Source organism: Callospermophilus lateralis, chromosome 7, assembly GCF_048772815.1.
Source record: "Callospermophilus lateralis isolate mCalLat2 chromosome 7, mCalLat2.hap1, whole genome shotgun sequence".
Lineage (NCBI taxonomy): Eukaryota > Metazoa > Chordata > Mammalia > Rodentia > Sciuridae > Callospermophilus > Callospermophilus lateralis.
Window position 1 is genome coordinate 9,609,226 of NC_135311.1, and position 72,089 is coordinate 9,681,314.

A 72,089-nucleotide genomic window follows, 5' to 3' on the forward strand; every position below is an offset into this window, starting at 1 on the left:
AAGTGTCTGTTCAGGTTCTTGGCCCATTTGTTGATTGGGTTATTTGTTATCTTATTGTTTAATTTTTTGAGTTCTTTGTATATTCTGGAAATTAGGGCTCTATCTGAAGTGTGAGGAGTGAAGATTTGTTCCCAGGATGTAGGTTCCCTATTTACTTCTCTTATTGTTTCTCTTGCTGAGAAAAAACTTTTTAGTTTGAGTAAGTCCCATTTGTTTATTCTTATTATTAACTCTTGGGCTATGGGCATCCTATTAAGGAATTTGGAGCCCGACCCCACAATATGTAGATCAGAGCCAACTTTTTCTTCTATCAGGTGCAGGGTCTCTGATTTGATATCAAGCTCTTTGATCCATTTTGAGTTAACTTTTGTGCATGGCAAGAGAAAGGGGTTCAACTTCATTTTGTTGCATATGGATTTCCAGTTTTCCCAGCAACATTTGTTGAAGATCCTATCCTTCCTCCCTTGCATGCTTTTAGCCCCTTTATCAAATATAAGAAAGTTGTAATTTTGTGGATTGGTCTCTGTGTCCTCTATTCTGTACCATTGGTGCACCTGCCTGTTTTGGTACCAGTTCCATGCTGTTTTTGTTACTATTGCTCTGTAACATAGTTTGAAATCTGGTAATCACTATACCTCCAGATTCACACTTCCTGCTTAGAATTGCTTTTGCTATTCTGGGTATTTTGTTTTTCCATATGAATTTCATGATTGCTTTATCTATTTCTACAAGAAATGCCATTGGGATTTTGATTGGCATCACATTAAACCTGTAGAGAACTTTGGGTAATATCGCCATTTTGATGATGTTAGTTCTGCCTATCCATGAACAGGGTACATTTTATCTTCTAAGATCTTCTTCTATTTCTCTCTTTAGGGTTCTGTAGTTTTCATTTTATAAATCTTTCACCTCTTTTGTTAGGTTGATTCCCAAGTATTTTATTTTATTTTTTTGAGGATATTGTGAATGGAGTGGTTTCCTCATTTCCATTTAAGGAGTTTTGTTGCTGATATAGAGGAATGCCTTTGATTTATGCGTATTGATTTTATATCCTGCCACTTTGCTGAATTCATTTATTAACTCTAGCAGTTTCTTTGTAGACCCTTTTGGGTCTGTTAGATATATTATCATATCATCTGCAAATAGTGATAATTTAAGTTCTTCTTTTCCTATTTTTATGCCTTTAATTTCTTTTGTCTGTCTAATTGCTCTGGCTAGTATTTCAAGAACTAAATTGAATAGAAGTGGTGATAGAGGGCATCCCTGTCTTGTTCCAGATTTTAGAGGGAATGCCTTCAGTTTTTCTCCATTTAGAATAATGCTAGCCTGAGGCTTAGCATATATAGCTTTTACAATGTTGAGGTATGTTCCTGTTATCCCCAGTTTTTCTAGTGTTTTGAATATAAAGGGATGCTGTACTTTGTCGAATGCTTTTTCTGCATCTATCGAGATGATCATATGGTTCTTATCTTTAAGTCTATTGATGTGGTGAATAACATTTATTGATTTCCGTATATTGAACCAGCCTTGCATTTCAGGGATGAATCCTACTTGATCATGGTGCACAATTTTTTTGATATGCTTTTGTATTCAATTCGCCAGGATTTTATTGAGAATTTTTGCATCTAAGTTCATTAGAGATATTGGTCTGTAGTTTTCTTTCTTTGAAGTGTCTTGGGTTTCGGGATCAGGGAGATGTTTGCCTCATGGAATGAATTTGGAAGAGCTCCTTCTTTTTCTATTTCTTGAAATAGCTTGAAAAGCATTGGTATTATTTCTTCTTTGAAGGTTTTGTAAAACTCTGCTGTATACCCATCCAGTTCAGGGCTTTTCTTGGTTGGTAGTCTTTTGATGGCTTTTTCTATTTCTTCCTTTGTTATTGGTCTGTTTAAATTGTGTGTGTCTTCCTGACTCAATCTGGGCAGATTATATGACTTAAGAAATTTATTGATATCTTCACTATCCTCTATTTTATTGGAATATATGGTTTCAAAATACTTTCTAATTATCTTCTGTATTTCTGTAGTGTCTGTTTTGATATTGCCTTTTTCATCCTGTATGTTAGTAATTTGAGTTCTCTATCTTCTTCTCTTTGATAGCATGGCTAAGGGTCTGTCAATCTTATTTATTTTTTCAAAGAACCAACTTTTTGTTTTATCAATTTTTTCAATAGTTTTTTGTTTCAATTTCATTGATTTCTGCTCTGATTTTAATTATTTCTTGTCTTCTACTACATTTGCTGTTGTTTTGCTCTCCCTTTTCTAGGGTTTTAAGATGTAGTGTGAGTTCATTTATTTGTTGGTTTTTTCTTTTTTTGAGGAATGAACTCCAGGAAATGAATTTCCCTCTTAAAACTGCTTTCATTGTGTTCCATAGATTCTGGTATGTTGTGTCTGAATTGTCATTTATCTCTAAGAATTTTTTTTTACTTCCTCATTTATGTCTTCTGTAACCTATTGATCATTCAGTAACATATTATTCATTTTCCAGGTGATGCAGGATTTTTCCTTCCTTCTTTTATCATTGATTTCCACTTTCATTCCATTATGATCAGATATTGTGCATGGTATTATCTCCACGCCTTTATATTTACTGATAGTTGCCCTATGGCATAATATATGGTCTATATTTGAGTAAGATCCATGTGCTGCTGAGAAGAACGTGTATCCACTTGATGATGGTGGATATATTCTATATATGTCGGTTAAGTCTAGGTTAGTGATTGCATTATTGAGTTCTATAGTTTCTTTATTCAGCTTTTGTCTAGAGGATCTGTCTAATGGCCAAACGGTGTGTTGAAGTCATCCATAATTATTGTGTTGTGGTCTATTTGACTCTTGAACTTGAGGAGTTTGTTTTATGAACATTGCAGCACCATTGTTTGGTGCATACAAATTGATAATTGTTATGTCTTGTTGGTGGATGTTTCCTTTTAACAGTATATAGTGTACTTCTTTATCCCTTTTGATTAACTTAGCTTTGAAATTGATTTTATTCAATATGAGTATGGCCACTCCTGCTTGCTTCCGAGGGCCATGTCAGTAGTATGATTTTTCCCAACCTTTCACCTTCAGCCTGTGTATGTCTTTTCCTATCATATGAGTCTCCTGAAGGCAGCATATTGTTGGATTTGTTTTTTTAATCCAGGTTACTAGCCTATGTCTCTTGATTGGTGAATTTAAGCCATTAACATTTAAGGTTACAATTGAAATATGGTTTGTACTTCCAGTCATGTTTATTTATTTATTTATTTTAGTTTGGCTAGTTTTTCCTCTTTGGTTATTTGTCTCCCCCTTTACTGAGATACCTCCCACTGTTAGTTTTTGGCACTATTTTTCAATTCCTCTTCTTGTAGTATTTTGCTCAAAATGCTTTGCAGTGCTGGTTTTCTGGCTGCGAATTCTTTTAGCATTTGTTTATCGTGAAATATTTTAATTTCATTGTCAAATCTGAAGCTTAATTTTGCTGGATACAGTATTCTTGGTTGGAATCCATTATTTTTCAGCATTTGAAATATGTTGTTCCAGGATCTTCTTGCTTTTAAAGTCTGTGATGAAAAATCACTCATTAACCTAACTGGTTTACCCCTTTATGTAATCTGCCTCCTTTCTCTCGTAGCCTTTAATATTCTCTCCTTGTTCTGTTTGTTAGCTATCTTCATAGTTATATGTCTTGGTGTTGGTCTATTATGGTTTTGAATGTTTGGGATCCTGTAGTCTTCCAGGATTTGACAATCCATTCCATCTTTCATCTCTGGGAAGTTTTCTAGGATTATTTCAATTAATAGGTTGTTCATTCCTTTGGTTTGAACCTCTATACCTTCTTCTATCCCAATGACTCTCAGGTTTGGTTTTTTTATGATATCCCATAACTCTTGGATATATTGCTCATGAGATTTAAGCATCCTTTCTGTGTTGACTATATTCTTTTCAAGTTGATAAACTTTGTCTTCATTATCTGATGTTCTGACTTCTACTTGATCTAGTCTATTTGTAATATTCTCGTTAGAGTTTTTAATTTGGTTTATGGTTTCCTGCATTTCTAGGATTACTGTTTGTTTTTTTTTTTTAAAATCTCTATCTCTTGGTAAAGCTCGTTCTTTGCAGTTTGAATTTGTTTGTTTAATTCGTTTTCAAAATATACTTTCATTGCTTGGACTTGCTGTCTCATGTCTTCTCTAATATTCCGTTCCATCTGAGTTAGGTATGCCTTAAGTTCTTTCCCTGTCCATGTTTCTGATGCTTCTAAGTCCTCCTGTAGATTTAAGTTGTCCTGCATTGTTTGTAATCCTTTTTTTCCCCTTGTTTTTTCATGTTGTTCACATTACTTTCTAGCTCTGTTTGATTGCTGTGTAATTGCTTTCTCCTATAAATTTGTTTTGGTTTTGTATATCTCTGTTGTCTCTCCTTTGTGGTGGGAGATTATGTCTAGAAATGTTGGGCTTTATTGTACTTTAAAGTTGATTCATTCAATTCATAAAAGGCTTCTGGGTTCTGTATGCATATAGTGATTTGTTGTTTGTTCTTAGGACTATATGTTTAGGTTAGGTGCTATGATGGTATGAGGGTTAGTATGTCTTGGCTACTTTAGAAGATTGCTCTACTGAAGGGGGATACTAACTGTCGATTCGATCAGGGTGTTGGTAGTAGCTAGGTATTTAGGAGCTCTATAGACAGCCTTGAAACATTCACCTATTTGCATTTAGACAATTACAATTAATGGAAGACGTAATGCTTGGGATGAAAGTTGGGGGGTAGGGGAAGAAAGGTGCTCTTAAAAAGAAAGAAGGAGAGAGAGATAGATTAGAGGAGAATGAAAATAACAATAAAACTTGAAACGGGAAAGAAAGAAAGAAGGAAAAGGGGAGAAAGGAACAGAGAGAGAAGAAGAAAAAAAAATTGAAGTCTTAGAGATCCATTTTCTTCTCTTCCAGTAGGCGGAGCTGTGCTCTCCGAGCGGAGCTTCTGCCCTCTACGTGCTGATAGCAATCCCTGTAAGGCGGCTCCTGGGAGTCTCTCAGACTTGTCAGTCCAGAGCTGTTTTACTTCTCCGGCCCTTCCCCCCCTTCCTCCTGTCAGCCAGCCAGCCAGGTCCTGTTCACCAGAAGTGTTTCCCCAGAGATCTAGTTACACTTGCAGCCCCACTGTGTGTCCCATTTAAGCCCAAGTGCTGTGGTAATCTGGAGGCTAAGACTTTGGGAGTCACCGCTGGTGATACGGGGGTTTGGGGGTCGGAAATCCCCTCTGCTTCCCTACAGACACGCCCCTGGAGAGGTTCCTGAGGTTTCCTGGCTGCTTGTATCTGAATGGCATGGGGAGTCACACACCTGCTAAAGTGGATTCCGCTGGAAATGAATTCCCTCAGCTGAACTCCCATGACGTCACCTCTCTGCTATGGTGGACCCCAGTCTCCTTGCTGGAGTGTCCGAAGGGAGGGGTGGGACTGGTCTGTCCCGGTTGGCCTCAGCTCCCAGCTCGCTATTTCATGAAGGCTTGGCTAAAGACCTCTTCCTGCCAAGCTGCGTCTCGGAGGCTAGCCACCCAGTCACCGTGGCTGAGGGCGGGCAGGCAGCAGCGCTGCAGTGTGTGGACAGTGGCTGGCGGATCTGGACCTCTGCTTCTCGTGGCAGGGATTCACTCGTCTGGGGCAAGCTGTCACTTCCAAAAATCCTAGTAACTCTCCACCGGTCTCTCTTCAGTGGAATTTTGCTAGGAGATTCTCCGCAAGTAGAATCTAAGGGTATCAATGCGTCTTTCTGACCCCATCACTGAGGGGGTATTGAAAGTGCTGCCTCTCCGCCCGCCACCATGTTGGATCTGCCATCATGATGGTTCTATGGCAAGGCTACACATCATTCTGGGAGAACATGGCAGGAAAGTGAGATTGGATCTGTGCATGCACTATGAATGTGTAGAAATATCACACCAAACCCCATTAATATGTATAGTTAATATGTTAATAAGAAAAATAACATGTAACATTTAATAAAAGAAATATTTAAAAATACATGCAACCTCTGACCCAGCAATCACATAATAATTTGCTATTAAAACAATAAACCACAGATTATAAAATAAAGTAAAATAAACACATTCTAACATATTTTAACTGTCCTGAGAAATAAAAAATACTAGCTAGGAAGGTTTAGTGAATTCTGTCAACAATTAAAAGTATAAAAATGTTAATCATCCCTAAAATCTTTGAAAAAACAGAGAAGGTAGTGGATCTCAATGTGTAAAGACAGAATATTCCTAACACAGAAACCTTACAAAGAAATTATAAGAAAAAATTCTTTGCAAAAGAATATTGAATGAATTAGGTTTGTTTAGACTACCACATTTTGCAGATCTTATTGAAGGTTGCTCATAACTATGGAAAAGCTATGGGGGAAGTGGGTTAGAGGCAGATAAAATCCTCCATTCACAGCACAGTTTCACCTACAAAACTTCCCAGATCATGATAGTTTACTTTAAAGAACCAAACTGAGTTTGCCTGTTCCTCTTAAAGTAGTATGTTAATATAAGGGTCACAACAGATGTACAGCTATAATTGCAGATGAGTGTTCTACATCAGGCACCAGAAATTCAATTTGGAACAGTTTAACAGCAAATTTTCTTTAAACAACTATTGATACTTGTTAATCTCTGTATTTCACCAGTAGGTGGCACCAAGAGCTAAACAGTTAATAGAGTCTATGGAGTTTTGAGGATTTAAGAAAAAAAAAAAGATTGATTTTTTAAATATACATAAATATTTATACACACACACACACACACACACACACACACACACACCTGCACACACAGTCATATAACATTGTAGAATCAGAAAACTCTTGTACCATTACTATTACTATTGTACCATTACTATTGGAGCAATGTGACAGAGCCCCACTTCAGCTACAATGCACATCCTTTGTACTTTTGCCCCAAGACTTTTTTTCTCCTTGTGCTTGGGACACCTCAAAGAAGCTACTTAGCTTTTATGAGTGCTCACAACTGCAAGTTTGGGGGAGGTAGCACTCCATGTGACAATCCTTGATTGTAAATGGATGGAAGATCATGAATATGTGTTCCTCCTATAACCCTCAGGTGAATTATTCAGTGACACAGTCAGTATGGAGGGTCAGAAGCTCCCAGCAAGATCAGATCCCAGTTTTCCACAGTAGTGACAAGTCTGATAACACCATGGTATTAGCCTTCCATCCTTTAGTGTTTTACCCTTCTTAGTATACCAACTCTTGTACTTGGTATCATGACCCAAAATAGTTTTACCTAACAAACGACTAATGTCAGTACAGATTATTTTGGATTTCTCTCCTTTCTGTGTGGGGGAATGATGTCTAGAAGAAACCCAAGCATAATCAATTATTCTTGTAAAGAATATTTTCAGGCCTCAGAAGTCTCCCTCATGGCTGCCCTTTCCATTCTGCAACTGATATTCCGATCTCCAACACATTAGATTAAGTTTGCTGCTGCTTTTGAACTTCACATTACTGGAATCTTCATAGCAATTGCTGTTTTATGTCTCCTTTTTTTCTATTGAATATTATTTCTGCAATACTTATACATTTTGAAACATGTAGCAGTAGTTTAAACTTTTTCATTGTGTGACCATATAACAATTTATACATTCTACTGCAGATGGACATTTGAATTGTCTTCAGGTTTTAGTTTTTTTAAATACTGCTGCTTTGAGCATTTTTTGACAAGTTGTCTTCTTCTTCTTCTTCTTCTTCTTCTTCTTCTTCTTCTTCTCCTCCTCCTCCTCCTCCTCCTCCTCCTCCTCCTCTGCCTCCTCCTCCTCCTCCTCCTTCTCCTCCTCCTTCTTCTTTCTTCTTCTTCTTTTTTTTTTTTTTTTTTGGTCTATATTGGGGATTAAACCCTGGGCCTAATGCATGCTGAGCAAGTGCTTTCACACTAAGCTACTTCCACAGTCCTTTTGAAAATTTACTTTGATATTGGGTCTTACTAAACTGCTTGGGCTGGCTCTGAACTTTTGATCCTACCACAACACATGGTTTGTACATATCTTTATAAATATGAACACATCTCTTGGGATACACACAGAAATGAGATTTCTGGGTCAAAAGTTACACTTTTTTTTAGATTAATCATTTTATTATTTTATTATTTAACATATATAAATAGTACATATTCACTTGGCTTAGTGTGATATTTCCACTCATGCATACAGCCTGCAAAGATTTGTTATCCACCCCCCCACACACACATCCTTTCCAACTTGTACTAATCACTAGTTTATATTACAATTGACTTTTTAAAGCTTTCCCATATGAGAGGGAGTATACAGCTTTTGTTTTTTAGTGTCTGAGTTCATTTTACTTAACATAATGTTGTTCAGTCCCATTCATTTTGCTGCAAATCACAGGATTTTGAGGCTCAATATTCCAGAGAATCACAGCTTCTGGAACAGAAGCTCCTTGTTTCTCCTTTGCTAGTAAAGCAATAAAACTTCTTTTTTTCCTTTTTCTCAAAACTGAGTCCTCCTTATTGGATTGGCATCAGGAAAAAGGACCAAGATTTTGGTAACAAATTTGGCACCCCAGATGGGACCTGAGAGCAGCCCATATTTCAACTTCCTTGGGCAGGCCTGGGGCTCCAAGGAACCCCACTTCCATGCTGAGGATGAATGGTGCCTGGAGAGCTTGTTGAGGGCCAATTGCTGGAGAATTATGAGAAGGTTGTGTTTACCTAGAGTCAAACCAAAGGAGCTATTTCTGTGAGTAAAAGGAGGGACTGAGGAATAATCCCAGTAGTTGCCGAAGCTCCTTTTGCTCCTGAAAATTTCTATCTTTTCTCCCTGCATGGTATATAGAATGCTCCATCAGGGTCCACTTTGAGAAAAAGAAAACTGAATTCAGTAAATTCACAACACCCTTGGCCACCTGATAAGTCCTTTATTGTGCACACCAAGATCCTTGATTTCATACATAAGCTTCCTCTTCATGAGAACATATGGTCAGGACATCTGCAATGTCACTGATGTAGGAGTCAGAATTAAATAGGACTTGAGAATCTAGGGATATTTTCTCTCTTCTGGTCTGTTCTAGATTTTCATCTGTTCGTTGGCCTTGGATTCTGAAATTCCCTGAGTTGTCTGTGTTGTTGTTTGATCTGTTACTGCCCCTTTTAAGACGTGAGCAATACTGCCTTGATCTATAGGTAATCTCTTGGGAAAGATCTTTGCTGGTCTGTCTTAAAGGTCCCCATCTATTTTAAATATTTCTATCTCTGGCTGTGGTTTTGGGGGATCCTCCCTTGTTGTCTAACTGTTGTGTTTCTTTTTCATAAAATCTTACAATTGGAATTGATTTTTCAGACATAAAGTAAGTGGAAGAAATTTGTATGTGTGTGTCTGTTTGTTTCAAAGATTCTCCTCTGTCAGCCATGTTTTCAGGGATCCTCTCTGGTTGTCTGCCTCTGTGTTTCTTTTTCTTTTCTTTTTTTCTTTCTTTCCTTTTGTTGTTGTTTGTTTGTGTATCTGCTATTGATTCTTTAAGACACAGGCCATGCTGCATTCATCTTACCAGTAGTCTCATGGGAAGAAAGATCTTTGCTAAATGGGCCACCTGTAGGTATAAGCCTGTCTAAGAAAAAGTTGTTTCACCATAACACGATCTGGCCTTTGAATGGTTTTCTGGATCATTATACAATCTTGCAGTTGAAGTTGGTCTGCTGACAGTTAAGTATATGTAAGAAATCCTGTAGGCAGAGGCATTTACGCAGGTGCATGATAAGTAGTATGAACAGTATAAACTAATTTGGAGTTGCAAAAAGGCACTGCCTCTTGTGTGCAAGGATACCAGGACCCCATAAGAAAGGGCTTATTTAAACTATTTAAGCCCAGTGGCACTCACATCTTTGTTTCTCAGTCTGGCTCCAGGCAGCCACAGCTCATGTTCTATGAGTCAATGATCTGGAGACAAGAGGGGTCTCCCCTTTTAATGTCAAACAGGACACCCCATTTGGCCAGGAGATATTTATCACTGGTGCAGAGAAATTCTTTCTACTATGGTCTCCAATCAAACTAAATGCACGGGGAGAATGTCAGGGTAAATAACTGCACCTAGAAAATAAAAAGACAGAAACTAAGGCTAACTCATTTTGTTGGCATGCTCTGAAAAGGGATCTTCAAGGAAGCCTAAAGAAAAGGATGGAAAGCCCACTTCTGTGGGCCCAGAAACCTGAAGTAAGAGGATGGCAAGTTGAAAATCAGCCTCAGCAATATAGCAAGTCCCTAATGAACTCAGCAAGATACTTTCTCTAAGTAAAATATAAAAATGAACTGGGGATATGGCTCAATACTTAAGTGCCCCTGGGTTCAATTCCTAGTACCAAATAAAAGGGCCTATTCCACTGAATATCAATGTGCCTAGTGTAAGAAAAAGGCCCCAAAGGAAACTATGAGTGAAATTGATATTGGGGAACTCATTTAAGGTTTGTTGGCATAGTAAAAGTAATACAGGAGAGAAGATAGGCTCAAATATATCCTGTGCTCCAACTCCTTGAATGCAAATTAGAACAAAAGGTGTTCATGCACAGTGTATGCTAGATTATCCAACTTTCTCCTGGGATAAAATTTATTGTATAAATTAAATGCATAGATAATATTCATAAGATTATTTCAGAATATGAATGTAAGAAAGTGTCCAAAACTAGAAAAAATAAGAGCAAATTATAGGTAAGAAAATAATTTTAGTACAGAAAATTAGAAAGTAAAAGAAATGTTTCAGGATGAGAAGGTGTTTTGTCTGGTAAAGTAATATTCTTTTGTTAAAGTCCAAAACAAAAGAGAAGACAAAACTAAGGATATAAACAAGTTGTGAATGTCTATGTAAGTCACAGAATGTTTGCAGAAGGTACATCTACAATTTTTTTTGTTTGTGATTAAATTGGTTGTAATTAGTATGGATAGTCAAAATTGTTTGAACTCTAATGTACTGATATAAAACAAAGTCCAAAATATTGATCTGCTCTTATCTATTAAGATAACTTTCTTGTATCTGTTAAGTTTTATTACTTAGAAAATCTAAGTCTTAAGAGAATTAGGGTTTTTACCTTCTTAAAAGTCCTTTAAATGATTACTTTATAACTTGCTAGATTAATAACTATTATTTTAGGTTCTAAGAATATAGTTGAAACCCTTAATATATGAAACTAGATATAAGTATATATCTGAGAACTATATCTATCTAAGTCTTGTCTAAGTATAAATGTGTAAAAGTTTATAAAATGAAAGTTTATCTAGGTGAAGAGTAAGTGCTCTCTTTTATACATTGTATCTGATCCCTCTCTGGGCCCTGTAACTCTGGTAAGTCACCTGACTTGCTGATCAGGGAGATTGAAAGGACCCTAAAGAAAAGGAAGCCAACCAATGCACATTACGCAAAGAAATGTCCCTGATGCTTCCAAGAGAAGCCATGTGTGGTCATCAAGGCTCTCAGCCCTCCTGGCAGATGGCACTAATGGTAAAGGAAAGCTAAAGGAGCAAAGAAGCTTCACACATATCTCTAAGAGTGATCTCTGGGGAATATCTGCTGACTCTTAAAAGTAGACAGGAATAAGGTCAGTTTTTATCAACTTGGTTTTAAACAATTGGCAGGAGAGTAGAGCCAAATTTTAACCCTACACAAAAAGGACACTACATTTGAAATACTTAAAGTTATGAAAACAAATCATACAATCAAAGACAGGGACATTATTAAAACAATAAAATACCAGATATATTTGTAAAGCAAATTTAACCTTAAATGCCTCTTATTGCTATAATTATATAAAAGCTCAAAAAGTGAATTAAACAAGAAAATGTGAAATAATTTTAAAATATTTCTGAATCAAAAGATCTGAAAATTTCTTCTAAAGCAACACAGAGATCCAGTACTAACATAAATAAATAAATAAATAATTTGAAAAAGATTATTATAAATCTCAATATAAGTCCAATAGGATTTCATAAAGAGAAAACTCTATTACATAATGGTTAGAGGATATATATATAAATTTGTCTGAGAATTTTTCAGAATTAATAAAATATGTGAGTGTCAGGATTGAAAAAAGGCAATTTCTTTCTTTTAGACTTCTGTAATTTTCTTTGTAGAGGTCATTCACCACTTTTATTAGAATGATTCCCATGTTTTGTTGTTGTTATTGTTTGTTTGTTTTGGTTTCTTGTTTGTTTTGTTTTGTTGTTTTTATTTTTTGGGGGAGAGAAGAAATTAGAAAAACTAGCCCATTCAGAGTAGCCTCAAAAAAAAAAAAAAAAGACTTGTGGATCAGTCTAACAAAACAGTGAAAGACCTCTACAATGAAAGCTACAGAATACTAAAGAAATAACTTGAAGAAGACCTTAGAAGATGTAAAGAACTTTCATATTCTTGGATAGGTGGAATTAATATTGTTAAAATGTTCATAATACCAAAAGGGCAAATATTTAAATGCAATTCCTATTAAAATTTCAATGACATTCTTCATAGAAGTAGAAAAAGCAATCATGAAAATCATTTGGAAAAATAAGAGACAAGTATATCCCAAATAATCCTTAGGAAGAAGATGAAGCAGAGGGCATCACAATATCAGACTTTAAACTACACTACAGAGCCATAGTAACAAAAATGACCAGGCATGCAGGCATGGGTACCAAAACAGACCTGTAGAACAATGGTGCAAAATTAAAGACACAGACAAAAAACCACATAAATATAGTTATCTCATACTACCCAAAGTCACCAAAAATATACATTGGAAAAAAGATAGCCCCTTCAACAAATGGTACTGGGAACAATGGAAAGAGTATGTAGCAAAATGAAATTAAACTTCTATCTCTCACTATGCATGAAATTCAACTCAAAATGTATCTAAGACTTAGAAACTAGAACACAGATTATGCATCTAATACAAGAAAATGTAGGCCCAAATCTTCACCATTTTGGCTTAGGAACTGACTTCCTTAACAAGAGTCCTAAAGTACAAGAAGCAAAATCAATAAATGGGATAGGTAGAAACTAAAAAGCTTCTTCTAAGCAAAGGGAATAATCAATAATGAAAAAAGAGAGCCAAGAGAATGAAATATAATCTTTACCACATGCACCTCAGATAGAGCATTAATCTCCAGGATATATAAAGAACTCAAAAAACAACAACAAATAGCTCAATAAATAAAAGGACTAAGGAACTGAACAGAAACTTCACAGAAAAAAAATTATAATCTATCAACAAATATATGAAAAATTTTCAACATCTCTAGTAATTAGAGAAATGTAAATCAAAATTACTCTAAGATTTCATATCACTCCACTTAGAATGGCAGCTATTAAGAACACAAACAAGTAAGTAATCCAGAGATTAGCAGGGAAGTAACACAATCTATTTAGTACACAAAAACTAAAGGTATCAACCTGAGCCACTCTGTTTCTCCAACACTCTGTCCCACCTGGGTTGACCAAGACAGACTTCTTATGGGGAAAAAGGATGTAGGAGATCCCCAATGGTCCCCATTGCCACCACAGATGACTGCACAGGAGATTTCCACAGAACAAATAGAGCCCAAACACAATTTGGAGAGTCACCCAGAGTTCACATGATTGTATTGTCACAGAATTGGAACACATATTATACATTTTACAGTTCCCATGATCTAGGCTGGGTGCCATCTTACATTTTCACCCATTCCTAGAGTTGGTCCTGCCCTATGACCTACTAGTCACAGCTATACTTTCAACTTCACCATCATTTCTCTATGACTACAAGAGTGAATACATCACCACAGTCCTAACTTCTTGGAGACAAAGCCAAGCAGAAAGTGCAAGACTTAGGCTTCCAAGCCCAGGTGGTACCCAATGACCCAGAGAACAAGTAGCCTTGAAATTAAAGAAAACACACATCCAGGAAAAACTTGTGACACTCATGGACTAGAGGAATTTATGTTGTTAAAATGTCAATACTGTTCAAAGTAATCTACAGATGCAATGTCATCCCCACCAAAACACCAATGCCAGTTTTCACAGAGTGAGGAAAAGCAGTCCTACAATTGCTATGGAAGCAAAAAACACATCTAAGAGCCAAAGCAATCTTGAGCATAAAGAAGAAAACTTTAAGCATCACATACCTGATTTCAGGACACACAACAGAACTGTAGTAACAAAAACAGATTGATATTTGGATAAAAACAGATAGCCAGACCACTAAAACAGAGTAGAGATCCCAGGAATAAACTCACATATCTACACCCAACTTATTCTCAGCAAAGGCTCTTAAAACACATATTGAAGAAATGATGGTCTCTTCAATTAATAGTGCTGGGAAAACAGATATCCACATGTAGAAGGCAGAAAATGGACCCCCATCTGTGACCCTGGAAATACTCAACTCAAAATGTATAAAAGACCTAAATGGATAGAAGACCTGAAATTTCAATCTAGTTCGGAAAACAGGGAAATATCTCAAGACATTGACAGAGACAATTAATTCCTGGATAAAGCCCCCAAAATCACAGGAAACAAAAGCAAAAATTGACAAGTGAAATAACATCAAACTTAAATGCTTCTGTACAGCAAAGGAAGAAATTAACAAAGTGAAGAGACAATGTACAGAATGGGAGAAAATGCTTGTCACCTATATACCTCACAGAGGGTTAATATCAAGAATACATAGGAAACTGAAATAAAAGAGTAGTCCAATTAAACATGTTCAAGTCATCTAAAAAGACACTTCTCAAACAAATACAAATGGCCAAAAAGTAAACAAAGAAATATTCAATATAATTGGCCATTAGGGAAATGCAAATCAAAAATAGAATGAGATATTATCTCACCCAATTAGAATGACCAGTTGAGTGCTGTGGCACACTCCCTTAATCCCTGACTCAGACAGGCAGAATTCAAGTTCAAGGCCAATCTGGGCAATTTATCAAGGTCATGTCTCAAAAAAGTTAAAAGAGCTAGAGATCTAACTCAATGGTAAAATTCCCCTGTGTTCCATCCCCAAAACCAAATAAATAATAGCCTACCAGTGCTGGTGAGAATAAGGAACTCCTACACACTGCTGGTGAGAATGTAAATTAGTACACTTACCATGAGAACAGTATCAGTATGGACATTCTTCAAACAAACTGAAAATAAATCTACACATGATTCATCTATTCCACTTCTGTGTGTTCATCCAATGGACAGCAAATCATCATGCCAAAGAGAAACCTAGGCACTCATTCTTATGTGATACTATTCACAAAAGCTAAGATATGAATATTGGCCTAGGTGTCCATCAAACAGATGGATGGATTTTTAATCCATATATCCACAGTGAGATACTCTTAGAACATAAAGAAAATCCTGACATTTGCAGCCAAATAAATGGTTCTGGAGGACATTATATTAAATAAAATAAGCAAAGACACTGAAAGATAAGTAGTGCGTATTTCCTCTCATATGTGAAAGCTAAAAATTGTCAACCTGAATATAGAATAGTGATTAATAGAAGGTGTGAAGGCAGGGGGAGGTGGATCAAGGAAAGTGAGATTGCATCCTTGCATGCTAAATGCATGTGTAGAAATATCATACCAAAACCCATTAATATGCACAGTTAAGTCAGGCATGGTGGCACATGCCTATAATCCCAGAGCTTAGGGAGGTTGAGGCTTGAGGATCATGAGTTCAAAGCCAGCCTCAGAAATGGTGAAGTGCTAAGCAACTCAGTGAGCCCTGTCTCTAAATAAAATACAAAATAGGGCTGAGGATGTGGCTCAGTGGTCAAGTGCCCCTGAGTTCAATCCCCAGAACCAACCAACCAACCAAACAAACAAAAAATGCATTGCCAGGGTCCAGCCCCATTGGGGGATCAGGGGAACTGAAGGAGGAGTGGCGTAGGCAAAAGGAGAAGAAATGGGGCAATGGTTTGCAAGTTACAAGCAGCCTCCAGAAAAATTCTGCTGCCCCTAGAGGGGCGTGTATTTTTATATCTTATTTACAGGTGTTTTTTCAGGTAGTTAATGGATACCCTCAAAGCCCAAAAAAGAAAACTAGAATAAAAAGTAGTCCAATTAGAAATGTTCAAGTAATCTAACATGATTTTCAAGAGTTACAATCTTTTCTAACATATATTGATTACCTAAGATATTGAGCACATTGTTTAAAATATTTTTCTATAACCTTAACCAATCATGATTAAGCTCTTAAATTTCGTGCCTGGAATTCATTCATGCATGGTGTTCAAGATATTGTTTTCCTAGTAATAAAAAACATAAATACCAGGAATATTCCTTTGTATTCCACACCTTTAGCCTCTAAAAAAATCACTAGGAGTTAGGCTACACAACTAGATTACATGTCTCCAGACCTATTATTAACAACAACTTTAAAGCATACCTATAATTATTTTATTAACCTTAACTTTAAAGCATAACCTATGATTTTTGGAATGCTTTCTTACTTCTAAACTAAAATCCCAGTAAAACATACTTAAAATAGTGAAAGTCTATTACTTAGAAGCCTACTACTCTGATGTACCTCTAAAATATATCTATGTTAATTTTACATTATTTTATTTTTAATTTCCAAGGTAATTTCCTTTTTTATATGACCTATTTAACTGCTTTCTTACAGAGTTTCCTTGATCCTTGGTCAAAGCACACCAATTCTTATGTCTTTATAACCTTTAACTAAAGGCCAGGCTCTGCACCTCAACTCATTTGTCATTAATATTAACTATGTGTTTCCCATACTCATCATGAATTCCTGTGTAAGGCAAAGGAGGGTCTGTTATTGGGGGGAGTGTATGTTGCACAGGTTGTGGCTTTAGAATGGGGGGATTAGTATAAATTATTAAGCTTTTCTCAGGAACCTTGATTTGCAATCTTTTCCCTGTGAATCTCTTCAGGAAAAACACTATTGTTTGTATCCTGAGAGATATTGAAACACACCTTATGACATGTCTTAACTGCATTCTTAGTCTTATTCTGGGAATTTTCCTGAAATCTCAGGAAACACATACTTTTATTATGGATGAACATATGCCCTATTATCCGTATAATGAGTATCATAAACAAAACACTTAACATTCCCCACTGTTCCGGTTTCCACATGGTGTAGCTCTGCCTCAGCATCCCCCACACTGTGACTCTGTCAGACAGTGTGTGCAGCAATGCCTTCAACAATGCACAGTGACTATGTGTTAATAAGTAAAAATAAAATGTAAAATAATTAAAAAAAATACACATTATCTCTGACCCAGCAATCCCAGTTCTATGTGTATTTCCAAGCGAAACAAGTGCCTATGGTCATACAGACATGCACAAATAGGTGATCCCAGCTATTTGGATGGCTGAGGCAGGAGGATCACAAGTTTCTGGCCACATTGAGCAACTTAGCAAACCATATTTGAAAATAAAATTTAAAAATAGTTGAGGATATAGCTCACAGGTAGAGTGCCCCTGGGTAAAATCTTCAGCACCACCAAAAATAAAGGAAAGATATGTACAAAAATTCTAAAAGCAGTATTGTTCAAAATACCAAAAGCCTAGCAACAATAAAATGTCCATTTACAACAGAATGGAAAAAGTATTGCATAGTCACATGATAAAATGCTACACAGCAAGGAAAAAGATTGAACTACTGCTACATGGAACAACATGAATAAATGTCACAAAAATAATGTTCAGTGGAAAGAAAAGACAAACATATCATAATAGTTACCATTAAGGTTTTTGAATATGAGATTCAAAAAATGGAATCAAAACTAATCTAGGGTGGTAGAGATCAGAATATTGGTTGCCTTTAAGAGGTTACTGATTGGAAAAAGCAGCACTGAACTTCTGAGTGCTGAACATAATAGTGGGTCATGCTTGGATTTCTTTTTCAATGCACATCCTAAAACAGAAAAGAAGACAAAACCCATATAGTCTATATCAGCATTGGGAGCTTTAAAGATAAAACTTTATTTGGGGACATGATAACAGGTAGCAGGAGGGGACTTTAGGAGAGTAAGACAGGAAAGAGGGGAAGGTCAATACATGATGTTATCAGGCTGGTCACTGCTACAAAAAACTGGGATCTGATCTTGCTGGGGGCTTCTGATTTCTCCATACTGATTTGTCTCTGAAATATCTACCTAAGAAATGAGAAGAGTGCATATTCATGACCTCCCATTCATTAATTGTCAAGGATTGTCCACGGGGTGTTACACCCCAACACTTGCAGTTCTGACCATTGACAAATGCTAAGTAGCTTCTCTCAGGTGTCCCAACCACATTGCAGGAAAAGTCTTGGGGCAAAGGTAAGAGGGTGTTCAATGCAGCTGAAGTGAGCCTGTCATAGTTGCTTCAGCGAAGATAGTGAGTCTGTTACTATCAGGTTATGTTGTCACACAAGTACACAAAATTAAAAAATCAATCTTTTTGTTTTCCTAAGAAAGCCTCAATATTCCACATCCTCACAGCCTGGGTTAACTGTTTAGCTTTCTATGCCACCTAATGGTGAAATATAAACTTTCATAAGCATCAGTAGGTGTTCAAAAAGAAAGTTTCTTTTTCACTCTGTTCCAAACTGACATTCTGGTGCCTTCTGTAGAATGCTCACCTGCAGTGACAGCTGTTTGTTCGTTAGGACAATTTTCTTAACCCACTACTTTAAGATGAACAGGGAAACTCCATTTGTTACTTTTAAGTAAACCATATTGGTGTGGGGAGCGTTGTAGATGAAACTTTGCTGAGAATGTAGGATTTTTTCTGCCTCTGGGCTACTTCCCCCATATTTTTTTTTTACAGTTATAATCAGCATTAAATAATATCTGCACACTGCATTGTAATCTAAACAAGCCTAACTCTTTTTTGGAGATATTCTCAGGGAATATGTTTGCCATAAAAATAATAAAAGATAAATGTGTGATTGATGAATGGAGGAAAGACAAGTGAATGTAGGAATAAATTTTTCAGGAGGAAATCCATGTGATGGCACCTGCATCAGGTCTCTCTAGATGTTCCCCTTCCCCTGGGTTCCCTCCTCTCAGCTGCCTGAGCAAAATAAGGCTAATTCCCTATCCCCAAGTTTACCTCAAGTAAGTTCTTTCAAGAAGCTAAGAAAAAAATGAAACAATGAAAATAATAAATTGCCAAACCAAAAATTTCAAGCTCAGAACACAGTGATGATCTTGTTTTTTCTTCCATTACTTTATAATCAATATGCACTGCTGCATAGTAAGTGTAGAGCAGGTGCCTAAGAACTGTTTGTTTCATTAGGTTATGGATTTTAAGGTAACTGAAGTCTGGTTGTGAATGTATAAACTGTCACTGTCACTTGAGGTCATTAGTCAATCCTTATTGGTTAAAATTTCTGAATTTCCCATTTGTCTACCTGTGGAAACTTTTGTAACCCCAAACTAAATACTCACAGCGCTTTTGTAGTCATTCATAGATATGTACAGACTGGTGCAAAATGGGAGTCAAATGAAGAACTCATTTCCTATGAAAGTCAAAAACAAAAGTGAAGATCTGTCTTCAGGTTTTCCTTCTCACTACAGGACAAGCATCCTGTGTGGCCTAGTGAGTGCCATGGTTTTCACACTTTGTGTTCTTTGTCACTGATATTGTCAATTTAAATGGTCCCAAACCTATCTCCACAGTATGCTATCCAATGTCCTTAAACTGAAAAAGGCTGTGATGTGTATTACACAGGAAGAAGGTGTTTTAGATCAGCTTTGTTATAGTTATACTGCTGTTGGCTGTGAGTTCAGTGTTAATGAACAATGCAATGCACTGAAAAAAGAAAGATAAAATTTGATGAGTATTAGGTGAAGTTACAATGTAAAGTAACACCTATAATGCTATGATAAAGCTAAGACAAACAACAAAATTTGGGGTTTCTTGAGATGACAACTGATATTTTTACATATGGTAGACAGCATTCTTGGAAGGTTAAAAGCCAAGAAAATTTGTGATCACATTATTCAGGGTCAGGAAATTGTTAAACACTTCTCAGAAACTGCTTTGTTCAAAGAAATATAGCATACAATGAATTACTTGTAAATATATATTAAATAAGATTTTTAAACAAAATACACAAAACAAGGTTATGTATTCATCGGGTAGCAAAAAATACTATGAACAGAAACTCAAATGGACCTAACCCTCTATTTACCCTAGGAACATGGCTCAGTGTTCACTAACAGTGTTTGCAGCAGCAACTGTAGAAAATATAACTCCTGAGAATGCACATCACCCACCTGGACCTATTTCAGTCCTCAAGAGCAGTACTTTGGCTCCTCATTTTTGATTCCCTCCTCAGTGATGCACTTGGGCCATTTTTCAGGTATCACCACAGTGATGTGCCTCTCAAACTTTAATGTATCTGTGAATCTTCTAATGATTTTGTTCAAATGAAAACTTGAATTCTGTAAGTCTGAGACCAGGCCACAGAGTCTACATTTCTACCAAACTCCCATGTAATGAATCTGCTATTTGACCATAAACCACACTGGATATGGAGGACCTTCATCCTTCCCCACTTTTTTGATTTAGAGCCTCGGAACAATGGTTTTGTGCTAATATTTCCCTAAAATTGAATAACAGAATTGGTAAGAGGCAAAACCGTGCTTCTCCTCAGAGACTCAGAAAAAAAATATACAACTAGGAAAACATGAAGTCTCCTGGAAAAGCAAGAAGAAACAAGAAGAGCATCCAATATCTCAACTACAACGAAGGTATAAGGAAGACAGATAATTTAAAAATAAATAAACAAACAAAAAACAAACCTTATGTAATCCAACACAGGTTTTATTGAGAACATGTTATATTCAGGCCAGGCATTTCGCCAGGGATACAGATACTCAAAAAATATGTGCTTTGCTCTCAAGCTTTTAAAAACTTAAAAGAAATGAACCTACACACCTACCATGGATGCTAGGCAGTGAGGGGCACAGTTGAAATCTGGGGAAGCACAGATGGAGGAGAGATGGCTTCCCACTGTGGATCAAGGAAGGATCCTTGGAGGATGTGACATCTGAAATGCATCTGATGATCCATTTTATCTATCCAGGCTGACACTACAGACATCCTGTTCCATTCAGAGTTGAAGCCACAGAAGCCAGGTCAGAACAACAAATCCTACAAGATTACATTGAGCATATATTGATAAATGATCACGGAGCAGAAATGAATTGCAAAGTTTTGACAAGATGAGTAGAAGTGATGTCATCTCCCTGGGGTGTTCAGGTGTAAACTGGGCACCTGGGTAGCTGGGTCCTCACTTCAGAGGGCCAGAACTGCAGGGAGCTTCACAGTGTGTCCTAAGTGAACAAAAAATAACAGACCTTCATAAGGAGGAGGTGAGAATGGAGGAAAAAATGGAAATGGGGCTAAGAGGAGAAGAAAAAGTGAAAAAAAAGATTAAAAAGAAGAAAAGACCATTGGGAGGAGGGACGAACAGGAAAGATGGATACAAAGCACTCACCAGTGTTTCCTAAACCAAAATCCAAGACCTGTCAGAAGAGCCAGGGCCACTATCACAGCCAAGAGGATCCAGCCCAGGGCACTCTGAGGTGCTGCAAATTCAAGTGGACACCAGGATGATGTTTCAATTTGCGTCTATAGAGCCCTTATTTTAAATTAAACCATTCTTTGAATCACATATTTTTCTTCTTTTTGCATCTGGAATATGTTAACCCCAATTTTTTACCTGGTCCTCATGCTCTGCTAGAAGATATCCCCCCATCTCCAGCCTGGGTCCCACTCTTACCACCCCAGTAGAGGATGAGGTCCTGCCCTCCTAGGCTGCTGTGCTTCACCCTGCAGGCCAGGCCAGCTGCCTCCCCAGCTGCCACATCCAGGGTTGCTTGGAGATACCACGTGCCATCAGCATTGGGCAGGATTTCACCTCTCTGAGTGCCCAGCTGCTCCTGCTCACCTCGCATCCACATCACCCACACAGGCTTTGGGTAGAATCCAGACACATGGCACACCAGCAGCAGACGGCCAGACCCAGGAGTGGGGCCACTGGACAGCCAGGCCTCAGGCTTCACTGCAAACACCAGAAGAGACATCCAGACACAGACTGTAATGTGAATAGAAATTTAGAACTCCCCATAAGTCTACAGAGACACATGTTTCCCACTCTGGAAATGTCACACATTATCCTTTTCTCTTTTTATCCTAAATTTGACTTTAAAATTGAAAAATTCTTGCAGATTGGGTACAAGACTGACCTTGTCGCTGGAGATGATCCTTCCCTGCATCCAGAAGACCCAAGGTGAAACGCGGGCAGGTGTCACTGAGGAGCCTATGTAACCTATGTGTGAAGGCTTCATTCAAATTGAGTAGATTGCAGGCTTTCTGGGCCTTTCTTCCATTCATGGGAGAGGATAAACATGTTTCATTCTGGAAGCTTATGAAATAATATCCTTGAATAGCTACCTGCATGAAACCTAGGAAGCCCTTCCCAGAGTGCACTTCACAGCCTGCTGTCACCTGCAGATCAAAGGTATCTGGGGAAGAAGAGGAGAAAAGAGAGAAAATGGAATGAGTGGAAGCAAAAGACAATAGAAGCAGAAGGGAGTTTGGGAGTTTAAGAGAAAGAGCCCAAGTGTGGTGTGATCAGAGGTTCACAGAAAGGCCACTGGTAGGAGCTGGAGGTGGAGGAAAAGATGACGATATCAGGAGGGGAGGGAATTGTTTGAAAGTGATAGTGATGGTGTGGGGGAGAAAGGCCGTAATGTGAGAGAGCTGAGACGCTAACAGACCTGGGAGAATGTGTCCATGGTCCCTCTGACAGTTTAGACAGGAATAACTGAGGAGAATAAATGGGAGAGAAAATCACACTTTAAGGAGTCAACCAATGAGTGAGGAAGCTGAAGGTACCTGATTGAAGACTGGGGAAAAGGGTGGCCACAGGATGCCTCTGAGGAGAGTTAGTAAAACACAGCCCTGCAGCCAATGAGAGAGCATTCAAAAGTGGCAAAAACTGAAGTCTTTGAAGAATCTGGTTGTTTATTGCACGTGCCCAGGGTGTGATTGCAGTTTTATACTGAAGAGAGTGGAGTAAGATTCAGAGCAGAGAAGGCTGTTTCCCTAAGGAATAAAAGTTCTCTGAGATGTCCCACCCTCATCCCTTTATTCTCCCCAACAGGGGAAATGAACGCACCTTTTAACATTAATTGAAAAATGTAAAATTCCTGATGTTCACTGAAATATTTCTGGAGCAACCTTTCCAGATCCATCAATTCCTTGTTACTGAAGTTGCCCCTGGACCAGGGATACAGGTAAATGATAGCACCAGACCTGATGTTCCATCTGTGAGTCTGCAGCTCACCCAACCAGCCTGAGCCCAGATGTACCCAGGAATAATTGCGAAATGATGTTGTCTGGATGACATGAAAGGAGACAGGCTTCTCAAACCCTGTAGCAAAAGAATAGATAGAATAGGCAGAAATGAAACATTGGAAGGAAAAGACTTGGGAAAGTAGGTGCCCTGGTAGGAAGACTCAGAATCTGGAAAAGTGGAGAGCCACAGTTACCTTAGCTGACATCTGCTGGCCCCCAGGGTCCCATGCTCTACCAACATCTTCCATGAGAGCACAGAGGGCTTGAGTAAGAACACGCAGAATGGGTCCAGCTTGGTATTTGTTCTCTCCAGGTGTGTGCAGGGGAAACTATCATCAACACACACACACACACACACACACACACACACACACACTCAAACACAACTGGTCAGTTGCCCCAGTTCTTACCACTGTCACCTCCTAGGAAGAGAGCAGCGAGCAAGGGGAGTAGCAGAAACAGCATGGCCCTTGCAGATGCTACTTTTTTCTCTGAGAGAAGTTGACCTTTGATTTCTGTTCTAAATAAGCCTACCCCTGTTGGAATAACTTTCAGTTTACAGCTAGCAGCTAGCAGCTATGAGCAGCTCGGAGGGAGTGCATTCAGGCCTGATAGGAACGCCTGCAGGATGGGATGCTCTGCTCTAGCAAGCCGTTAGTGAAACCACATCCTTAGCACTTGCGGTTAGCGTTGCCAAGTTGCCAAGCCAGGAAACTTATAGCCAGGAGCTTTGACTTGGAACTCCTAACATAGAATCTCCTCCCCTAGGGACAAAGACACTTCCTGATGATAGCAATATTTAGAGCATCCTCATAATGTGGTTACATTAGGCATAAGATGATTGGCTTATGGATACTATCTTGCTCATGTATTGATGGGTATGCCCCACTCGAACCCTATAACAATTGTATGCATTCCAAAAATAAATGAGGTACTGGATGATGACCTGAGGCAGGTCTCCAGCCAGTTCTCTCACCAGAGCCAGGAGTGTGTGTGTGCTGCTTCCGTGTTCTACCCCACTTCCTCCCGCCCGCCCCCCCCCCCCAACAAAGTAGCCAAGCAACTAATTGACCAGAACCACAGCAGATTTCTTTACTAAATAAACCTATCCCAGAGACCTCTCTTCTGACCTCCTTATTCAACCAAAACACAAAACTTTTCTGCATGAAACAAAGACAGTCTGCTCCCTCCCCAAACCCTGAGCACCTACTCAGTTTCCCCTTCCCCCAGCTATTCTGACTCTCTGCTCAGTCTTCCAACTTCTCTCATTGTCACAAACTTCCATCCAGTTCATCTTCCCCTATTTCAACTGCTATAGAACAAGTCTTCTGTGACATTAAAAAATACTTTACAACAAGGGTCACTTCTTTTATTGCTAGGTATGGAAACCCAGGATCTGAAGCATTTTCTCTTATTGTAATAACTTTGAATTATTCCCCCATGTGCTCCCTTCCCCCATGCATTTCCATGTCCCTACCCCATCCCCCACTCCACCTCATTCATATCTCTGACATCACCACTTACTTTATTTCCTTTTTCAGAAGCCCCTATGATTGTCGTCTGAAACACAGTGTCACCTACTGAGTCTATGGATCATGTATCCAGGGCTGGCTCTCTGGGGCATGCAGCCACTCCAGTAATGCACTCAAAATTCCATGATTAGCACCTTGAATTTCATAGTAATTTTATCGAATTTGTGTTTCATAAGTGAAGTCCAATGAAACTTGCATGAGCGCTCATCGCTGCCTCCCCAGCTTATGAAGGGTTCTTCCCCCGACAACCTCACCTGCATGCTCAGCACTATTCCACCTGCTTCCCATTCTCTGACGCCGTGGCAACTCTGTAATCCGCCTCTCCACCTCCAACCTTCCACCACTGCACTGACCATGTCATCAGCCCCTGTCATTATCTCATGTCTTGCAGGCAAAAAGGAGAATGGGACATACACCCAATAGTGTGTGGGCCAAATATAGGTGCAGCAGTCCCATCCAATGTCTGTACCAAGTTGCTTTGTAACTGGTCACAGTGAGCCTCTTGCCCACTCTTATTCCAAGAACCACATGCATCTCCACATAATTTGGTTCCAATTTCTCAGTGGTTACCCATGTGCCAAGTGTTGGAGTAACCATTGAGGAAAGAGAGATTAACTTCCCCCTTCAGTCCAGCAGAGGCAAAGATCATTCAAATATCTAGGGCAGCAGGAACCAGGCAGCCAGTGGGTAGACTGCATGAAGTCATGGAGTGGAATCCCCAGGTGCCTAAGAGTTCCTACAATCATCCTGTGAGCATCCCTGTGCCCAAGGGTTGCAACATTAGGAAACTAAATAAAAGCTTAGAGACATAAGCGTCCATAGAAATAAAACAGTTTTGTATGTTATTACGTTTAAGAGCACACCCTGGAAGAGTATTTTGAACACAAACCTGCTATGACCTGAGTCTGTATGTCTTCCGTAAATTCATATACTGAAATCCTAACCACCCAAGTGATGATATTAGGAGGTGGGGCCTTTGATGAGTGATTAGGTCATGTTGTTCCACCCCTCAGAAATGAGATCAGTGCCTTATTTATACAAGGGACCCCAGAGGGACCGAATAACCCTTCCACCATATGTAGACATTCTGAAAGTGCCTTTGATGAATTAAAATTTAGGTCCAACTACAAACCAAATATACCTTGATCTTGAACTGTCCAGACTCCAGAAATGTGAAGAATAATTTTTTAGTGGTTACAAATTGCCCAGTCTACGGCGTGCTCTACTAGCAGCTAGAATGGCTAAGAAAAGGCTCCACGTGTTCATTTTCCCCTGGATCGCACAAAATATATGACTGCTGCTCTTGAGTGTGGGGTGTGGAAAGCAAGAAGAAGATAGTTGGTTTTTTATAGGAAAGAGAGGGAAGGAAATTAACTAAATAATGAATGAGGTTTTAGGACCAAACTGTTGTGAACTGATAAGAGAAATTGAAGATATAATAATGCAGGAAAAGGAGAAAGAGGGGTAGGTTCTTCGAGAGAGTGTTTTTGCTTCTGTAGCAAAGGACCTGACAAGAACAATTTTAAGAAGGAAAAGTTCATTTTGGGTCTCACAGTTTCAGAGTTCTTCATCCATAGATGGCCAACTTCACTTCCCGTGGACTAAGGTGAGGCAGGACCTCATGACAGAAGAGTGAGGTAGAGGAAAGCAGGTCTGAACATGGCCAGCAAGAAGAAAAAGGAGAGAGAGCTTCACTCATCGAGGACAAAATATATACCCCAAGCCATGCCCCCAGGAATCCACCTCCCCAGGCACACCTACCAGCCCACAGCTACCACTCAATAAGTCCCTATCTGGGGATTTATGCGCTGATTGGGTTAAGGCTGTCAAGACCCTGTCACTTCGCCTCCAACCTTCTTCATTGTCTCACACATGAGCATTTGGGAGACACCTCACACCTAAACCATAACAAGGGAAGCATAAAGGGAGGGGAAGAAGAATTCAAGGTTTCTTCCCCTCAACTTTCCCCTGGCAGAGTGGCAGCTGGTGCTTGGGTCAGAGTCCCACTGAGGATCTGCAGCTCCCCCGTCCACTGCACCCCTGAGTGAGCTCTCAGCTGTGGAGGGTGGAAGACAAGGTCTGAGGAGGAGAGAGGAAAGGATGAGACCATTGGGAGCTGCCTGGGGGGTGCTGAGAGCTGGGGGAGCTGAGAGAGAGCAACACTGTAGGAGAAAGTCAAGAGATAAGATAGGTGGGAAGTGACCAGAATGAGAGAAAAAGAGAAAATCTTTGACAGAGGAGATGGTTATGCAGATTACTGATAGTTTGTGCTCCATGGTGACAGGAAAACATGAGAGAAATCCACTGAGAATGACGTATGCCAAACAGAACTCAGCGGGGTTTTCACCTATCCCAGGGCATCCAGGATCCTCCCCTTTGCCGCAAGCCCTTCCCTCAGGATTCTTCTTATTGAATCAGTATGGAACAAGCATGCTTATGTTCTTCCTAAAATGTCTAATTATTGCTGCCCTGCACACCACCACATCTCCTGATTTTCTCCTTCCCCACACAGCTTTCCTCCGACCCAGACGTGAACTCCTATTTTCACATAATCTCACTTGGCCATCTGACTGCTCCCACCTCACCAACACAAATCTCAGCTTCCCTCCTGAGAAACCCATGGCATGTCACCCTTCCTGCCTATACTGGGCTTCTCCTTTCCCTTTCCACACTTCCTCAAGTTTCTCTCTTGCCCTTCTGACTTCCCTACATAGGGCATGTGTTTTTTTTCTTTTTTTTCTTTAACAGCAAATTTCTTAACGTAAGAGGACATTCAGCCTGAATGTAATGGGGATCTCCTGAAGGGGACACCTGCATTGAATTACCCTGCCCTCAGTGTTCTTGAATGTAAAATGAAAGAACTGAATATTAGCTATTATCCCTTGTGACTCTGGTGTTCTGTGTGACTTGCTGTCCTCCCATCTCTTCCCATCCTAGTGGTCTCCCCCCCATGCCGTTTTTCTCTCCTTTCTTCTCCCTCCTGCTTCTTCACTTACCTTTTATCTCATTCTTCACTTAGCTTCCATCTCAGCTCCCAGGCTCTCATCTCTGTTCTCTTAATTCTATCCATTCATTCTAACCTCAATCCTTCCTCCTTGGCTCCCTTTCCAATCCTAGAATAATAATTAATCACATGACCTTGAAAATCCTCTCTGTAAAGACAGAAACATAGTTATGCAGTTGTGTATGTTGAGATGACCCAGGACATTGCTTTAAAAGACATGCAATGGGCTGAGGATGTGGCTCAAGCGGTAGCGCACTCACCTGGCATGTGTGCGGCCCGGGTTCAATCCTCAACACCACATACAAATAAAAATGTTGTCTGCCGAAAACTAAAAAATAAATATTAAAAATTTTTTTTCTCTCTCTCTCTCCAAAAAAATAAAATAAAAATAAAAGACATGCAAGTAGAATTAATGCAGAAATGGGAGATAATATTTTAAACTGTTTCAAATGCAGAGTTGCATTTACAATGAAATAGGGAGAGTTCTATTGGGAAAAAAGCAAAGAAATGTAAAGCTGGAGGGGGAAGTGGAATCTAGCACCTGTGTGCACAAGATATTGTTATGCCCCAGTTCCCTAATGGTTGGGCTACTGTGGTCTCCTGGGTTAGAAGATAAGGTCTTAACTTCTGGGTAAAGAAGGACAGAGTTGGAATGCAGGCTTCTTCTATATCCTCAATTCTGGGACAGAATAATCTAGAAAAATACTCACCCAATTATAAGGGGAAACAAGATATCTCTCTAATCATTAAGTGTTGGTTACTTTTGTTTTTCTCATTATGAGAAATACAAATCACTAGTCTGAGTTTGAGTTGCCAAATATCTACTTGCATGATCCCAGATTAAAATACATAATAACAAGTGAAAGCAAATGTTTAACAACTCTGTAAAACCTGATAAAATTTAAAGCAAAGTTGGTCAAGGGAACCCCCTCAAACAAGGTCTGAAGGATACACACACAAAGGCCTTTTTTAGCATTAGCTACAGTCCAAAACTGGAGGACAGAGACAAAACAATCCACCACAAATGGAAGTTATCAGGCAAAACAAACATTTTAGTTTCCTCCAGTAAAATCACACAGATAGAAAATTTTATTTGAGAGCTTGTTTGGAGGTTCTAGCAGGGGAGCGCAGCTACTCGTATACCCTTGACGGAAGAACGGTCCTCCTCTATCGGGGAAGGTCGTCCTCTTCGACCGAGCGCGCAGCTTCGGGAGGGACGCACATGGAGCGGTGAGGGAGGAAGGGGACACCCGCCTAGCCAGCCAGATCAGCCGAATCAACCCTGGCGATCAATGGGGTGACAGATGTCGCAGCCAGATCGCCCTCACATCTGTAATCTTTGTAATGTTTTGAATAACCAATAAAAAAAAATAAAATTAAAAAAAAAAAAAGAAAATTTTATTTGAAATGTTGAAAGTTATGAAAAAAATCATAGAAGAAAAGAAAGTAAATAATTTAAAAAATACTGGCACATTGGTAAAGCAAATTTAACTTCTAAAATAACTATTATTTCTATGATTACATAAAAATTCAAAAAGTGGGTTAAATAAGAGAAAGTGAAATAATTTTGAAATATTTTTGACACAGAAGATCTGAAAAGATTTTTTTCAGAGATGAAAGCTATTGAAAATAAAAAAAGAATAGAAAGATAGGTAGCATCGCTGGGTGAGGCAGCTCCCACCATTAAGTCCAGATACTCAGGAACTGAGGAATCAGGTTTGAATATTAGATTCCAGCCTGGGCAACAGTGAGATCTTGTATTAAAAGAAATAAAATTTAAATGTGGCTCAGTGGTATACTTTCTTGAGTTTAAATTCCAGTAAAAATTTAAAAAGAAAGAAAGAAAAAAGAAAAGAAATAATTATTATACAAATTCAAATATAATCAAATGGAAATTTTAGTTTTAAAATTTGTTTTTGTTTGTTCTAATTAGTTATACATAAAAGCAAAATGCATTTTGACTCATTGTACACAAATGGAGCACAACTCATCATTTCTCTGGTTGTGCACAATGTAGAGTCACATTTGTGCAATAATACATGTACATAGGATAGTTATGTCTGTCTCATTCCACCATTTTTCCCATCCCCATACTACCTCTTCTGCCCTCATATCCCTCTGCCCAATCCAAAGTTCTTTATTCTTCCCTTGCCCCTCTCTTATGGATCTGCATCCATATGATAGAGAAAAGATTTAGTCTTTGTTTTGGGGGGGATTGGCTTATTTGGCTCAGCATGATATTCTCCAACTCCATTCATTTATCTGCAAATGCCATATTTTTGCTCTTTTAGGCTGAGGAATATTCCAATATATATAGCAGAGTTTCTTTATCCATTCATCTTTTGAAGGGTGTTTAGGTTGGTTAAACAATTTACCTATTCTGAATTAAGCTGCTATGAACATTGATGTGGATTTCAACTGATTTCTCAATCCAGGCCCTCAAAGCTAGAAGGTCCTGGAATAATATATTTCAAGCTCTGAAAGAAAATAGATAAATTTAATACACAGAAAAATTAAGTTTCAGACTTGAAAATGAAAGTAAAATCTTACATGATAAACAAAAATTAAAAGAATTCACAACCAGAAAGCCTACACTAAGAAAATTCTCAACAAAATACTCCATGAGTTTGAAGTGAAGAAAAAAAGTGAAAACCGATAAAGGGACATTCAACCAAATGAGAAACTAAGACAAATCAAAAACCAGAAATAAATCAAAATGATGGGGAATACAAATCATATTTCAATAATAACCTTGAATGTAAACAGCCTAAACTCATCAATCAAAAGTAATAGACTGGCAAATTGAATTAAAAAACAAGTTCCAACAATATGCTGCCTTCAATAGACTTATCTCATGGGCACAGATATTCACAGGCTGAGATGCAAGGTGGAAATAAACTTATCACTCACGTGGATTGTGTAAATAAGCAGGGGTTTTCATTCTCATCTTATATAAAGTAGCTTTTAAACTAAAGATAATTAGAAGTGACAAAGAAGGACATTTTGTATTTCTTAAGCAAAGTATATACAAGCAGGACATAACTGTTACAAATATTTATGCCTCAAACAATGGAGCATTTAGTACATCTAACAAATCTTTCTCAATTTCAAGAGTCAATAGACCACAGTACAAAAATACTGGGTGATTATTAACACAGCTCTCTCACCACTGGGCATATTTTCCAAACAATACTAAATAAGGAAACTGTAGAACTAAATGTTACAATCAATAATTTAGACTTAGCAAACATATATAAAATTTTTTATCCATCAATGAGAAAATAGACTTTCTTTTCTGTTGCATGTGGCTACTTTTTTAATTAAACCATGTCTTATGCCACAAAGTAACTCTTGGTAATTAATAAAAAGCAATAATACCATGCATTCTATTAGACCACAATGGAATGAAGTTAGAAATCAATGATAAAATAAAAATACAAGATAATGTAACAAATGGAGACTAAATAATACACTATTGAATGATGACTGCATAGTAGAAAAAATCAAGGATGATATAAAAAATTCATACAGGTAAATGATAACACTGGCACAAAATATGAAAATCTCTATGAAGGAAGGACTAACAGGAGTGTTTATTGCACTGAGCACATTTATTAAAAGAATAAAAAGTCAACAAATAAATGACCTAACACTATATCTGAAAGCCCTAGAAAAAGAACAACAAATCAACAACAAAAGCAGTAGAAGACAGGAAATAATTAAGATCAGTGCTGAAATCAATGAAATCTAAACAAAAGAAACAATTGAAAAAGTTAGCAAAATAAAAAGTTGGTTCTTTGAAAAAATAAGTAAAATAGATAAACCCTGGTCTTGTTAAAAATAGAAAAAAAGAGAAAACTTAAATTACTAATATGAAGAAGTATCATAAGGAACATGTCTGAAATACAAAAAATAATTGGAAACTATTTTAAAAAATTATATTCCAATAAAATAGAAAATATACAAGACATCAATAAATTTCTAGAGTCATATAACCTACCAAAACTGAATGAGGAGGTTACAAATGATTTAAACAAATCAATTTCAAGTAGTGAAATAGAAAACACCATCAAAAGCCTACCAATGAAAAAAAGCCCAGAACCATATGGATTCTCAGCTGAGTTTTACAAGACTTTCAAAGGAGAATCAACCCCAATACTCCTCAAAGTATTCCATGAAATAGAAAAGAAGGAAACTCTCCCAAACTCATTCTATGAGAATAACACCATCCCAATATCAAAACCAAACATAGACATATCAAGAAAAAAAACTTTAGACTAATATCCCTAATGAACATATATACAAAAATTCTCAATAAAATTCTGGAAAATTGCATATAAAAGCATATTAAAAAGATAGTGCACCATAATCAAGTAGGGTTCATTATGGGGATGAGGGGTTGGTTCAACAAACAAAAATCAATAAACGTAATTCATCATACTCATAGACTTAAAAACAAGGATCATATGATCATCTCAATAGATGCAGAAAAAGCAGTTGACAAAACACAGCACACCTTCATGTTTAACACACTAGAAAAACTAGGGATAGTAGGAATATACCTCAACATTGTAAAAGATATATATGCTAAATCCAAAGCCAGCATCATCCTAATTGGAGAAAAATTGAATGTACTCTCTGTAAAAACTAGAACAAGACAATGGTATCCTCTTTCACCACTTCTATTCAATAACACCCTTAAAACTTTAGCCAGAGCAATTAGAAAAAAAGAAAGAAATAAAAGGTATATAAAGAGGTAAAAAAGAACTCAAACTATCACTAATGCTGATGACATGATTCTATATCTAGAAGATCTAAAAAAAAATCCCACCAGAAAACTAATAGAATTAATAAATGAATTCAGCAAACTAGCAGGATATAAAATCAACACCCATAAATCAAACACATTCCTATACATCAGTGATAAATCCACTGAAAGAGAATTTAGAAAATCTACCCCATTCACAATAGCCTCAAAAAATAAAATACCTAGGAATCAATCTAAAAAAAGAGGTGAAAGACCTCTACAAGGAAAATTACAGAATACTAAAGAAAGACATTGAAGAAATCTTAGAAGTTGGAAAGATCTTCCATGCTCTTGGATAGGCAGATTTAATATTGTCAAAATGACCATATTGCCAAAAGTTATAAAGGTTAAATGAAGTTCCTACTAAAATCCCAATGACATTCTTCATTGAAGTAGAAAAAGCAATCATGAAATTTATTTGGAAAAATAAGAGACCCAGAATAGTTGAAGCAATCCTTAGCAAAAAAAAAAAAAAAAGTGCAGCAAGAGGCATCACAATACCAGACCTTGAACACTTCTACAGAGCAATAGTAACCAAAACAGCATGATATAGGCACCAAAATAGAATTATAGACCAATGGTACAGAATAGAGGACACAGAGACAAACCCACATAAAAATGGTTATGTCATACTAAACAAATGAGCCAAAAATATTCCCCAGGGTAAAAATAGCTTATTGACTAAATAGTGCTGGCAAGACTGGAAATCCATATGCAGCAAAATAAAATTAAACCTCTGTCTCTCACCCTGCACAAAAATCAACTCAAAGAGGATCAAGGATCTAAAAATAAAACCAGTGACCCTGCATCTAATAGAAGAAAAAGTAGGCTCTAATCTTCAATGTGTTGGATTAAGCCCCAGCTTCCTTGATAAGACTAATATAATGCAAGAATTAAAATCAAGAATCAATAAATGGATGGGTTCAAATTAAAAAGTTTCCCCTCAGCAAAAGAAACAATCCGTGAGGTGAATAGAGACCCTGCATCTTGGGAGCATTATATTCCCAAGAGAAAATTTAAAATTTAAAAAGGGTTGGGAATGTGGCTCAGATGTAGAGTGCCCATAGATCAAATCTCTAGTACCATCAGAAAAAAAAAAAAAGACACGCACAAAAATTCTCAAAGCTGTATTATTCAAAAGAGCTAAAATCTGTCAACAATTAAAATGTAATTTACAGCATAATGGATAAAATGTTGTACAGACACATGATAAAATATGTTCAACTACTGCTACATGCAACAACATAGATAAATGTCACAGAAATAAAGTTCAATAAATAAAAGACATAAAATAGTTATTACTCATAAGTTTCCAGTAATGTGAGGATGAAAAAGGGTATTAAATCTAATCTAGGGCGGTAAAGATCATGATATTGGTTGCATTTAAAAGACTACTGAATGGAAAGGGTAGCCATGATGGAGACTTCTGAGTGCTGAAAATAATCTTTATAAAAATAGTGGATCTGGATGGGATTGTGGCTCAGTGGTAGAGCATATACCTAGAATGTGTGAGGCACTGGGACTGATCCTCAGCACCACATAATTAATTAAATAGATAGATGATAGATAGATAGATATCCACCATGCAGCCAGCGCAATGGTTTCGTTAATGAGGTTCTTGGCATAAAAGTTAGCTAGCAGAGATCGAAATAAACACACAGACTCAGTTACCTTTTTCTATGACCAGGTCCGAGACGGCTCCCCTCTCTGGTTTCCTCCTCTAACCTCCCGGCAGGGCAGCAAGGATTACTCAGGGCTAGCAGGAGAGAGAGAGCGAGCACGCCAGGGAGTAGCCTTTTATTGGGGAGCAAGAAACTCAGGGGATAATTCCATCCAATGAAGGTTGAAGGGGGGGCCGCACTCCAAGGTCAGGGTCAGTGATTGGGCCTCCGGGGTCAGTGGTCAGTCACCCCCCCACACGGACAGGTTCTCTCAACAGGAGAGGGCCGGGAAAGCTCTGACACAGCCAGAGCACCTCAGACCCTAACGGGGAGTCACCCAGTCACGTGTGAGAATGGCTCCCGACAGACCCTGTTATCTGTTTCTGGTAGGTTAGTGTTAGTTAGTAACTACCACGTCTCAGCAATGCAAGATCTACATGGAAAGGATTAAGTTATAAAAAAAAAATGGAGAAAAAATATGGAGCTCTCAGTATCACCAAATGCCTACTATTTATCTGATCAATAGGACTGTGTTTCTCAGTAATATCACTCATAATTTATCTGCCCCTTAATGTGTATCAGCACACCTTTTTTACTTGGAGTATCTTTATTTATTTCAACCAGAGATTTATTGAGTAGAAAAAGAAAGTACTCTCGTTTTATAGGTAGCATATTGAAAGTGAGGTGGACTTAAAAAAATCTCAGATAATTTTCTCATATGTAGAAAAATAGGTTTAGAACATATTTTCCTTAGTATTTAAAGAATTACTACCTATGGAGCAGAGTGATAAATAATCATTTTTTTTATTGATGTATAAGCATCTTTTGAATGTAAGGTACTAGTTTTTTCACTAAGGGCTTATATTCACTCTTCTCTAAAAAGATAATTAAAATTATAAACATAGATTTTTTTGGCTTTCTTGCTGGAAAAGACCAGAAACACTTCACAGAAAAATATATGAAAGAAAGAAAGAAAGAAAGAAAAAGAGAGAGAGAGAGAGAGAGAGAGAGAGAGAGAGAGAGAGAGAAGAAAGAAAGAAAGAAAAGAAAGAAAGAAAGAAAGAAAAGAAAGAAAGAGATAAAGAAAGAAAGAAAGAGATAAAAAAGGGAAGAAAGAAAGAAGGAGATAAGAGAGAAAGAAAGAAAGAAAGATAAAGAAAGAAAGAAAACAAGGTTGTTGGAAATATTTATTCTCAGTACAAATTATATTGTTGAGGGCCAGTCCTAAGGCAGGGAATGTTTGAGGCTAGGAAAATCACCAAGCCTTCACTCATTGTTTTAATGAACAGACTTTAATCTAAGGAGAGTTATTTACAGGAAAATGAAGCACCTAGTACCATGTTCCCATATGCCTTCCCTTATTCAGAGTTTCCACTATTTTTTCTTTGTATATTACTGAGAAACATTTGATGTAAGCACAAAATCAAAATATTTTGTCAATAGTGATGCTATTAAATAATTATTAATGACAATAAATAGTTTAATTATTTATTAAAACACTAATTTTACATTTTTTTAAGCATTGACAAAGAATAATGTCAATTTTCACCATGATGGCATCTTATAGAGTAGATTCACCACGACAAAAGTCCTTGTTCTTTACCTCTTTAGCATCTTCTACTCCCCCTGATTTCTTGGCAATGTTTAACATTTTTAAGTTTTAACTTTTCCAGAAAGTCATAAATTTGGAATCCCACAAATATGGCATTTCAGACAATATATTCTTTCTGGCAATATGTATTTATAATGTCTCTATGTGTTTTCATGTTTGATAGTAAATTTTATTTATTTTTTAATTTTGAATGACCCTCCAGTGTATGAATGTATCACAGTGTTTACATTAATAGCAGGTAAATAACTACTGAAGTCTCTCTTACCTGCTTCCTGTTCTTGGCAATCATGAATGAAGAAGCTGTAGACATTTGTATGTGGGTTTTGTGTGGACATAGTTTTCAATTACATTGAATTAATACTGAGAAATATAATTAGTGGGCCACATTAATTGTATATTGTGATTTTTAAGAAGTTACCCAAACTGTCTTCCAGAGTGGCTATCCAATTTTGTTATCCCAACAGCAACGTATGAGAGTTCTTCTTGTTCCCCATATTTGCCAGCTCTTGATATTGTCAGATTTGAATTTTTGTAAATTTTTATAGGTGTGTTTAATTTGTAATTCCTTAATGACATATAATATTCAGCCATCTTTTCTTTTGCTTTCCAAAGATACTTTTTTTTTAGAAACATGATTATTTCTTTCATTCAAATTTAAAACCATTTTATTAGGGTAATACTAAAATACAATAAAGTATACATATATAATTCACACTTTGTCATGATTGGACATACCTATTTACCAGAGTAACAGTGACCATAATCACTGAACATGAATATCAATGGCATCACCATTTCCACTAGGAAATATATGAAAATCCAAATTTCCTTCAAGAATCATGCAGATTATTTTTGGTCCCCTGTTGTAATTTATACCTCTTACTTCCTCTTCCTACCAGGGGAAAAAAGACAAACCAAACCAAACCAAACCAAAACAAAACAAAACAACAACAATAACACAGACTGACTTTGTATTGTAATACATGATACAGTAGATTGTAAATCACACAAATTGACTGTCAGAGCCTTAGTCTGCATAGATGGTGACCTTGGAACAATCAGTCATTCCTCAAACTAAATGTACTCATCTGTAAGATCAGAAGTCTTCCAATCAGGACTCAAGATACTGGAAAGATAAGGATAAAGTAAATAATGAATCATCAATACTGCCTGACACAGAGAAGGCTCTTGAATTCTGGTATCCAGTGCAACCATTTATGCTTTAGTTTGGTGATGCAGAGTACATGTGGGAGACTATAACTTCATAGTTTCTTTATTTTATTTTATTTGTCCTTTTTAGATATGCATGATGACAGAATATATCTTGGCATATTACACATACATGGAGTATGACTTATTGTATTTAGGATTCTATTTTTGTGGTTCTACATAATGCAGTTACTCTGGTCATGTGTTCAAATACAAGGATAAGGAAGTTATGTCCAATTCCATAGTTGATTTCTGTCACCTCTAGCTATAATTGTATAGACTTCAGTGTTTTCAAGATTTTTTCTTATTGGTGTTATTGAGGTTGAATTCTCATAAGAGTGTCCATCAAAAAATAAGTTAAGTAGTGACATTTACAATGTTGTGGTTTAATTACCAAAATTACCTTCTATTAAACATTTTAATTACTGAAAATAAATTATGTAATCTGTTAATCAACCATTCACTTACATGCCTTACAAGCCCCTGGCAACCAACTCTCTTCTTTTTAACTCTATGATTTCCAGTTTTGGATATATAATATAAATGTAGTTATAGCACAGGTAAAATTTTATGTCTGATTTTGTTTACTTTTCATAATATTTTTGAGATTTTGTCTACATGGTTGCCTGTTTCAGTACTTCATTTTTATGGCAGAGTAATATTTATACATTTATATAAATGCTATATAGAGATATATATTTGTTTATATGAATATATCTATATGTACACGTGCTTACTCAGACATGGATACATATAAATTACATAGATACATTTGTTTATCATTCTTGAAGGAAATTTGGATTTTCACATATTTCCTGGTGGAAATGGCGATGCCACTGATATTCATGTTCAAGTGTTTGAATATCTGTTTTTAGTTAATTTGGGAATATAGCTAGGAATAAAATTGGTAGGTCATGTGGTAATTCTATGTTTAAAATTTTAGCAATCATCAAATTTATTTCTATACCTACTATACCATTTTATTATTTTAACAGAAGTGCATGTGGCTTCCCATTTTTTCACAAGGTGCCCAACACTTCTATTTTTAAAATAATGAAGGTATTCTCTTGTTCATGAAGTACTCGTTCATGTTATTTGTTGGATTTCTGTTGTTCAGGTGTTGTTGTAGTAGTTTTGGTGTACGGAAGTGAACCTTAAGGTGGTCCACCAATGAGATACATCTCCTATCTGTTTTGTTCACAAAGTCTCACTAAATTACCCATGGTTCCCCAAAACTTGCAATACTCTTGCAGACTCCTGAGTAGTTTTAATATGAGCATGAACATATTAATAGACAAAAAAGTATCAATATTCCTCTAATAGAATTTCATTGAAAGAAATATCATGAACTGTCATGCAGAAAGACAAAAACATAGACCCAATATAAATGTCTAAGATACAAAGTACATAAAAATTATAGAAATTTATGATATGCAAATGGTGTCAGATATAATGAAAATTAATGCAAATGTTGAAAAACTGATCCAGATACAGAAAAAATATCCACAAGCTATTTGCTAGCTATTTAGATAACTTTGTTCTAATAGAAAATTTTAATCCTATATTATTGATTTTTATAAGAGGTAAAATGTTCTGAAATAGAGAATATTATTTTAATAAGAGTGACAAAGTTGCTTTTAATCAGTTTTGTCAGAAGCTGACCTTTTTTCTCCATTTAATTTGCATAGATTTATTATTTGTGTGTCAGCATTGATCAGCACCAAAGGACTGAGCATACCATAACCATTGATCAGAAGCCTTTGAAGACATGTCAGGATGAGATAAATTGTCCACACTATGCCTATTAATAGTGAAATGATGGAGTCCAAACAATACTGTATGTCAATGCAGTGATGAGCAGCAGAAGGGTGTGAGTGGTTATTTTTTCTGGGGAGCTTCATGGAGAAAATCTGGAGCTTTGAAAAAACATGATTGTTGTTTGTTTATGTCTATGAAAGAGAATTATTATGTATCTGCTTGAAAGAACCATGCGGTCTCAAAACTAATGATCACTGAATGCCATCAGTGCAAGAAACAGGCTCCTGTACTTGTAGCTCATGAGCAGAAAGGAACAGTGGTCAGTGAGAAAGAGAAGACCAGGCTAGATTTTATTTGGTGTTTGAATATCTGTTTTCAGTTGATTTGGAAATATAGCTAGAAATGAAATTGGTAAGTCATGTGGTAATTCTATGTTTAAAAATTTTAGCAATCATCAAATTCTTTTCTATACCTATTATACCACTTATTTTCTTAACAGAAGTGTGTGTGGGTTCCAATTGTTTCATTGGTATAGGTGGACATGGTGAGGATCAATAAGAAAACAATTAGCCACAGGATGGTCTTTGTGGTTTTCAATTTGAAGCAGGCCAACTAGGAGCCACTGAGGCTGATGGTGATGGCCTAAAGCACACCCGGCATATGAATGGTGCATGTGGAGAGTCCCCTCATGACCTTGGCCAGGAAGACAAGCACTTTGCATTTGAACCCACATGAACAGTTCTACACTTCAAAAAAGTCTGTTGATACCAAAAGTCCCATGGTCAGGAGCATGAGGATGTGTGTTAGAGCCATGTGGCTGATGCGGAGGTTGGTAAGCCTGGGCTTGGGGCCCACAAAGACAGTAGCAATGTAAAGGCAAAGCAGAAATGTGTCTGCTGAGATTCCAATGCCAGCTTGAGGATAGAAGGTATTTCTTATGGAAATAAAACTGAAATATTTGTTCATTTTTATGGGGGATTATTGGAAGAAAAACAGGAGCATTTGATCACAACAGGATGTTTATTGACATGCTTTCAGTCAATCTATTACCCTCCATAATCTCTACAATTATCATTTTCCAAAACAACAGAAAAATTTGAATATAAAGCAGGGTCTTATTCTTGATCTTAATTTCAAGTCAAGTGCTGGTGTGGGCCTCTTTCTTTGCTGTCCTACCACAAAGAAAGCCCTTGTTGCATCCCAAAAAGTGAAAGAAAAAAAAGTAAATAAAAAGTAAGTAAAAATGAATTTTAACTTAAGCATCCCTCATTCTTCAGAAGAATATTTTTGTTTACTTTTGTTTTCATCATGAAATTGCTCAGGTCTTACCCTGGTCTTTGAGCCTGTATATAATATGTTTTCCTTTGTATCATAAGTTATATTATTTAATGGTCAGTGTTGGATTTTTAATCTTCCCCACGGACTTCTTAAAATTAAAAATGGTGTCTTATTTGGCTTGGATCTATAGCACCTGAAATACTTCTGCATATGTTAAAATTATTTACCACAAACTGTGGATTTCATATTTGGATAAGCAGAAATAGGAATATTAGGCTGGGGTGGTAGCTCAGTGGTAAAGTGCTTGCCTAGAAGTGTGAGGCACTGGGCTCAATCCTCAGAAGTACATAAAAATAAAATAAAGGTATTGTGTCCATCTACAACTAAAATAGTTTTTAAAAAAGATATAGGAATCTTCTAGGGAAATAATCCAAACATGCCCCTTTCCAAGTTTTTTTTTTTTTTATTTAAGAGCTGGATTGTAAGAGTATACATTTATTGTTCCTCCATCCACATGACCTTCATTTAAATCAGATCCTATCAAATTCAGAACCTATCAAATTCAACCTGGCACATTGCAATTAGAATATCCATCACCAATGAAAAAAAAAAAGAACTGTCTCCCATAAACAAGTTTAAAAAAAATGGAAAATTTGTGTTTGTATGATACTGAGATATTTGTTATATGACATTTTTTTATAGAGAAATACTGATTTTAATTAAACAGAATAAGGCAAACTCTAGGCATCCCTCATCTTTCAGCCTAAAAATTAGCAAAAACAGTTGAAAAGAAGGCACGGTTTTTCCCCATACTTGTTATGTGGCTCCAGTTACCAAAAAAAAAAAAAAAAAATTAATGCAAATGTTAAACATAAAAATAGAAGTCTTGAGAGTATTTTTAAAAAGTGTATAAAAAGCCAACGTTGTCAAGATTGTTCCTGATTCTAAAATAGCACCAGGTAAGAGGAGTAAAAGGTATTAAAAACCACTACAACAGCATTTCTGAAATGCAGCTTGTCCGACCTCTCTTTCCCCTTAAAAATATGACGTTATCATGGAATAAAAAAGGATTTTAAAATCTCTGAAGGATGCAGCTTTTATTGCAGCTTTCCCCTGCCATCTCTTAGATGAGGGGCAAGTGTGAGAAATGCTTCTGTCCCTGAATGTCCAGAAAGGATGAGGAATGTGAGCATCCAGATTCTCATCTGGGGACCTGTGCCTGTCGGTGCACGATGAGGGGGGTCTTACCTAGCTCAGCCCCCTCCTTCATGCCCCGCACACAGGAAAGAGGGAGATGACTGAGAAGCCAACTTCTCCTACATAATATATGGCAGCTTATATACAATTCCAGCCCACCCCTTCCTGAGTGCCCCAGAGGCTTCTATTGCAGATTCCAGGAGGGATTTAGCTAAGGGGGGCTCCTGCCCTTGGGTTTATGGGGGGGGGGAATTTGCCCTGAATGAGATGATGATGATGATGTCATCCCTGCTGAATCACCATCATGGTGAGAAATACTCTAATGGCTAATGGCCTTGGACTGAGACAAAGGGAATGTGGTATCACAAAGAGGTATCACTTCCTCTTCTGGTAGCCCTAGGGGAAAAACATTCATGCTGGGCCTTTAAAATGTCCCTCACCATCTACAACTGCACACAGAGCTGTAGACACTTTTAAAAAGTCTTGCAATAACAGTTTTGGGTAATTTGGCATTCAAACCTGAGTATATGAGGGCAGTGGGTTTGTGGCTTTGGTATCTTAGCCATTGTTTCTCTGAGTGGTAAACCCAAGAGGGAGGGAAAAAGCCATTTTACTATCTACTTCAAGTTTTAGAAGAAAAAAATGAGCACCGTGTTTGGCTGCTCAGAGCAGCCAGGTCGGAATTGTGCACAAGGGGGTGGCACCTTGGCCACGCCCTGCAGGAGAGGATCAGGTGGCTCTGCTCCCAGTGAGCAGGAGGACTAAGGTATGAGGGGAGACCCAACACAGCTCAGCTGATGGCAGACTTGGGATGCCTTTAGGGATCAGGGTGCCTTCTGGTTCCTGGCTCTGTCCCAGGAACCCTGGTGCCCCAGCAGGCCTGGGTAGAACTATTCACATGCAAAGTAGTCCTTCAGGGGGGCGAAGAGGTGTCGGATGACTGGCACACTCCAGGACCGCCCAAGCAGCTTCTGGCGGGCACCACGGCCCATGTTGGACACATCCGTGTAGTGCACAGGAAAACCGAAGATCCTTTCGAGCTCAGTGCACCACAAAACATCTTCTTTGCCATTCATGACAACAGGGAAAAGTTGGTTTTTCCCCTGTTTGATGGAGTTGGACTTGGTGGTTATTGTCTGCACTTTAACTTTGCAGTCCTACTGAATTCCAAGCAGTCCTGCAGCTCGAGCTTATCATTCTTTGATGCTATCACAGGCCTGTTCATCCCAGGTAGGTTTCCCCAGAAGTATCTAGCCCTGTGAGCAGCAGAAACTTTGATAGCATCAATCATCACTGGGTTGCACTCCAGGAACCGTGAGATGTCCCTCTTGTCGTCGACCTTCATGGCTACAACATTCTCAAACATCCAGAAGAAAGGCCGGTCATCCCCTTCTTTGGGGCGTGAGTAATTGAGCAGGTGGTAGAATTCGAAGAAGAGTCGGCCAGTGCCCTCATACAGGCCTTTCCGGGCAGGATTCACATTTGATAGGTCATTGCATGGGCTTCCACCGATCACCAAATCAAATGGACCCCGCTCTTCGATATTTTTCTTGGTGATGTTCCTGACGTCATTCACATATTTGACGTTGCCCTCGTGCTTCACGGTTCCAACGGCCATGGATTCTTCGCACACCTGGGAGGTCTCCTGCTGGCTCTCAGCTAGGCTGGCACAGGGGGTACTGCTGCTCTGTGGTGTCACATCGTCCTCCGTGAGGTCGATGGTGAGGTAAGGAGTGGACGGGGATGGCCACGGCGTACCTGGCGAGGCTGCTGACCGCCGCCTTAGGGACCTGGTAGTGGGGAACTCCACGGGAGACTCGTCCACGTGACCGCGGCCCTGGCGGCCCTGGGTGGGACGTGGGAAGGACTTGTACCTCTCCGGACTGGGGGCACTGTCGTTGCTATTTCGGGTCCGGACTGCTGGGCTTGCAGAGCGGGTCCTGGTTTCCCGGAAGAGTCTTGGCATCACAGGAGCCTCAGAGCTGTCCCCATCTTCTCCTTCACCATCTGCTTCCCCTGTCAGATCCCGAGTGGAGCTGATGAGGCTGGAGACCTCCGTCTTGGACAGGCGGGAGCTGGATCTGCGGCCTCTGATCTCTGGTGAGCGAACAGCCTCCAGGATGGGGGGCGAAGGGGCGTCCTTGGAGTCTGAGGACTGGTCACTGCTGGCCCCGTTGGTGAGAATGACGGAGTCCTCCCTTCCGCTGGCGCCCTCTCCTTCACTGAGTGTCTGGTGTCCCCCTTCATCGTTTCCTGCCGCGCGGCTGGCTCGGGCGCGGCTCGGTGGTCGCTCGGCGGGTCGGGACCGGCTGGCGGGAGGCGGCGGGCGGCCGCGCAGGGCGCTGGGCTAGCGAATCTCCGGCGCCGATCGCTGAGCTCCGTTTACATGGGCCACTGAACCCCCGCTCGCCCGCCTGCCAGTGGGCCGGGCCGTCGTCGGGGGGCGCCCGGGGCGTCCACGCGGGCCGAGGCGGCGGAGCTGGGGGCGGCTGCTGCGAGGGAGCGGCGCGGGCCGGGCCGGGCAGCGGCGGAGGGTGGGCAGGGGGCGGCGCCGACTCCCCTTGTAGCCTCGGCCCAGCCCTCGCCTGGTCCCCACCCGGGGCCGCCCCGCCGCAGCCACTCAGAGCCCGGCCGCCGCCTGTATGACATTCCTTATGTGACTCTTTTTACATCGTATTCATTGAGGCACTGAGACACCCAAGGTATTGTTTCTTCCTTATAAAATCTGCCCGTGTTTTCACACTTAGACTCATTCTCCCACCGACGGCGGTATTTAGATAGTTGCAAACCAGTGTGCAAAATATCTCCACTCTTATGATCTAGTTACCATTTTCTTTTTAATCTGAACCAAACAAATTCCTGAAGGTTTTGGTTTATGTACCTTCATGAATAGGTAAATGTGACTGGATTGAAACTGCACTTGGAAAATATTTTTTTTGAAAAAAAATTAACTTAGAACACCATCAGTTAATATTTGGATGAAAAATAGAAGAGAAAATAGTTCTCGTGGAAAAAGAAAATACAGTTTCTCTAGGTTATTGTAAATTGCTCTTCTTTACTGCAGAAAATTCATTAAAATTATAGTAAATCAATTTTGGTTCTAGAAGCATTTATATATTTAAAATAAGCAAGGGGCTCGAGTTATCTTTCAGTGATAGCATGCTTCCCTAAGACTTGTGACCCTCTGGGTTCAATCCTTGGCACAATATTAAAAAAATAAATAAAGTTATTAAAAAATAAAATAAGCATTTTTTATTTTTGACTACCTTATACATGACAGGAGGATGCACTTTGGTATGATTATACAAGCATGGAATAGAATATATCTCATTCTCACTGGGACCCCACTTTTGTTAATTTATTTGATTATGTTCTTCACTGTGGTAGATTCATATATGTACCTAGTAAAGTTATGTTCAGTTAATTCTGCTTATTGAAAATTATCAGAATTTTATGAATATTTACATGATTGTACATTAGTAAAGAATAACTCTAAAGCTCATAAAACAGCTGGTAGAAGAAAAGAATTCTAGAAAATTTTAGGTATCAAAGAAAAAAAGTTTTGTAATAGAGGGGGAAGTTAGCAATATCCATTTAAATGAGCCTGTGGTTGTCTGTGATAATAGCACTCTGTCATGTCATAAAAAGTAGCATGTTTTTATTTGATCACAAATTTAAATTTATTCTAGTGTTTTACTATGTATTAATATATTTGGTATTTTTAAAATTACAAAATTCAATGTATTTACATAAAAGCAAACACTAGTATTGGAAAATTCTGTTGTCAAATTCTATGTTCTTTCTCAAGGATTGTGTCTTCATAAGGAAAAACACTAAAGCTACAAGATCAACTAAAATATTGGCATTCCAGATCCATATTAGATATAAATAAACAATGTTTTCTGATATATGAAATCCTAAACTGTAACCAGAATTTTGGGTTGTGTATTCTAATATCATCAGTATGCCAAACCATGAAAAAATAGTATATTTTATTTTATTACAAACTTAAGTTTATTATACTATTTTGCTGTCTCCCTGCATCACTGAGATATTTTAAAAATTTAAATTCACCTCCATTGAATATCTAAGATGTAGTAAAGAGCAAGATAAAGTAATTCTGATATAGTGTACCAAGAACCATTTTAAAGAATGCAATGTCTCTTATTTCATGTGTTTTAGCAGATGAGTCTCCAAGCTTAGGAATTTCCAAAAGTGATTTTTAAATATCTCTAGTTCTAAAAAGTAATGTAAAGCTAGAAAATACTGACCTTTTAAATTATTACACCTTATGAATCTTTATTCTGGAAAAACCATTCATGTAAGACAATAACATTTGTGATATTATAAATTATAATTATAATATAAATTTAAAATAATATAATCAGAATTCACATAAATCGTTGTACTATGGAAGTTTAGAGAAGTCCTGTAGCACATTAGGAATAAATATCTGTTTCTTGGTTATGAAGCAGTAAAAGTCAGATGTCAAAATGCATTCCTCCAATGCCTCCTTAGAGTCTCCACTGCTTCTCTTCCACTCAGATTTGGAACTGAGATTTTCAAGATGAGGTTATATGGACAGAGAGCTTTAGCTCATCTCTCAGTAGACTGGTGATTTTGGTGTTGTATATGAAGCCTGTCTTGCTCAGAGGGCATTCCTAAAGGAAAGGATAATAACTTCTTCCATTCTCAAAAAATGGTAAACATGCAGCATCTAGATAAAAACTTTTTGTGTTTCTAGCGCTCCTTTTCTTTTTTTCTCATAACTTTATTAAAATTGAAGTAAAATAAAATGCACAAATTTGAAGTATGCAATTTGATCAGTTTCAACGTGTATGTAACCAATATAATTAGTATAAAAAGCATTCCCATTACTTTAAAAAAATTGAAATCATGAGGACTGAGTTTTCTGTGTGATTTATTACATTAGAAATCAATCATCATAAGATACATAAAACCCCACCCCCACATGTCAGTTATTTTAAAATGTATAAAATAAGAAATAATACAGCTAAAATTTGATAAACAAATCTAATCAAGAAAAAAGCAAGAACCCCAAAATTAATATCAATGGAAGAGAGCTATATAAATAATCCCATGGCTGCTAAAATATATATTAAGGTAATATTACAACTGTATGTGAACATATGTGATAGCTTACATAACATGGTCTATATTACAGAAGGCTCCATTGACTGCTAAGAAAGTGTACTCAGTCATTGATGGACGAAATAGTCTATGTCTGTTAACATTGTCAATTGTATTTTTTAGTTCTTTGGCTTTAGTTTTTGTTTGGAGCATCTATCCATTGGTCTCAGAAGCATGTTAAATTTACCCAGTATTATTAAATTGTGGTCTATTTGATTCTTGATATCGAGAAGGGTTTACCCAAATCCAGCAAAATTAAGCTTCAAATTTGAAGATAAAATAAAAACTTTCCATGATAAACAAAAGTTCAAAAAATTTGAAACTAGAAAGCCTGCACTACAGAACATTCTAAACAAAATATACCATAAAGATGAAATGAAGAAAAAATTGAAAACCAGATTTTTGGTTTTGTAGGAACTACACTAAAAGAATAGTCAATCAAGTGAGAAACTAATTCAAGCTAAAAACTAGAAATAGGGGCTAGAGTTGTGGCTCAGTGGTAGAATGCTTGCCTCACATGTGTGGGGCACTGGGTTTGATCCTCAGTACCACATAGAAGATTGTGTTTATCTACAACTAAAAACTTTTAAAAAGTTAATCAGAAGGGACAAAGAAGGATATTACATACTGCTTAAGGGAATTATACATCAATAAGACATAACAATCATGAATATTTATGCCCCAAACAATGGAGCATCTCCACACATCAAACCCTTCTCAATTTCTAGCTCTCCTTTTCTAAGGTCAGAGGACCCTGGGCTACTGTGCATAGCATTCATAGCAAACAAGTCTAAAGGCTCTCATGTACCCCAAATAGGTATGATCTTACATAAAATAACTGAAGCAAACCAACTAATGTTATTCGTGCATGGAAATATGAATTTTTCAGATCTGTCTGACGAAGCAGCTCCAAGTAATGAATCCCAATAGCAATGAGTTTTGATGTCTAAATACTTTGGTTGTGAGAAGAAAATATGGAGAGGGTTGTGGGGTATCTTGTCCTAGAAATAAAGCCAGGAAGGTAGCAATGGTGGGAGGTTAGAATAAAGCAGAAGAGAAAATGAGGAAGACAATAAAGAACTCATGATGAATGGGGTTTTTATGGTTGATTTGGAGGTAGGGTTTCTCAAAGTTGCTTAAGGCCTTTCTAAGTTGCTGAGTCTGTCCTTGAACATGTGATCTTCCTGTCTCTTCTCAGCTTCCCAATCTGCTGTGATTACATTTGTTCACAATGATGCCAAGCCATGCAGTTGTTTAAGTATTGGAAAAAACCTAATCTAGAATAGCCACCATTATAGTATGTTACAGAATAGATTCAGTACTCCAAACACCTCCCATTTTTCCCTTTCCTAGTTGCCCTGAGTCTCTGGCAATCATAAATCTCATTATTGTCTGGGTCATATACTCAGAATAACATAGATGTGGCATTTTATCCTAGCTATTTTCCTAATCAAGGTGTGTTTAAGATGCCTCCTCATCTTTCCATATTTGTTTGCTTATTAATGTTTTATGGCTGAATCATGTTTCAATTTATTGATGAGTTCATTTTTGATTAATAATATGTAAATACTTACCAAAGGATAACTTTATTGCTTTCTGTTCTTGCAAAATATGAATAAATAAGTTACATTTTGTGTATGTGTGTGTGTGTGTGTGTGTGTGTGTGTGTGAGAGAGAGAGAGAGAGAGAGAGAGAGAGAGAGAGGATGAAACCTGAATTCTCATGCTTGCTAGGCAAGTGCTCTACCAACGAGCCACATCCCCAATCAAAAAATCATCAGCCTTTGCATGCAGAATTTTGTGTGGACTCCAGCTTTCAACTCCAATAAATAAATACCTTAAGTATGTGAAGTGGTCTGTAGATATATGGCAATACTGCGGCTTTAAAAAAAAATGCCAAACTCTCTTTCCAGGTGGACTGTACACTTTTGTGATCCCCTTAGGCATAAATAAAAATTGGTCTTGTTCCTCTTCCTTTGCCTAGCAGTTTGTATTGTGAGATTTTGGAATTTCAGCCATGCTTATGGGTGCATTACTTGCAATTCAGTGTGATCCACGATGTTGAACATGTTTTCCTGTCCTTGTTTGTCATCTATATTTGTTGGTATAACTCCTCAGATCTTTCATTAATTAACAAAAAAAGTAAAACTGACATACAATAAACTACACACATAGAATTATCAATACATTGAGTTTTTATATATTTATATCTAACAATAAAATCATCACCATAATCAAGACAGTGAACACTGACATCACACCCAAAATGTTCCTTGTGCCCCTTTGGAAATATTGCCTCTTCCCTCCTCTTTTATATAGAAACAACCCAGAACAAAATTTTTATCATCATAGATGAAAGAATAATTTGGAATTTATATAAGTAGTCATATCCCTGGTCTGCATAGTGGGCAAACTTTGAAAAATCTCTTTTAATTTAGTCATCTGTAAAAGCATGATTCTGCCTGACATGGTGGCACAGGACTGTAATTCAGGTGGCTCAGGAGGCCGAGGAATGAGGATGATAAGTTCAAGGCCAGCCTCAGCAGCTTTGTGAGTCCCTGAGCAACTTATTAAGAGGCTATCTCAATGTGAAAAATATAAAGAGCTATGGATTGGCTTAGTAGTTAAGTAATACTAGGTCAATCACTGATAGCAAATTAATATAAAAAATGAGAATTTCTCCAAGCAGAATGTAAGACCTTGGAAAAGGTAAGGATTAAATTATATAAGGAAACTGAAATAGGTCTTGATATATAGTAAGCTTCAAATTCCTGGAGTTACCAGCCAAGATTTAAGTCAGGGATCCAGTGTACATAAGGGAATGTATAGATCCTCAGTGCCTTTATTTCACCAAGAGCTGATATTCTCTACAACTAAGTAGACTTTCAGGTGTTTTTTTTTTTTTTTTCATTATTTTCTGGGTTTTTTGTTTGTTTGTTTGATTTTGAGTTTAAAGTCTGATAATAGTATTCATATTATTGCTGTTGAATACTTTTATATTCTTCCTAATCTTTTAATAACTACAACAAAATCATGTATCCATGAACACTCTTCCCCCTGCCCTCCCATCGCCTGGCAACCAGCACTTCATTTGAGTCTGTGAGTTTACATATCCTTGATAGTTCACCTGAATGGAATTATGCTATATATATATTTTACACTGCTTTGTTTACTTAGTTTAACATTTTTGAGATTTATCTATGTTGTAGCATGTGCATTGCTTAGTTTACATGGCATGTATATGTATACAGAGCACATTTTGACTATCCAATCTTTTGTTCATGGATTTGGATTGTTCTCACGTTTGGCTAACATGAATGGTGCTGCCATGAACATCATATGCAAGTGTTTGTGTGTGTATTTTTAGGTCATTTGAGTATAGAACTGAGAGTAGATAGGTCATGTGATAATTCTGTGTTGCATTACTGAAACATTGAATGTTTCAGTATACACTGTATACTGTATACACCATATGCCATATTACATTTCCCAGAAATTTATTGGAATGCCAATTTTTCTGAATTACCACTAACTGTTATTATTTTATTGTTTTTTTTCCATTTGTTTCTTAAACTGAGATGTCTTGGTGGGCTCAATGTGAAATCTCACTTACTGTGTCAAATTCTTTATTTGCTACATTGGGACCTGAGGATGTAGCTTAGTGGCAAAGTACTTGCTTAGCATGTTCCAGGCAGGTCATGTCTCCAAGTCCTACTACCATTTCTCTCTCCTTTTCTTTGTTAGCATGGCTAAGGGTTTTTGTCAATTTTACTTATTTTTTCAAAGAACCAACTTTTTGTTCTGTCAATTTTTTCAATCGTTTCTTTTTTTGTATGGTTCTCTTGAACAATATATAACCTCCATCTTTATCCCTTTTGATGAACTTTGGCTTGAAGTCTACTTTATTTGACATGAGGATGGAAACCTCTGCTTGCTTCCACTCTCCTTGTGAGTGATATGATTTTTCCCAACACTTCACCTTCAGTCTGTGTATGTCTTTTCCTATAAGAGAGTCTCCTGGAGGCAGCATATTGTTGGCATCATATTGTTGGGTCTTTTTTTTTTTTTTTTTTTGATCCAATCCGCTAGTCTATGTCTTTTGCTTGGTGAGTTTAGGCCATTAACATTACTGAGAGATGACTTGTACTCCCAGCAATTTTTGTTTATTTTTGGTATTTAATGAGACCTGGTTTCTTCTCTGATTAGATTTTCCTTTAGTGTAATGCCTCCCTCTATTGATTTTCATCGTTGTTTTTAATTTCCTCTTCTTGGAATATTTAGTTGAGGATGTTCTGTAGTACAGGCTTTCTAGTTGTAATTCTTTTAACTTGTTTATCATGGAAGTGTTTTATTTCATCATCAAATCTAGAGCATAATTTTGCTTAATATAAGATTCTTGGTTTGCATCCATTTTCTTTCAGGGCTTGGTATATGTTGTTCCTCAATCTCCTGGCTTTGAGGTCTGGGTTGAAAAATCTGCTGAGATATGAATTGGTATCCCCATGTATGTGATGTGATTTTTCTCTTTTGCAGCTTTTAAGGTTCTATCTTTATTCTGTATGCTAGGCATTTTCATTATAATGTGCCTTGGTGTGTATCTGTTGTAATTTTGTACATTTGGTGTCCCATAAGCCTCTTGCATTTGGTTTTCCAATTAATTCTTCATGCTTGGAAAATTTTCTGATATTATCTCATTGAAGAGATTGTGCATTCCTTTGGTTTGAAACTCTGTGCCTTCCTCTATCCCAATAACTCTTAGATTTGGTCTTTTGATGCTGTCCCACAATTCTTGTATGTTGTGTTCATGGTTTCTTACTATCTTCACTATGTGATCAACTTTATTTTCCATATTGTATACTTTGTCTTCATTATCAGACATTCTTTCTTCCAAGTGATCTAGTCTGTTGGTTATGCTTTCTATTGAGTTTTTTATTCAATTTATTGTATCCTTAATTTCAAGGATTTCTGACTTTTTTTTTTCAGATACTCTGTCTCTCTCTTGAAGTAATCTTTAGCTTCCTATATTTGGTCTCATATATCTTTGTTGGAATGATCTATTTTTGCCTGTATTTGCTCATTGAGATCATTTTTAATTAACAGGTAATTTTAATTATGAACCTTCTGAACTTTTTCTCTGATATTTCATCAACTTCACTGTCCATGGGTTCTGTTATTATAGTATCCTGGTTTGGTGGGACACTTTCCTCCCTTGTTTTTTTATGTTGTCTATGTGTCTTCCTTTCTTGCAGTGTGGGTCTGAGATATTACAGTTTCTTCCTTATATTCTTGTCGTACCTGTGCAGATTTTCTGTACCTGACCTTGATATTGGGCTTTCAGACCTTGCCAGTGTCCCTCCATGTATGCTAAAGGTGGTGGCAACAAGAGCTGAGATAACTCAAAATAATAATTAAGTTGCTCCAAGACAGAAGCAATGTCTTACAGAAATGGGGATGAAAGGGTGGGCCTCACAGTCTTTTGGGGATGCCTGCTCTGAGATGTAACTGCCTCTAGGTACTGTCAAAAAGTTAGGGGATACTGTGTGGGGAAGGCTATGGCGATGACTGCAGTGTCCCAAGATGGAAGTGCATTAGGCTTAGGCTTCCAGGTCGGCGGGGGTGAACTCAGACCTGCCCTGGACCTGGGTCTTGCATAAGTTGGTGTGGACCAATCTCATCCAGGCCTGGGCTCCCATGGTAGTCTACTGGTTGGAAGAGGTGGTCCTGTGCCTGAGGCCGGGCTCCATTGGGTGTCTGTTGATGGAGGAGTTGACCTGGGCCTACTGTGAGCCTGGGTCCCACACAGGTCAATGTGGGTGGATCTGGGCCACTGAGCAGAACTCCCATGATAATTGACTGGTTGGAAGGGGCTGTCCTGTGCCAGAGGCTAGGCTCTGGCTAGTGTCTATCCTGCTGGTGGAGGGATGGACCCCGGCCTACTATCTAGTTTTTCTTATTGCCTGCAACAAAACAAACACTTTTAAATGCCCACTCATGCCTTTTGTCCTCTATTTACTTTGTTTGCCCTCTGAAATCCACAAAGGAAATTTCAGAAATTTGTAATCATTATAACAAACCCCTCCTAAACTATAGACTTCCTTCTCAAAACAAAGTGATGGGTAAGAAAATTCCAGATGAGTATGCTCTAATTCTCAATGGACCTCATTGCCATTTGGAAGGTTAGTAATAATTAGAGGGATATACTATGAAATGTGTAAAAATATTTATGAAGAGTTGGGTTTTTTTGTTTGTTGGTTGGTTTTTGTTTTTGTTTTTGTTTTGTTTGTCCATTTTTCTCTCAATCTTCACAATTTTAAATGCATTGAAAATGAGATGTCAAAGAAAGTTAAACTCCAGAATATCTTTTTCCACCTTTGAAAGTGCATGGATCACCCATATTTGTTTGATGATGAAGCGGTGTCCTTTTTCCCCACATTATTTTTTAATAGTACTCTATACTATTTTCAATAGTACTTCTGTAACAAAAATTATAGCAGAATTCTTCAGAAGAACTACCTGTATTTACTGTGTCTATTTTGTTTATTTTCACTTTCTCTATATTATTGGTTTCTAATGTTATTTATATTCATATTTCTTCAGATGTTCCTGTAATATCCCTTATGGCTAGTTTATCTTTTTCTTTCTTAATCCAAGATTCTGTATTGCATTTGCCATCTCTAATTTTTTACAATCTAGAAATGTTTTTAGCCTTTTTTGAGGGCAGGGAGATATTTTGTGTCTTTCATGATATTGAGAGTTATGGAGAATAAAAGTGATAGTTTTAAGAATTTGTCGCAATCTGGATTGATCTGACTCTTCATGATTAGATTTTTTTTTAATCTTGAGCCCACTCAGCCACTATGCCACATTCACCAGTGATCTCTGTGATGCCCAGTGATGGTCAATTCACATTTCAGTTAACCTCTCAGAAACCCTTGACACAGTAGATCACGTCTTCCTTGAACTACTCTTCACTCAGCTTCTGGGGTAGCACTTTTTCCTGCTTTTCCTCCTGCCTGCATGCTCCTTCTCAGTGTCCTTTGCTGCTTCCCCCTCATCTCACTCACTTCTGTACGTAACCCTCTAAGCACTGCTTTCATTATCACCTACAAATTTGATTTGTAGTGTTTTCATTTTTATTCAAATTGGAGGTTTTTGGATACACTCTCATAAAATTTTGTGGTGATGGAGGCTCTAGTATACAAAGAATGAAAACGATTTGCTGTATTTGTTTTAAGGAGTCTTTGCCAAGTAGCACTATGAACTTTTAAGTTTATCAAAATCTTAATCAGATCCACATTACAACGTTTTTAGTTTTTTTAAGAGAAGAGGCATTAGGAATGTAGATTTTGAAGGAAACCTTCCAGAATATTGACTGCCACTCTATACCTTGAGAATCCTTTTTATACACACCTTACCTACTTCTCATTTACTTATTTAGAGTAAGAGCCTTAGGATTTTATTTTTGGATCTTATTCACCTTCGAAATCTCTCTATGCCTCAGTTTCCTAAAGAGTGGTTTTGTTCCTCAGATAAATATGTATTAGCCATTTGGGATGCGCCAGGCTCTGCAATTGGTGTTAAGCAGCACCAAAATAGTCATGCAAGCAAATAAGTATATAATGCCTCAAATAGATGAGACTGAGGTACATAATGCATTAGAAAGAGCTTGGGCTCTCTCTCTCTCTCTCTCTCTCTCTCTCTCTCTCTCATTGCCTAGTGATTGGCTTTTCTATTCAAAAAGTTTTCCCTAACTCAGGGCACATGATTAGAAATGGCTCTTTTTTTTTTGTAGTTGGAGACCACCTGGTTTAGGCTAAGTGGGAAATTTCACCTGCTGGATAAGCTGCTGGCATTCCTGCATTCCAGGTAGATAATTGTGCACATGTATTGCTCTGAGCTAGTAACTGGTTAAAACCTGAATAATGAGAAACTTACAGATTTCTTGAGACTGATTCAAGTTTTCCTTATACAAGTCTCTAATTCAAGGTCTACTTTCTCTGCAACTCTACACCCAACCCCGTTCCATCTCATCTGACCCCACTCCTCCACCAGTATCCTTTCTTTCCTGAATTCCTACAGCATTTAGTATCTCACTCCAGAACTTGGCAAGCCCCCCTTAATCTGCTACCGGGTTGATTAGTGTACGTTCACCTCAGCAGTCCAGCTATATCGTTTGGATCCACAGGATGAGTCAACATTGAGCATTTCTTTTATAATTGCCTGCTGGTGCCTTGTGTTGAATTGACACACAGTAAAGACTCTGCAAACATTGGTTCTTGTTAATGTGTAGGATTCGATTTAAACTCAAAGGGAACTTGTGATACTCATTCCCAGAAATGCGAGTTGGGTATCAGAAAATCATGTTTGGTTAGTGTTCACCAGCCTGGTATCCAGCATGTACATCTTCATCACCACAGGAAAGAGGGGGTCTAGAAAAAGACCAGATTCTCAAGAATTTTAATATTTTCCCTTTAGGATGAACTAAGGTGTGTCATGAACTAATCTAGTCTTGTTATATTTTATTGCCTTTTAGAGATGGAAAGTTTTTATGTCACAGACCCAGAAAGGTTGTGGCAATGTCATATTTGCTAGCAAATGGCAGAAATAAGAATTGAGGTACTCACCTTTACACTCAATGCTTTTTCCAACAATTTAGGGCTGGAGTGTGGCACGAGTACTCTCTAACTCTTGATCTTATGTTTTGGCAATCTTAAGTTAATTTTCTTACAAAGAATATTGTATTGACAACACTGTACTTATTTGCTTAGGCAAATTGAAAACAATGACAACAAGGGCTCTCAGCTTGATTTTGTTCTTACTGTATTATTTTGAATTATCCTTTCCTCTCTTCACTGTCTATATTTAAGTTTTCTCATGTATTATGGGGGATTGCTTCTCCAAATTGATGTGTCTCAGATGACTTTTCTAGATGATAATGGCTTATACCACCAAGTAGGGCATAGCAGTACTTAGCTGACCACCACTGTTAAAAACACAGTAAATGCCATCTGTCATCTGAACTGAGAAAGTTCCATAAAGATTAGCTTTAACCCTTCATTTGAATGAAGCATCTGATTCAAAATAAGAGTCTAAATATACTAAGGGCTCATGAATTTGCTGCTACCATTTCTGGGAGTATGGTATCACACACTTGGTTTCCATCAAGTCTAGCCATAGTTGTGTGCTCTAAACCAGATTTCAGAACTTCAAAATGGTGTTAAGGTGCCTTGATTAAGGAAGAGATTTCAGACCAGCCAAAGCAGTTCTATTCAAACTGCCTGGGTCATCTTTTACTAAGGCCTATGCCACAACATTTGTCACCTGGACTCCCAGGGAATTCTTAAGCTTGTGATTCTTCTGACTAAGTGGGTCAAAAGCGACACTCCCTTGGGAAGCCATGGTCAGGCAGGCAGTTTGGTCTCCCTTGAAGTCATCTGTGCACACATAGTGTTCATGCATGTGTATGTACCTGGTTGCTTCTGCACACAATCACCCAGTGACACACTGTGCTCATTGAAGTACAAAAGGGGCTGTACTTTGCACAGTCTTATTGCAAACTGTGCCAGAGTGAAGGAATTTAGTGTGCAGCACTGGCATTCAATGTCCCTTGAGAATCAAGTCAAATCAGTGCAGAGAGTGATTTTGGTCTTTTAGTCCTCTCCCATTTCTTTAAATTAAAAAAAAAATGCAGAAGCATTTTTTAAGCCACTTGTTTAAAATCTTAATGAAGACAAGTGAACTCAAGGGCACAGAAATGACTAGCTGACTCAAGAGTTATTATACAGATGCATAAAACAAGTTCTAAATGCATGCAGAAGTGGCAAATTAGGCAATTCTCATTTTAGAAATAACTGTGTTTGTTGTAAGTTCTTTGTGGCTAATGACATCCCACTGCAAAGTTTCCTGGTGTCTCAATGACCTTGACTTAGTTTTAATATAAGGATCTATCATGATTGATGTTTTCTGTTTTATAAGAATATTGCATGACCAGTGTTCCACCCTTTATTTCCTTAGAACACCGAGGCCCTCCAAGGGGTTGCCTGCCTCAAAGCCAGACTCATGTGTACCTAGTTGGCAGGAAACCAAAAACTGGGCACAAGGTTCAAAATCCAAACTACCACCCTCTTTAGAGGACTAGGACCCTAAGCCAACCAGTGCAGGATGTGTGAGACCATCTGAAATACTGTAAATGAAAAGCACTTCATCATGTAACAACCAACTGGGCTGGATTTTACAGCAGTGCCCAATCATTCTGAGCCATGTGGGAAATAACTGTAGTGCTAACAGAGGAGCCAGTATGACCCTGCAGGTGCACCTGGGGAAAGGGCCCAGGAGACTTGCATCAATGCATAACTCAAGCAAACTTAGGTGAAGGCAAATCATACAAAAAGGTCTTTCATCTATAAGGGGGAGCATGCAGGGGCTACCTTCTCCTTGCTTTGGGCTCATTCCCCCGCCTCCAAGAGGCATTTCTTCATGGAAGTTGGAAGTCCTGATACTTCCCAACTGTCTGGAACAGCAGGTTTTGCATAATTTCTTGTCTGAGATCTGGCACCCTCCCGGTCCTCTGTCTCATCCACAGCAGCCTCTACCCCAGAGACCTGTTATCTGCTGACAGCTAGGAAGGAATAGGCAAAGGCATCACAAATCCTATTTTGTCACAAACTCTCCTGAGCCATGGAATGAGCCTGGTGTCTCAGGAGTGCCCAAAGTGGAGGTGGTAATGGCATTGCAATTCTTCACATTCTGAGGTTTCCTAGTGCTGCCAGGAGTCTGTTTGGGTAACCTGAGAAGCTACACCATGATGTCCATGATGTCAGTGATATTTCATGTGCATTTCTCTATAGGAAGCAGAGGCAGGAGCAGCTCCATGCTCTCCCTGCTCTTCTTGTTGGGGTGGTGGTGGGCTGGTGTGGGACAGTTTAACACATAGCAAGTAGAAAAACTACATCAGTGTCACTGTGTAGCCTCCAGCATTAGATCCAGAGTAACCAGCTATGGAGGTTAAAGTGATGAAGGGCCCGTCTGTGTTGTCAAAGAGCAACCTCTGCTCACACAGAAGCAAGATTCAGGAACTCACTTTAAAATCAGCAGCATTAACCATGTTTTAGAACTATTTCTTCTGTCCAATTTGATCATAATTTACTCATGCTCTGAAAAGTATTAAAATGTACTTCAACTTTTCTCTAATTGTTTTTATATATAAATCCCTGAGAAGATACTTATCTTCTTGAAATTTGCTTTTAGAGTTAATAAACTTTTTGTATGGAAGCAGAAACCCCAAGCCTGTGCCATCTGTGCTGTCACATGTCAGGAGAGTTGTAGACCAGGCCACCCTTTCTAAAAGCAGGGTAGGGTGAGGTGCTGAGATGCAGAACCCCAGCACAGGAGCATGAGGTGCATGATGCTCACTCATACTTGGGGACTCAGAAGTCTTGACCTAATAGGGTATCAGGCCCACCATAATGCTTCTTAGGAACCCTATTTTTCTGCTTTTTTTAGACCTCAGGACAGCTGGTGCCAAAAATAAGCAAGGAGTTTAACCAAATTGGGTGAAGAAAATGGGCCAAGAAATAAAAGGAACAGGGGAAGAAAAGAAAGTGAGGAGGATTTTAGGGAAGGAACTTGGAAGCTGGAGGGAAGACTGTGGTAGGTCACCACTCATCAGCACCTGTCCCCTGGAAAGATGATGAATGGACAGCAGACAGTCTGGGACTAGATGCATCTGTTCAAAGAAATAAAAACACATGCAAATGGTGTCAGCTGGACTGTCAGGGAGACCAGGGGCAATTTCTCTTCATCTCAGGGACCATAAAATCACATCTCTGTGAATCCCATACCCAGAAAGAGGTCAAATTAACAATGTTGCCTAAGAACTGACTGGCCCACCTGAGCCCCAGCACTCCTCAGGGTGACCTAGGGGCTGATCACAAGCCCAGTTGACCCCCCACTTGCCTCCCTCACCTTTATCATAGGGACACTACCAATCTGAGGAGCATGGGCAGGAGGATTCCACTTGAGGATGTCTGCCCTTGTGTTTCCACAAATCCCTAACTTGAGAGAGGTATGAGTCCAAAGACCAACTGCTGAAAAACATCCAAACTCTGCTCCTTGACATCTTGCACTGCCCCCTCCCCCCAAGCCTAGGCAGAGTGTCCACCTGCTGTACTGCAGCCCTCTCCAAAGAGACTAAAGAATAAGGGGAATCTCCTCCTCCTTAGTGAGAAGAAAAGGGAAGAGACATTGTCCTTGCAGTATAACAACTTTACTACCAAATATGCTTCCACACAGACTGAGAAGTGCTGGGCACCTGATCCAGAAGCCACTTGGACCCCACCTGTGGATATCAAAGAGAAGGACTTCCCGGGTAGCCCGGAAGTGATTTGATTCTGGAGAGAGGAATTGGAGAGAGTTTGCACCATGCTCTGCACCAACTCTTCCTGCATTTGGCTCCTTTGGGATTCACAGTCACATTCTTCTGTCCCTAACCTACATCACAGCTAAGAACTGTCAGAGCTTTCCCAAGCATGTATCATTCTCCTCACTTCACAGTACTCATCAGATCATGACTGCTTCCACCCAACAGGAAAAATGGCAGGCTCATCTTCAAGTCTGCCAAAAAACCTGTTGGGCTGACCTCGGTTTGCTGATTTAGTGGATTTTCTAAATGCACTTATCTTCAGAGCTATTCTGTGGACCCAGCAGTATTATGGGCTATGCCTCATGCTGGTCAGGCATATTCTGTGCATCTGGACAAGACTAGAACAAACATGAAAAGAAGTCCCAGGTCACATACCTCACAATAACTCAGAAACTGAAGAAATCACCTGCCATACCATTGACAGTCCTCCCGTGACTGGAGAATCTGACAATGGGTTGTGGTGAGGTAGAGGGCTTTTTGGGACCAGGAATGTGCATTTCTGGTCAGGTAGCAGCAAAGAGCCATGGCTTATCAGGATGGGGCTCCATGCCATTCCCAGTGCCCGTATACCATGGTGCTTAACAGGCAGGATTATTAGACAATCTGCTGGCAGCCAGATGCCAAATTAGCCAGAGAAGAATCTGCCTAACACTGGCTGTTCCAATGACAATTAGGCATTCTTACAAAGTTGGAGCTTCTTGTAGGAACTCAGGATGGGTGTCTAGGAAGAACAACCTCTAAATCAGTGAGAATAGAATCTGCAGTTCTCAACACAATCTGCAGTGCAGTCTCCTGGGAACTCAAACACTGATGTTCAGTTCCCCCAGAGCAACACAGCAACAGTCTCTGCATTAGGAGTAAGGGTGGGAAATGTTGCAAAGCTGCCAGGTGGTCCCCAGGGCATCCAATATTGAGAATTAGAAAACAGAGGCCATTTGGCACTGCCTGGCTGGGCCCTCAGCTGATGAGGGAGGGGCTTGTGGTAAGATAGGTGAAGCTATGGATTCCATAGACATGGTATGAAGATGCCACAATGCCAGGGACATAGAAAAACTCCAAAGATAATGGAGGTCATTTGCAGCCCTGTTCTCCAAGGTGATGTGACCAACCTCAACTTCTAAGCCATAGGGGTGTTCCAAATCCAACATACTTCGGTAGTTCTAAAGGTGGGTCCAGGATTCTGAGGCATTCATCCTGGTGCCTTTCTGGGATTTAGGAGAAATGTGCTAAAATCTGATTTTGCAGCATGGTATTTTTATCTCAGCAGTCTCTCCATCAGCCTGGGTGCAGCCTTATGATCTGTTAAATAGTGAAGGGATAGTGTGAAATCTTTGATAAGCTCCACACCCAGGAGTGCCAATAGGAATCAGCAAGGAGAACCAAGTGCCAGCCCCTGCCTGCATCATGAGACAGACAGGTACATGTCAGCATGAATCCAGGGTTATTGTAAACAGCTTGAAAACAGTGTACAATAGTTTCAATTCATGTGACCAGTATTTAAATTAACACTTAAATAAAGTGCATATGTGACAGATACTTTAAAATCCATTAAAAATTTCTCAGTGCTTTGGAGATAAACACACAGACAGAAAACTCCGCTGAGAGCTCAGGACCCAGGCAAATCACATCTGTGTCCTGCCAAAGACCTCACATCCTGGAAATTTTATAAAGCTGGCATGAGGATGAACTGAACATCAGCGACGATTATCAAAGGAAAAATATAAGTAAACTCCACTTGAGCCTGGAAGAGACAGCTGCCCTGAAAGTGCCGAATACTCTTAGAAATTTGCCTAAAACATCTAACTTAATACTCAGCTCTAACCACCTGTTTCTAAAAATCATCCTCCTGCCCACTTCAGCAACTTCATCACTCTGGTTTTCTCATCCTTTTTGCATAGTTTTTACCTTTTAATAATATACAAATTTGACTTATCTAAGGGCATATGACTTAATTTTCTATTTCTACTAATCACTTTTTAAACTTACCCCTCTTATTAAAACTCATTTTTTTTCTTATAACTAGTTAAAGATTTACTAAGTGGTGTATCCAAAGTCTCTGTTTAAAATGAATCTAGCTAGAAATGCAAGCTTATTTATGCATTATTTCATAAATTTTGACAATGATTTTTATTATTACTGTATGGCCAATAGAGATTTAAAATAAGATACACTGAAATCTGACTTGTTTCACTTGATCATTTTGCTGTAAAAATCAAAGCTTTCATCAAATAAAAACAAATATACAGCATCAATTAATCAAATTAATTGGAAAATATAGTGCAAATTTGCACCCACAATTAGATAGAAAAGGTAAAAGCCAAAACCAATGGTAAAAAGACGGAGAACCCATGATTTCTGTGTGTATTCATACAGCCACCATAAATATTTTAATCCAAGGGTCTTGGGGCACATGTATTTAAACTTCTTTAAATTCAAAGAGCCACATCACCTGTAAAATGGTGCAGATTGGTGAATAATGAATAAAAATACAAAATAATGCAAAAATACTGCCTTTTGATAAATTGTTTTTTTTTAATTTCTTAATTGATGTTCTATAAATGGTGTCATTTAGGTAAATTGTCCTTTAGGTGTATGGATTGCTAGGAGAATGGGTGTTAGACAAATCAGTTTGTGTTGTTCCCAGTTAGAATCAGCTTCATCACCTCCTAGATTCTGGGAAGAAGTCTGTTAGGAGAGGCTGTGCAGGACTGGCAGAGCACACTGTAGGAGCCCTGGGCATCCTTCTGTGCATCAATCCTGGGGCCCCCTCCCTGTGTTTCTCCCCTCCCCTGCATGTCTCAACTTCTTGCATGAACCCACCCACCTCCTAGCTGAGGCTCTGCACCAAGTCCACAGCTGCTAGCCTGACACAGGGCCTCTGCTCAACAGACCCCCTCATGTCCTTTTCCTCCAGCATGGCACCCACCCCTTTCCTTCTGTGCTTCTGCCTGGTGCTTCCTCTCTGCCCCTTCTGCCTTCCTCTTTTCTTTCTTGGACTCTTGTCCTGTCACTTGGGGATCTGCAGGTGGGTGCTGTCTTGGTGTTGCCCTTGAAGACTTTCTGGTCCCCCTGGAAGGTGGTTGCTTGTACCTTGCTGATGTGGATGCTGAGGACCACCACACCCGGCCACTCACTTCTCTGATGCAGGAGCTTGAGGGTCAGGAGGCTGGCCTTCCACCTGGCAGAGGCTGACCTCTGGGCCCCTGGAAGGTAAAGAGATGGGGTGCTGACTCTTGGAATCTCCTCTCTGGAGGCTCTCATGGCCTCAGAAGTCTGCTATTGTTGTTCAGCACCCTCCTCCTCATCCCTCTCTTGGGCAAGGGTGTCCTGGTTCTCCCCGAGCTGCTAGGATTTCCTTACTGCCTGCTGCCTTTTTCCCACACAGGAAAGGTCCTCGGGGCACACAGTTTGGCAGATGATGGCCACAATTGGACTGTAAAAGCTTATGCTCATCCTGATCATATGGTCTAGGATGCTCCCATCCTCCAGGCCCCAGTTGGAGTGCTAGGTCAGCATGGACCACACAAACTCAGTGAGTCTCTGCAAACATTTTTGGGAGGTTGTATGCTTCAGAACTTCCTCAGAGGCCAGCAGCAGCTCTAGCCTGTACTTTTCCCCAAAATGTTCGGGAGAGAGTTGCGCACAGCCTCCACCCAGCCTATGTAAGTGGCTCACTTCTGGGGGGATATTTCATGACGGGTCTCCCTTCCATGTATATCTGCCCCTGCATCAGGACTCTGGCACACTCCATTTAGCCCTGCATGGTGACTTTCATCCTGGCAGTGAAGCTGAACACGTTCCTTCTTTCAAGATCAAGACCAGAGAAATACTTCAATAGGTAGTTGGTGATGGTAGGGTGTCCTGCAGGCACAGCTGTTATTAGGGCCATGTTCTCCTCGTTGCCTTGCCAGTTGATGTCTTATGGGCTCACTCTGCTAAGGTCACCACAGTGTCCACAAAGCAGACAACAAATAGGCCCATCAAGCACTGCAGTTGGTCCCCTGCACCTGCTCATCTCGAGGACCCCACTGCACCAGTGCTTGAAGGAGCCCTAAATCCTTGGCACAGCCAGTGCACAGGAAGGTGGCCTCCTCCAGGACATTCTCCAGGGTGCTGTCCATGCTCACCATACTGCATTTCTCATCACTTTCAGAAAGATAGAAGGAAGCATCAAAGTGATTCTGCGGGTGTCTGCCAGAGTATTCTTTTCTTCACATTTTAGCTTGTCTGAAATTGGGATGTATCTCATTACCACCAACCAGTTGATAGTCACAGAATTATCCCAGATTGTGCACATGTGAATTACAGCTTAGAGTGGTATCCCCTTGACTGACCTGCGTATCATTAATATCAAAAATGCCAGGTTTGATTGGCATTGTAAAATGGCTTCAAAAATATTACCCTGTGACTCAAGTTTATCATATATACAGAAAAGCATGGAAACAGAGCAGCAGGGTAGAAATTTGATATTAGTGAAACAAATACTCAGTGTTAGCAGAACTGATCACCATTTCATATTTTCTTGAGTAGCACTCACAAAATATTTTGAGAGCTTACCTGGGAAGATAAGCACAAATAGATGAAGTTGAACTACATTTTGTCAGTGAGGCCTTGCAAAATATTGTCTCATGCCAATCAATGAAGTTGAAGGCAAAGAAAATCACTGTCTCATATGTGAGACAGTGCAAGAAGGTTCAGAGGAGAAATGACTGAATGCTTGTCTTGATCTAATCAGTGAATTAGTTGAGTGGTAAACTCAAGGCAGGTGGGGTGTGGCTGGAGGAAGTTGTCATTGGAGGCATGTGTATGAGGTATACATTTTGAATCTGGAGAAAAGAGTTTCTCTCTTTCTCTGCTTTCTGATCATCGTGTAAGTTGCCTCCCTATGCCACACTCTTTATCCATTGATATTAAATTTATGTCTAATTACACATGAATATTCATATTATTACATATGCTTTATGTTAATGTAGTTGTATGTATAGAACTAAATTTAGGAATACTGTAGGGTTAGACATAGGGCTAGGGAATGAATATATATATATATATATATATATATATATAAAGCATGAATATTCATAAGAATGTACACATGAAAATATATATGTTTTGAAAAAGGCAAGGGTTTAATTTGAATCATAATACATATTTTTAATTTACAAATGCAGAGATAAATTATATAAAATATATTGATATATATGCAAATATACCATTGAAAATTGAATATATAAGTCAAAATATACATAAACGTATTACTACATACACATTCATGTAAAATTAACTACAGAGATATTTTGAGAGTCAATATTAAATTATAGCTTGGGTTAAAGTTAGAGAATGAATATGTAAATCAAAAACAAAAATATAATTACAAATGAATATATATGTAAGTGTACATTTTTCAAATGGAGAAGGGTTTAATAGAAGACATAAATACACATTTTTTAAAAATTATAAACACAGATAAATGTATATTAATATGTAATAATACTTATGAAATGGACGTGTCTAATTAACAAAAATATTCATATTATTATATATGATGCTATATTAATATTTTTAGGTATATTGTTAAATTTAGGATTACTATTGTTTTTAAGGTTAGGGTTAGGAATTAATATATGTATATATATTGAAAATCATGAATATTCATAAGAATGTACATGAGTATATTTGTATGGCAATATATATCCCTATATATGGGTTTGGTTTTTGGGGAGGTGTTTCCAGGGATTGAACTCAGGGCCACCCTTGACCACTGAGCCACATCCCTATTGCTATGTCAATTTTTATTTAGAGAGTCTTATTGAGTTGCTTATTGCCTTGTTTTCCTGAGGCTGGTTTTGAACTCCAGGTCATCCTGAGACTCCAGAGCCACTGGGATTACAGGTTTGTGTCACTATGCCCCTGGTATATGTTTTGAAATAGGGAAGTGAGTCTTATAAATACATATTTTAAAATTGCAATTGTAGAGATAAATTTTATATATGCATAACCAATAATATATATGTAAATATACCATTTGTAATTGAATACCTAAGTTGAAATACATATACACATTCATATTACTGCACATATATTTATGAAAATAGGTTTAGGTATAAGGGTGTTGTGATAGTATTAAATTATGGCTTGGGTTAGGGTTGATGTTTGGGAATGAATACGTTTTTCAGAAAACATGAATATTAATGAGCATATACTTGTGAAAATACCTATGAAAATATATATAAACACATATGCTTTAAAACAGTGAAAGGTTTAATGTGAGTTGTATGAATATACATTTCTTATTTTGCAAATGCAGAAATAGAAAATATATATTAATACAAAAATATGCAAATATACCATTGATAATTGAATATATGTATCAAAATACACAAAAACATTTATGTAAATATATAAGCTTTTATGCAAAATTAGATTTACTTAAAGGGGTATGCATAGGATTAGTATTAAAATATGGCAAGAGTTAGCAATATGGCTATGGAATGAATCTGTATATCAAAAAACATGAATATTTCTAAGAATGTACATGTGAAAATATATAAAAATATATTTTTTTGAAATAGAAAAGAGCTTAATGTGAGACGTTTGCATACACATTTTTAAATTTGTGAATGCACAAATAAATATGCATATATAATATATATGCAAATATATTTTTGATAATTGAATATATATTTCTCATTACACATGTAAATTCACAATTTTATGTATGTTCTATATTAATGTAGAAATTCAGGTATAAGGTTATATTTAGGTTTAGTGTTAAATTTTGTGTAGGGTAATAATTAGGGTTAGTAAAAGAAATGCATATGGAAAACCAAGAATACTCATTAGAATAACTCATGAAAATATAAATAAATATATATGTTTTGAACTAGGGAAGGTTTTATTTTTTATTTATTATTTTAAAAAATTTAGTTGTTGATAGACCTTTATTTTATTTATTTATATGCAGTGATGAGAATCAAACCTAATGACTCATACATGCCAGTAAATTGCACTACCACTGAGCCCCAGCCCCAGCCCTGAACTAAGAAAGGTTTTAACATGACACATATGAATACAGATTTTTAAAACTAGGACTGCACAGATTTATTATATATATGAATATATACTTATACATATTCTAATATAACAGTGATACTTGTATACATAATTATTTACAAATGAATATTAAAATTATTATATATGCATTTATTTAAAGGTAGGTTTAACTATATAAGTAAGTATAGGGTTATTATCACTTTCAAATTTGGTTTACATTTACGTTTATCTTTAAGGAATAAATATACTTGTTGGAAATATGAATACACCTAAGAATTTGCATGGTAACATTTGCATAAAAATTAACATAAGTATATGTTTTGAAATAGGGAAGGGTTAATATGAGATATAAATACAAATTTTTATTATGCAAATGCAAAGATAAATTTTATATATGTATATATAATAACACTTCTGCAAATATAAGTGATAAATGTGTATGTAAATATGAATGCATATGAGTATTCATATAAGTATATATGCTTTTATCTGAATGTAGGGTAGTTATAGGGGCAAAATTATGGTTAGTACTAAATTTTGAATATAGTTAGGGTTAGGGAATGAATAAGTATATTGAAATATATGAATATTTTAAGGATGTACATGTGCAATTTTGATGTTTTGAAATTCTGAAGAGTTTAATATGAGATTTAGGAAGACACATTTTTAATTTGTGAAAGCAGATATATGTATATATATGTATATAAATTGTATATATGCAAATATACCAATGATATTTGAATGCAAGTCAAATTACACATAAAGATTAGGCAATGAATAGATATATTGAAAAACATGAGTAATTATAAGAATATACATGTAAAAATGTGCATTAAAATACATAGAAATAGATGTGTTTTGAGATAGGAAAAGGTTTGAGATGTATAAATACACATTTATTAATTTCCTAATGTACAGATAAATTATATGTGAACATATATAAATACTTATGTATACAATTATCAATTGGATATTTGAATATGTATGTAAGAATATTCATATTACTATATATGCTTTTGTATTAATGTTCAATTAGGAATGGGGTAAGTTTAGGATTAGTATTAAATATTGTGTAGTGTAAAGGTTAAAGTTAGGATATGAATATATATAAAAAACCATGAGTATTCAAAGAATATGCATGTGAAAATACATATAAAACATATATGAAAAATGGACACAGACCTAGTAAAAAAGATCATTATATGGAGAAATGTTGACAATAACTAAATGAAATCCACTGCCATATATATAGTTGGAAACATATATGTTTAATATATAATAATAGAAAATAGAAAAAGTACAAGGGAAAAAAGTTTATCTCAGATATTTTGAAATAGTGAAGGCAAGATACCAAATGCAGTCATAAAGCAAGACTCAAAATTTCCTCAAGGATTTATTGAGAATAGATGATTTGAACATAGAATTAAATTATGAATCAGCAATAAAAATAAGTCAAAGATCATCAGAAGTTTCAAATAAAGCAAAGACTTTTTATAAAATATATATATGGGGTAAAGAAAAACATTACAAGGAAAATTGGAAATGCTTTTGAGCTGACAGATAACAAGGATTCAACAAATCAAAGCAATAGGAGGCAGATGAAGCAGTTCATAATTCCACCTGCTTACATTAGAAAAAGACACAGGGATAAAAATCAGTGTTGACTCTGATCATGCAACTTGAGAAGCACTAATGATAATTTATTTCTAATAATAATTAAGAATTTGCTTAGAGTAGATATGTACATGGAGTCCAGGGCCAGTGGATGTAGCATATACCAACGTGGGATCACAAAGAGTGCAGCACCACAGCAGGCAAATGTGCAAGTGGCCAGGAGCTGAATGGTGTCTTGAAGATGTGCGCAGGTCAGCTGAAGATCTTGACTTTGTTGTCACTGAGAGGCAGGATGGGGTGGGAAGAGAAAGGAAGGGAAAGGACTATTTCTTATTTATTTGTGCTCCTGGATCCTGGGCACATTGACCACAGCCATAGAACTTTTTTTTGGTCTTTGGAGCATTTTTCTTCTAGGCCTACTCTCTGTGACAGAGGCCACATTACATAAGGTGCTCCTGGAAACTCTGGTACAATTCAGATTTTTCTTCAGTGAATTCTCTGGCAAGATCATGGGGGAAAGCAATTACTTAGGCATAGACCTGAAATGAATCCTTTGTACTTGGAAGCACCATCTCCTCTCCTTCGCATATGTTGTAGTTCTTAATTTTAGGCAGATTACTGGAAGTATACTAATATAGTTTTGCAAAATTAAATTCCTGTGAGGAGACTCTCTTCAAAGGCCCTCTTTTGATTGAATTGGGACTCCACTGTTCAGTTCTCCTTGAATTCTAGAAGTGCAGGAGAGGTGGAGGTGGGACAGAGTCCTTGCCTCGTGCCAGCTCCTGTGAAGAGCATCTGGGAGCCATGTTGAAGCCTGACCTGGACTAACGCCATTTTAAGGAGCCATTCCAGGGTTTTGGAGAAAGAAGGATGTACTTCTTTGGGAACGGCTGGGGGAGCAGGGAAGGAAAAAGTTACTTCATTTGCAGTGTTGTTGAACAGTGTTGTCATTGAGTGCCAGATTAGAGGTCCTTTCAAACTTGACTATAAAGGAGGGCATTTTTAAAGCACTTGGAGGGGCTATGTGGCAACAAACATCTTTGTTCACCCGTGAATGACTTCAAGCCTCTATGTCACCATCAGGTCAGAATGCTCTTTCTTTTTTTTCCTGTTTTTTTATGTTAGTAAATAATTTTTTTTATTGGTTGTTCATAACATTACAAAGCTCATGACATATCATCTTCCATACATTTGATTCAAGTGGGTTATGAACTCCCATTTTTACCCCAAATACAAGTTGCAGAATCACATCAGTTACACATCCACATTTTTACGTAATACCATATTAATGGCTGTTGTGTTCTGCTACCTTTCCTATCCCCTACTATCCCCCCTCCCCTTCCCTCTCATCTTCCCTCTCTACCCCATCTGCTGTTGTTTAATTCTCTCCCTTGTTTTTTTTCCCTTTCCCCTCACAAACTCTTATATGTAATTTTGTGTAACAATGAGGATCTCCTTTCATTTCCATACAGTTTCCCTTCTCTCTCCCTCTCTCCCACCCCACTCCTCTCTGTTAAATGTTAATCTTTTTCTCATGCTCTTCTTCCCTGTTCTGATCTTAGTTGCTCTCTTTATATCAAAGAAGACATTTGGCATTTGTTTTTTAAGGATTGGCTAGCTTCACTTAGCATTATCTGCTCTAATGCCATCCATTTCCCTGCAAATCCATGATTTTGTTGTTTTTTAGTGCTGCGTAATACTCCATTGTGTATAGGTGCCACAGTTTTTTAATCCATTCATCTATTGAAGGGCATCTAGGTTGATTCCAAAGTCTAGCTATTGTGAATTGTGCTACTATGATCATTGATGTGGCAGTATCCCTATAGTATGCTCTTTTGAGGTCCTCAGGGAATAGACCGAGAAGGGCGATAGCTGGGTCAAATGGTGGATCCATTCCCAGCTTTCCTAGGTATCTCCATACTGCTTTCCATATTGGCCGCACCATTTTGCAGTCCCACCAGCAATGTACAAGTGTACCCTTTTCCCCACATCCTCGCCAGCACTTATTGTTACTTGACTTCATAATGGCTGCCAATCTTACTGGAGTGAGATGGTATCTTCTGGTGGTTTTGATTTGCATTTCTCTGACTGCTAGAGATGGTGAGCATTTTTTCATATACTTATTGATTGATTGTATGTCCTCCTCTGAGAAGTGTCTGTTCAGGTCCTTGGCCCATTTGTTGATAGGGTTGTTTGTTATCATATTGTTTAATTTTTTGAGTTCTTTGTATAGTCTGGATATTAGGGCTCTATCTGAAGTGTGAGGAGTAAAAATTTGTTCCCAGAATGTAGGTTCCCTGTTTACCTCTCTTATTGTTTCTCTTGCTGAGAAAAAACTTTTTAGTTTAAGTAAGTCCCATTTGTTTATTCTTGTATTTAACTCTTGGGCTATGGGCGTCCTATTAAGGAATTTGGAGCCCGACCCCACAATATGTAGATCAGAGCCAACTTTTTCTTCTATCAGGTGCAGAGTCTCTGGTTTGATATCTAGCTCCTTGATCCATTTTGAATTAACTTTTGTGCATGGCGAGAGAAAGGGGTTCAGCTTCATTTTGTTGCATATGGATTTCCAGTTTTCCCAGCACCATTTGTTGAAGATGCTATCCTTTCCCCATTGCATGCTTTTAGCACCTTTATCAAATATAAGAAAGTTGTAATTTTGAGGATTGGCCTCTGTGTCCTCTATTCTGTACCATTGGTCCACCTGCCTGTTTTGGTACCAGTACCATGCTGTTTTTGTTACTATTGCTCTGTAATATAGTTTGAAATCTGGTATCAATATACGGCCTGATGCACACTTCCTGCTTAGAATTGCTTTTGCTATTCTGGGTCTTTTGTTTTTCCATATGAATTTCATGATTGCTTTATCTATTTCTACAAGAAATGCCATTGGGATTTTGATTGGCATTGCGTTGAACCTGTAGAGAACTTTGGGTAATATCGCCATTTTGATGATGTTAGTTCTGCCTATCCATGAACAGGGTACATTTTTCCATCTTCTAAGATCTTCTTCTATTTCTCTCTTTAGGGTTCTGTAGTTTTCATTGTATAAATCTTTCACCTCTTTTGTTAGGTTGATTCCCAAGTATTTTATTTTATTTGAGGATATTGTGAATAGAGTGGTTTTCCTCATTTCCATTTCAGAAGTTTTGTTGCTGATATACAGGAATGACTTTGATTTATGCGTGTTGATTTTATATCCTGCCACTTTGCTGAATTCATTTATTAACTCTAGCAGTTTCTTTGTAGACCCTTTTGGGTCTGTTAAATATATTATCATGTCGTCCACAAATAGCGATAATTTAATTTCTTCTTTTCCTCATTTCCATTTCAGAAGTTTTGTTGCTGATATACAGGAATGACTTTGATTTATGCGTGTTGATTTTATATCCTGCCACTTTGCTGAATTCATTTATTAACTCTAGCAGTTTCTTTGTAGACCCTTTTGGGTCTGTTAAATATATTTAAGGATTGGCTAGCTTCACTTAGCATTATCTGCTCTAATGCCATCCATTTCCCTGCAAATTAATTTCTTTTGTCTGTCTAATTGCTCTGGCTAGTATTTCAAGAACTAAATTGAATAGAAGTGGTGATAGAGGGCATCCCTGTGTTGTTCCAGATTTTAGAGGGAATGCCTTTAGTTTTTCTTCATTTAGGATGATGCTAGCCTGAGGTTTAGCATATATAGCTTTTACAATGTTGAGGTAAGTTCCTGTTATCCCTAGTTCTTCTAGTGTTTTGCTCATAAAGGGATGCTGTACTTTGTCAAATGCTTTTTCCGTATCTACTGAGATGATCATATATATGGTTCTTGTCTTTAAGTCTATTGATGTGGTGAATAGTATTTATTGATTTCCATATATTGAACCAGCCTTGCATTTCAGGGATGAATCCTACTTGATCATGGTGCACAATTTTTTTGATATGCTTTTGTATTCGATTTGCCAGAATTTTATTGAGAATTTTTGCATCCAAGTTCATTAGAGATATTGGTCTGTAGTTTTTTTTTCTTTGAAGTGTCTTTGTCTGGTTTTGGGATCAGGGTGATGTTGGCCTCATATAATGAATTTGGAAGAGCTCCTTCTTCTTATATTTCTTGAAATAGCTTGAAAAGTATTGGTATTAATTCTTCTTTGAAGGTTTTGTAAAACTCCGCTGTATACCCATCAGGTCCAGGGCTTTTCTTGGTTGGTAGTCTTTTGATGGCTTCTTCAATTTCTTCCATTGTTATTGGTCTGTTTAAATTGTGTGTACCCTCCTGACTCAATCTGGGCAGATTGTATGACTTAAGAAATTTATCGATATCTTCACTATCTTCTATTTTATTAGAGTATAGTTTTTCAAAATAATTTCTAATTATCTTTTGTATTTCTGTAGTGTCTTTTGTGATATTGCCTTTTTCATCCCGTATGTTGGTAATTTGACTTCTCTCTCTTCTTCTCTTCGTTAGCATGGCTAAGGGCCTGTCGATCTT

General features: G+C 37.9%; 1 protein-coding gene and 1 pseudogene across 1 annotated transcript; both read right to left on the reverse strand.

The window, feature by feature from the left end:
• Positions 1 to 17,850: 17,850 nt before the first annotated feature.
• LOC143403867 (T-cell surface glycoprotein CD1a-like) lies at positions 17,851 to 23,787 on the reverse strand. The gene is made up of 6 exons (XM_076862150.2): positions 23,733 to 23,787; positions 23,144 to 23,398; positions 22,209 to 22,487; positions 21,746 to 22,024; positions 21,458 to 21,548; positions 17,851 to 17,881 (listed from the first exon to the last, which is right to left on the reverse strand). The coding sequence occupies exons 1-6, from the start codon at positions 23,785 to 23,787 to the stop codon at positions 17,851 to 17,853; spliced, it is 990 nt and encodes a 329-aa protein (XP_076718265.2).
• An 18,483-nt stretch (positions 23,788 to 42,270) lies between these two features.
• LOC143403759 (DNA (cytosine-5)-methyltransferase 3B pseudogene) lies at positions 42,271 to 43,651 on the reverse strand (annotated as a pseudogene).
• Between the last annotated feature and the right edge of the window lie 28,438 nt (positions 43,652 to 72,089).

Bases quoted from the DNA above. Each gene is read 5' to 3' on its own strand.
- LOC143403867 (XM_076862150.2), bottom strand. From the start codon at position 23,787: ATGCTGTTTCTGCTACTCCCCTTGCTCGCTGCTCTCTTCCTAGGAGGT. The intron at 22,488-23,143 runs GTGCGTTCATTT...CTTCTTCCCCAG, and splicing joins TTTTCAATTAATGTTAAAAG to ATACCTTTGATCTGCAGGTG. The intron at 21,549-21,745 runs GTGGTAAGAGTG...TTGAATTTGCAG, and splicing joins GGACCTCATCCTCTACTGGG to CACCTCAGAGTGCCCTGGGC.